Here is a 72,089-nt window from a genome sequence, read left to right on the forward strand (position 1 = left end):
GCAAAATGGCTTACTGGCTCCATTCGATGTCGGAGGAAGATTAGTAGAGGGCTGATGACAATGCTCGAGCTTGGGGAGAATGGGTTCTAAATGTAAATGAGCTATGTGCGTAAATTAACTTTGACTTAGAAAACTCTTCTTTTTTCTTAATCTCTTTTTCGACTACTCTCTCTTCTAGGTTTAGCTTCTTCGTCCTTCTACCTCTTCAACTGCCTAACCTATTAATGCTCATGTTATTTCTTCTTTTCCTCTTTGGTTGGCAACCATTAATGTCCTCTCTTTTTCTTTCAAGAAGTCTTTTCATTCTTTATTTTCCCCTAAAGTTGTTGTGCTTTCTACCACTGTTCCAACTCAGAATCCTACTTTTACTCAGTAGTCTGAGTTTTTTGACAGTGAAGAATTTAATGACGAGAAAGGTTTTGAGAAAGAGTAGACAGAGAAGAATGCCTTCATCAAAGAAGGCAATGGTAAGGAGAGACCTCCCCAAAACCATATGAGCTAGCGAGGTTCTTGTTTATACCCTCTGCTCTTTATAAATGATCTCTAATGATGTGATGAATAACTTAAAGGATAGGGCTAATCTTGAGAACTACCTTAACATGTATTTTGCTCATCACATCCATCACTAAAAGTAAATTTTTTATTTTCAGAGAATGGGTATAGTATTTTTATGCCAAGTAACTCAAATCTAGTTATTGATAAACTAGAGCCTCATCGGTTCTAGCTGTATTAGAACTCCATAATAGCCAGTCTAAAGCTTCTTTTGCATTTTCTTTTTGTTGAAATCTTTTTGTTTATAATTTAATACTAACCCAGCTCACCCCTAATTCATTTTGGTACATAGTAGCATTTATAATTTTTTGTCAACACTTAGGTATTTATCCTTCCCTCCCTCTATTCAAGGAATTCTTTTCTATTAAAAAACACCCCAGTGAGAAAAGTTGGTTCAACATAATAGCTCGTCCAAATAAAAAGCTATTCATAAATAGCCTAACTAAATAAAAAACTAAAAGCCACATTTCTTCTGTATTCAAAAAGAGAAGAAAAATAAGGATGATGAGTTTGAGATATAGGAGATTTTAAATGAGCTTAGGAATTTTGAAAACGTGCCCTTTGCTCTCTCTGTATCTGACCTCATAAATCGAGATAAAATAATAGACTACACCTGAAGAGGGAAGTTGGTCATCAATGCCTATGAACTTACCTCACCCAAGGTGGTAAACAAGTTTAAATATTGGGGTAGGTGTAAGGTAACCTTGTAGAGTCTTTAACTTATTTGATTTTTTTTTAATCTTAACTTATTTTTATAGAGATGTCTTCCTAGCCATCCTAGGACTTTAACTTCTCCCTCTACTCCCATAAGCTAAGGCTTAAGAAATGTCAAAATAAGAAGATTCAGCTCGGTGCCCCCTCTTAATAAGGGAGTAACCAATAAATCCCACATAGGCTAAGTAGTTGAGCTCTTCAGCCTAACCTTCTGTCACCTCTAAGGGCAAAACTAAGACAATGACACATAAAGAGCTCTTCTCAGCAACCATTTCTCTAGAAAAAAAGCTAAAGACCAAGGCCATTTCCTTTTCTTTAAAGAATCTCGAGTCTTAGGTTTTAAGATGCAACTCAGAGAATATCTATACCAGCCTAAAATACAATCTCAGAGAGAATCTACTGGAAAGTACTGATGTAGCCAAAAGGTTCTGTAAGGTCATTATCCTTCCAAGTAGCACGTATCACTTTAGCTGGGCTATTCTATTATTGTTAGCTTTATTATCTTTTTCTAAGTTTGAGCTCTACCTTTGCAATCTATTAGAAGCATCCACTTCAACCCTTTATCCATATCAGCCAAGCCTTAGACCATGCTTATATGGTAATGGCTCACATGCTCAAGGTCTAGAAGGACCTAACTACCTAGGGTGAAAAACACCAAAAGAATGCTGAGTCTTTAGTCAATCTATGGTTTAGCCTCAACATCTCTAACAAAAAAGAGACCTAGCAGAATAAAAAAATGGATAAGCTGACGATTAAGCTAGAGAACATGTAAATAAAAAAGGCTTCAATAAAATCAATAAAAAATTAGACAGAGTTGAAGCTTAGGTTGAAATTGCTAAAATGAGGTTTCAACTAGAGGCTGAAGTGAAAGAGAATAAAAAAATCAAGCAAATGGCCAAGAAATCCTATAAGGATGAGGTTGTTCGAGAGTTCAAAGCCATTAAAGAATTCACTTAACTTTAGGTGGAGTTCTCAAAGAATAAAGTCATTGGTGATTTCGAGCTCATGAAAGACGAGGTGCTGTTCAAGTATGCTGACTTTAACCTTGACCTCTCAGACATCAACTTGAACAATATTAGGTCAAGGTCTCCTCTGTACCATTCTAAGGGAGAAAAAAAAGATGAGGATACCGAGCTCAAGGCTACCCTAGCACCTGAGGTTGAGGAAAAACCTTCTACTACAGCTGCTACTAACTAAAAAGATGCCTATAGGTTTTTTTTTTTAAGTATAAAGTCAGGTTTTTGTAAAGGCCTCGACTAAATTAGATCACTTACCAAAACTTCTATCAATAATTTTTTAAACTAATTGATAGTGATGACCTTGATATTACAATGAAAATTAACATTTTTGTTCAAGTTCTAGTTCGATTTTCTTAGTTTATTTTTTTCTTTTACCTTTTTAATGCTTAAGTAAAAGATTAATAAATTTAAGTTAAAATAATAATTCACCAAATAGTCACATGGTTTAAGTTTGATTAACTTAGCTCGAATGATTCAAAATAATTTAATGAACCAATGATCAAAGTCTCAACTCAATTTGAGTGAGCTTAAAATTCAACCAAATGTTTAAGAATATTTTAAATTAACTTAAGAATCTATTTTGATATAAGTCTCAGGTCAAACTTTGTTAGGTTGGTCAAAGCTTAAGCTTAAGACTTAGAATAAATGTAATCATATTTGACTTTAAGTCTCAAGTCAGACTTAGTTGAGGTTATGCTAGGCTGAATAGAACCCAAATTTAAGACATAATAAACATGATTATTGTAACTTTATTTAATGATTTTTGGTATAAGTGCACTCTCCATCATATATGAACTATTGGTTGTAAACTTTCAAATTATCCGCATTCTATATCCTTGAGATGAGATTATCATTCATGTCTTATAACTTGTAGGTTGTATCATGGATAAGCTCTTTAACCATATAAGGTCCTTTCTAGATTATGGCTAATTTGCCACCTCAACTGTTGACACCTAAGGCTTCAATCTTGCTAAGTACCATGTCATCTTTCTTAATATTTTTATGTTGAACTTTCTTATTAAAATAGTTGGAAACCCTTTATTGATAATCTATTATTTGGGTTAGAGCCACATATCTTTACTCTTTAGCCAAATCTAGATTGACTTTAAGGGCTTTTTTATTTCCCTCTTCGAACTGAGTTTGACACTCAAAATTAAGAGGTCGATCTTAACTGGTACCATAGCTTTTGGTTTAATTGCTAAGTGAAAAAAAGTCTTTCTTGTAGGGACCTTTATGGTTATCTTCAAGGCTCTTAGTACTCCAGAGAACTTGTTGACCTACTTGCCCTTGGCCTTATCTAATCTTTTCTTTAAGGCCTCAAATATTATTTTGTTGGTTATCTCAACTGGGCCATTAGATTAAGGGTGGGCAATCGACCTGAATCTTAGATCAATATAAAGGTTAGAACATAACTTTTTGAACCTCAAACTTTCAAACTGTTTGCCATTGTCCATTATTATGGATCGAGGTAAGCCAAATCAGTAAACTATATTCTTACATACAAAATTCTCAACTTAAGCTTTCGTTGTAGTAGTTAGGGCCTCGACTTCAAGCCATTTTGTGAAGTAGTCCATTGCTACTAAAACAAATCTCCTCTGTCTTGTGGTCGAGTTAGTAATCTAAGGATGTTCATTCCCCATTGCACAAAAAGCCAAAGGCTAATAATATGAATGAGTTCGGTTGATGAAAGATGTTGTACATAGGCAAATCTTTAGTATTTGTCACATCTCTTCACTAAGTTAGTTTGTATCTTTCCTGATAGTGGGCCAATAGTAGCTTTGCCTAAGTTTCTTGTAGGTAAGCGATCGAGGTCCAAGGTGATTTCCACATATCCCTTCATGAATTTCCCTAAGGACATAATTTGCTTTTTGGTCATCTATGCACCTCATGTAGGGTAAGCTAAAAGATCTTTTATGTAGCTTCCCATTGACTATGACGTACCAATGAGCTTTTTTTATCAAGGCTTTAGCTCCGACCTTATCTTTAGGCAGTTCTTTCGTGGTCAGGTATACCTTGATCAGGGTTATCCATGTTTTTTTTTTTCGATTTGTCTGACTAATTTCTCTTCAATACTCTTTTATGATAATTCTTCCATTAAGACTTAGCTCGAATTTTTTGTTATCATCTCTGAAGCTAACTTGGACAAAAAGTTTGCTAGCGTGGTTTTTAACCTTGGTATTTTTCTCACCTCAATTTTGTGAAATATGGTGATATAGGCCAATGCTTTATTAAAGTATTTTTAGATTCTTTCTTCTCTAGCTCTGAACTCACCATTTATCTAGCCGATCACTAGTTAAGAATTACTGTATACAACTATATGCTTTACATTTAGCTCAGCTACTAATCTTAGGTTGACTATTAATGCCTCATACTTAGCCTCATTGTTAGATGCTTTGAATTTAAATTTGAAGGCATATTGATATCGTAAGTCTTTCGAGCTAATTAGAATGAGATTGACCCCACTATTATGGTTGATAATAGATCCATCAACAAAAAACTTCCACATCTTCTCTTCTTTAGCTTCTTTGTTCTTTTCAATTCGCTCATCAATCTGGGTTAACGTGCATTCTACAATGAAGTCTACTAGGACTTGAGATTTTAGGGTTGACTAAATTTTAACGTCTATTTGATTAATCTACTTGATAGTTCTGGTTTCTACAAGACCTACCTGAGCGGTGTATCAATACATGAATTGTATGAGATTAAAAGTATGATATGAGTTTTTTGGCCAACGTGACCATTGCGTAAGCCACTTTTCTATCTTGGTGTAGTTTATTTTTGATCCTGTCAATCCCTTACTTAAGAATTCAAATAGTGGTGTAATAGTAGTATCATGGCCGCTATTTAGTAGAATCGACACCCTCTATCACCGTTATTCAATTGATATTGGGTGTGAAAAAATTCATGTCTCTAGTTGTTCATTGGGGCTGCCAAAAAAGGCCATAATGGCTAATTGTAGCAATAGCGAGACGCAATCGGTGCTATTTTCAATTTTTTTTTAGAATTTAATTTAAGAAGATTTTTTTTCATCATAAAGCATTAAAATTTCAATAAAGGTTAACAAAGTAAAACCCCAAACATGGAAAAGAAATCCTAAATTTAAAATGACTCAGTAAAAAAACCAACCTCAATCAAAGATTAAGAAAAAATTATTGAAATCAAGTAATAATGAAAAACTTAAAATTACCTTTTTTTTCCTTGTTTAAGTTTCTCCAAATTTGTGCAATATAGGACTTATAAAAACTTAGAGCTTAGAGAGATTTTACCTCAAACTTTAAAATTTCAAAAATCCATCCATGAGCACTCTATGGTCATTAGTTTAGGATTGTGCATGTTAGATTGGAGAAAAAAATTAGATGAGTCACGGCATTGATTAGGTGGAAAGTTGGATGAAGGTGAAAGCTTGGAGGCTAGTTAGCTGCCATGGCTAGTGGATGGTTTCTAAGAACTATAAGAAGCAAGGGTTAAAAGAAAAACAAAAGAAGTTTTAGTCGAAAGATTTGGAGAATGTAGGGGAATTTTGCACTTTTAATTGCAAGAAATATTTAAGTGTAGTGGCGAGTTTGGTAGGCATTAAGTTTGGTTAATGCTTGAGCAATAAAAAATTAAACTTTTTTTAAATTTAGGGGTAAAATTTTGGGGGAGAAATAATTGGTTAAAATTGAAAAGTTTTGGGAATTAATTTTGACTTAGATTGAGAAATTTGAGATCAAAAAGTTTAATGTAAACTTGAAAGGTATATTATACTATAATTTAGATGAAAAAAAATTAAATGATTAACATATTGATTTAGATTTAGATTTTATTAATGATTTTATTGTTTTGATATTGATAAGTTGTTAATTTTTTAAATATGAATATTTTACTATAATATTAAAAAATTGTAAATATTATTATATATATAATAATATCAGGTGTCATTAATTACTGTAAAAATCATAAAAAAATATATTTTTATGATTATGATTATAATTACAATGTTTTATAATAAGTTGTGAAAATTTAAAAAAAAAAATTCACAATTGTGATGATCACAATGACCGCGATGATATCCATTATATCCACAACAGTGATAAACGCAATACAACTTAAAACATGTTTATGATTGTAATTTAAATCCCTGACCTTGCTCACAAAATATTCTTACCTTTACCTTCCTTTTTCTTCCTAAATCAAAACCAAACTAAAAGCTTGGTTGGTGGTGGCCAAAGACAAGTACAATGTCTCATTAAACCTTAGCTTGGAAAGGATAGGTGGAAAGGAGAGAAACTCTTTAAGCTTATTAAATGCTTTCTGACACTAAGGGTCCATCTGAAGTCAAAAATTTTCATGAAGATTTTGAAAAATGGCAAGTATCGCTATGTCGACGTAGACATGAACCTACTCAGAGTGGCTATTCTTTTGATTAACCTTTACACCTTCTTCATTGAGGTCAGTACTTTCATGTCTAAGATGGCTTAAACCTTCTCTGTATTTACCTTTATCTCTTTTTTAGTGATCATGTAGCTAAAAAATTTGTTCGATGTGACTTTAAAGGTGCAATTGCTTGGATTAAGCCTCATATTGTATTTTTTCAAGGTATTAAAGGTTTCTTTTAGGTCTTTTAGGTGCTCAATTGGACTCTTACTTTTCACATTATGTCATTCACATATACTTCCATGTTCCAACAGTTTTGATTTTTAAAAACCTTGTTGACTAACCTCTGGTAGGTTGCTTTTGTGTTTTTCGACCCAAATGGCATGACTTTGTAGCAATTGAAGCCTTCTCAATAATAAAGGCCATTTTTTATTCATTTTCTTTTAACATTTTAATCTGATTATTGCTATATATTCTCAAGGTAATGAAGGATTTTCTTGTCTCAATTTTTTCCTTATTGAATATTACCTTTCTCTATTGCTTCCTTCTCTTCTTTAATTTTTTCGGTCTCAGTCGAACTGTCAACCTATTTCTCAGTCATTTTTTTCATCGTTGTAACATAACAGTGTTATGTTATAGATTGGTCTCCCTTTACCTCTTTAGCTTTCTAGGGCGTTGGGCAGCTAAACTGCCATGTCCTTATTTTCTGAAGGCCAAAAAAGCTACTATTTCTTCATAACTCTTTTTTCTTTCTACTTCCTATCGACTAGGGTTAACTAGATCGAGTACTTTTAAGGCTTGGGATAGGGTTATGGTGTGCAACATTTATTTTAAGGCTTGTATCTATTTGTCTAAGTTTTGAAATTGTTCCATGGTTGGATCGATCTATTATAGAGTAGGTTGGTCAGTAAGCTAGCTATTATGTGTCTCTATTGTAACCAAAGCGATTGTCTCTCTTTCCTTGTTGGCTTTCTTCTTGAAAAGCATGGTTTACAGATCAGCTTGAAAGTTCGATAGCCCCTACTTGGTGCGCCAAATATCGATGTTGAACTCCAAATTAAGGGCAGACTTGGGATCATAAGGAAAGAAAAAGAATAATAAGAAGCAAAGGCATGAGGTATTCTCTATGTCATAAACCTAGACATGAGCCATGAATCCCATATTAGTTGTGTACTAAAATTGGTTATGGGATATAACGTCATGGGATATAAGGGTTCACACCACCTTTCCTTGTGAGGTGCCCTTTTTATGACAAAATCATGATACTAAAAGGAGTTGAAGCAGACAATACCTCATAAGGGTGTGAACTAAAACAGTCAGGCTGATCTAGCACGTTGGATGAGTCAATGCTAGGGTTCTGGAGCTGTACAAGACTGGAGGTTAAGTCTCAACCTATGATAAATGGTATCAGAGCTAACTCTAAGGGTACTAACGATGTGCCACCGATAATGGTAGGCCTTTGTTAAAAAGAGGGAGGATGTCACAATCCTAGAAAGAAGCCATGAATCCCACATTGGTTGTGTACTAGAGTCTGTCATAGGATATAAAGGTTCCCACCACCTTCTCCTTATGAGGCACCTTTTATAGAACAAAATCGTAAAGTCAATAGAGGCCAAAGATAATACCTCATAAAGGTGTGAACCGTGATAGTTAAACTGATTTAAGATATCGGATGAGTCCATATCCAAGTCTAGGTCTTAGAGCCGTACAAGCTTGGAGATTGAGTCTTAACCCGTGACACTTGTACTTGCATTCTGATGCGCACGTCAAAGATCAATCTGAAAGAAGTCAGAAGGAAAAAAATAGAAACTTGAGAATAATAATGGAATGAAATGATAATAACTAAATGTCCATATTTATAAGTAAGAAGCGAGGGACATTTAGGGGATAAAAGTGACATGGCCAAGCTAACGTTGCCCTGAACATGTTAAATCAGTCTGACATGTCAAATCAATCCAAATATCTAAAATATCCCTTATATCTGTTAACATTCTTTAATAAAAAAAATATGTCAAAAAATAGCTAACATAGTGGCCATTATAAACTAATTTGGCAAATAATTTAAGTCATGATCTAGAGTACGTTCTGATCAGCGCCAGAGAGCATTCAACGAGATGTAATTAATTGATAATATGAGTTTATTGTTTCCCAAAAGAAATAAAACCAATATTTTGAATTTTATGTGTTATACACGATGTAGAGAGATCAACTTCATTATAAATGCATAACTGTTTTTTAACATCATAAAAATTTCAGTCATTAATATATGCTGAAATGCATAGTATTCTTGATAGATATCTAATTAACTTTAAAAATATTTTTATATGTTCATGATTAGTACAAAAATATTGTTAAACCTAATAGCTGGTTTGGTTTGTCAAATATTATTTATAAAAGGGTGTAAAAATTACAAGTTTCAAATTAAGCAATTATTTATAAAATGCTTTAACTTTTGATCTTTTCCATTCACTATAAGGGTTTTGGTTTTTAGTGGTGTTTTTTTTACTGTTTAGCGGCGTTTATTAATGCCACTATAAGGTTGCAACGTTTGTGAAAAAATGCCATGTAGAGTGCCGCCTATACACGTGTCACAATAATAGTGGCATTTTCAAAAAAATACCTCAATATAAGTTGCGTTTATATCTGAAACACCACCATTTTAGCGGCGTTTTATATCTTTGAGACACTACTACTTTAAAGGTGTTTGAATCTAAAAGTGGCTCAATATTAGTGACGTTTGTCTCTTTTATTCGCCGCTATTTCAGTAACATTTTTATGAGAAACATGTTGTTGCATTGACAATGTTTGTAACAGAAAATGTTGTTACTTTAAAGGCATTTGAATCTGAAAATGCCTCAATATTTATGGCATTTATATCTTTTAGGAGTCGCTAATTCAGTGGCGTTGTTATGACAAAAACTCTATTACTTTATGGCATTCTTATAAAAAATGCCACATAACGAGCGGCATTTGCTATAAATAGCGTTGCTACTTATAGTGACATTTTATGCTACAAATGCCACTAAATTATTCATTTAAGGCATTACCCAACGCAAATGCCACCATTATGTAAAAATGTATTTTTTTAAAATTTCTTATAATAAATTTTATTTTCAGTAAAGAGCTTAAATTCATAAATTAAAATAATATTAACTTCATTCATGTTTAAATATCCATCTAATTAATATAAAGTTTAATAATTAGTATAATAACATTCAAATATTGTAAATACATTAACCAAATAAAAAATTAAAATATATGAAATGGATGACTACATACATTTTGTTGGCTGCCAATTGATGAAGAAAATTTTCCACTTTAGTTATTAGCGTGCTCAACAGCCTACTGAATAATACCATACAATTTTTAACACTTCATTGTATGCTTATTTTTTATTTAAAAATTTTAATATTTACTAAATATAATACTTGAGTTGATGGAGCACTAAGATCATTTCCTAGAAATTGTTGTTGCACAAAATTCATAAGATGATCAAATCGATCATGCAACTACTGAAATTTTGCACGTTTTAGCTCCATTCTAGCACGTTCTTCTTCAATTTTGGCATGCTCCTATTCTCTTTTTGCTTCCATTTGCTGAAAACGTTGTTGCATAGTTTGCAACTCCCCTATCAATATTGAAATGTCTCGTGAAGATTGACTTGTTGAGAGTGTAAATTACAGAGAGTTATGTCCATAGTAGGTAGATGGTGTTGGACCCAATCCAAGGCCTCGGACCCATCCATGTCTTTCTTTTTTAGCAACTTCTATGAATATCCGATTTTCCATTTCTTGCATGTTGAGAGAACCATCAGATGCTACGTCAATCTCAGCAGCCATTTTCTTTTTTGCTTTCTTCTATGAATTTGTCATATACAACTATCAAGTTTAATGATTAATTGATTATATGTTAAAAAGAGTTAATATTTACTTTATGTTAAACTAGATGATATAAATTACCATAATTTCTTGTATTTCGATATTCATGTAAGATCCATCTTTTTTTATGTGTGTTACGCGAAAAAGTTCCACAAATCCAATTGTATTGCCCATCTTATTCTCCTATACAAAAACATATGTTATTTGATAGGATACATATCAACCGTAGCTTATTTATGCATATTAATCATGTCAATCAAGTATTAAAATTTTGAATAACTTTAATCTCCTTTATTTATATTTTTGGCCTTGTAACAACACAATAGTCTTAAATATATGCAAAGAATAAAAGCATTTTGGGCTTTCACACATATCAATCATGGAAACCAAATTCAATTATTTTCTCTTGGTTTAATATGAAAGATTGAAGCCATTCAATATGTTGAAAGGCATCTAAAATTTATTTGTATATTTGCCTTTTATATGCAAAAATATTCCCAAACAAACATAGCTGACAACTTTTTCTCCCATATCAACCATAGAAACCAAGTTCAATCAATCGGACAAGCTTAATATCAAGTATTGAAGCTATCAAAAGTGTTAAAATACAACAATAACAATAACTAGATAATAAAGGCGTAAATATATGTAAACAGTAACTTTTCATACATATCATCTGTGTAACTAAGTTTAAAACTTTCGATAAGTTTAATATCATTTATTGAAACAATCAAATCTGTTAAAATAGAATAATAAATGTTAATTTTCATATTTACCTTTTAACGGCAGAAAAAGTTCATTCATTGGAATAAGTTAATTATCATAAACTTACGATTTCTTTTTACTTTCTTGCAAAACTTTTTGATCCACTTGTGTGGCTATATTTCTGTTGTTTTCTGCTATCAATCCCAATCTATTCTCTTTCCTATCATAAAAAATAATTGCGTATATGATAGAAATACAAATATTACCGACTGAAACCATCAAACACTTTCATCATTTAATTTATTATACAAAGTTATAAACCAGTACCTCTCTTTTTCTTGAGAACCAAAATCTAACCAGTTGTTCATATTGCCACCTAATCACATTATGGGATAGATTTTGCATTATCGCCTCTACAGTAGTATTTCGATCGAAATACTTATTCTTCAAACTATGCTTATAATCTTTCCATTTTTTTTGAATGACTTAAGCATAAATAAAGTTGGTATTTCAAGTACAAATCTTGACTGTAATAATACAATAAGAAAAGTTTGAATAAGTAAACAAAATGTAAAATAAAAATTTTGAATATATCTAACTAATTATACTAATACCTCAATAAAGTTTAACGTATCGACTTTAACTTTTTTTGGAATATTATGCCATGTTTCATAAGGAATAGGCAATTTCATTTCATTATAGGCTAGCATGCCTAGAAATCCAGCCAATAGTTGAGCCTCTTCACCAATTGGTTGCCTATCAGAGTTTGTGGATACTATAATACGCTCATTAGGAGGTAGTGCAAACAATTCCTTCAAAGTTGTCTAACCTCTGGTCCTCCATTGACCATTGTTATCAACTGTAATAAATATAAAATATATTTGTAAAATCATAATACTTTTATCATTATAATCAAATTCTAAAATTGGAGTATATCATACCTGCATTAAAATTTAAAGCATAATTAATTGATGGGTTACTATCTAAACCTGGACCTCCCATATTGTCAGATCCAATATCAGTTGAAGGGTTAGAAGTGACGAAGTTAAATCCGATAGTACATTCATTTGCCTCCAAAAGATTCAGTCCATAGCCAATATCTACAGGTACTCAAACGGTTCTGAACTAATATCTCTGGTATGTTTTCCTTTCAACCTACTTTTAGCTTACCTACATCATAAAAGTGAATATAGAAAAAATGTTAGTTCAAAAGATATGTAAAGACATTTTCAATTTAAGAAATCAAAACCTACGATATATAAAGAACATATCGATTTAATTAAATCAAAATATAATGTATGATTTAGAAGACAATAATTATACAATAGCGAATGTGACATTGTTTACATACTATTATTTACTACATTATGTCTTAAACACTCGAATTATAAATTATAGGTGCACGGAATCATGGTTTGTAAATGTTTTCAGTAACATCTTCACGGATCCACTGAGCATAGGTACTGGAGATATTCTCATCCAAGTTTTGTTTAGCAAAATGATAACATTAAGTTCTATGTTAAACATCATCTTTGGTATCTAACCCCATATCAAATAAGTCTCTAGATGTGTTTTGAAGAACAACAAACCAACCCAATTCTTTCGGATCTTCAGACTAAAATACTTGTTTGACTTGAGATGAAAATACATAAGGTTCATAGATGAGTTGTTGTCCAGTGTGAATTAATTGAGAAAAATTCACAAGTGTAAATCTGTACTGATCTTTCTTAAGAGCTCTCACACTATTCACATCTACCCAATCACACCGAAATAAGATAACTTTTCACTTGCCATAATAATCCAACTCAATGATGTCATTAATCATGCCATAATAGTCAACATTTTCCTCTATAGGGTTTATGTCCCTAGCACTAGCGTAGCTAGTAGTTGATGAAGTCACAATAACTCCTAAATTTTGTGTACTTTTAAATCTTTCACGAGATTTTATATGAAATCTAAATCCATTGATGATGAAACCTTTGTATCGTTTCACAATCCGGTTCGGATCGACACTTCACCTCTTCACTAACAAGCCTTCCACTCCAAACCTATAAAAGTGGAATAAATATATATGTTATTAATGTTATTTTTACCGTAAGCATTCTATGTAGATAAAAAATAATGAGAAGTATGGCATTACTTACAATTGCTCCTAACCATTCATGAAATTTTTCAACAAAACTTATCAACCTCTCGAGGGTTTGATCATCGATAATGTGCAAGATCTCTCAAATTATTTCTATACTCACTATAAAGCATCATGATAAAGTATTAACACTAAAAAAAAACACAGTAAATTATGCCTAATGTAATGAATAATTTTCTTGCTAAACAACTTACGCGAAACAACTCAATTGAGTCATGATGAAAAAGAACATATCGATGTACTTATGCCCAAGATTTATCATCTAACTCCACCAATTCAGCTTTGCCTGTGGGTTGTTCAAAACTTTGAAAAAGCTAATTGTAGTTTGAGTTTGTATGCTGTATACCAACATTTCTCGAAGGTCTATTAAATCTCATTTCAACATCTTCTAAATAACGAGAACAAAATGTCATACACTCTTCTACTAAATATCTTTCAGCAATAGAACCTTTCAAATAGCGTTTGTTATGACAATAAGACTTTAACCTCCCTAAAAACCTATAGCATAAAACATTAGTCATATGTTATTTTAAGTAGATTGGCTTGATAATCAATAAAAACATAATCAATCTATTAACAAATAATACCTTTCAATAGGATACATCCATTGATAATAAACTGGCCCACCGACCTTTACTTCATATAGAAGGTGGATAACCAAATGCATCATAATGTGAAGAAGTTTGAAGGGAAGATCTTCTCTGAATGGTATAAAGTAATCGCGGCTTGATCTTGAATTTTGTCAAGCTCTTCCACATTCATACATTTTTGATATAGAGATTTAAATATGTTACTCAATTCAATTACCACAAAAGTCACTTGCTTTGACATTGATGAGTGTAAAGCAATTGGAAGTAAGCCTTACTTCAAAATGCGATAATCATGTTACTTCGATGAAGAAAGTTTTTGATCCTTCATATTCACACATCTTGATATATTTGATGCATAGCCATCCAAAACTTTGACATTTTTCAAAACCTTACAAAACACATCTTTTTTGGCATTAGAAATCCCAAAACAAGCAGCAGGCAATCGATATTTGCCATTAGAAAGCAACATCGGATGAAGGTCTGGGCGAATCCCTATATCGACTAGGTCAAGCTGACTTTTTAAGTCATCCTTGGATCTTCTATTCATATTGAGAATTGTCCCAATAAAATTTTCATAAACATTCTTCTCTATGTGCATCAAATCAAGGTTATGGCATAATAAATTATATTTCCAATAAGGTAACTCAAAAAATATACTTATTTTTTTTCACAACTCATTCTCATTGGCATCATTTACTTCATTATCTTTTTCATCACTTTGAACATCAAGATCACCAACTTTTGTATGACTATCACCAACTTGCGTAATACGAGGCCAAACACCTTTAAAGATATCCCTCACTCTTTCCTTTGATGAAGTTAGTTTTTCATATGTGAAATCGATATCTTTTAACTTTGACGAGATATTAGACCCACTAATGGGTAAAAGCGATCTCCTCAACTCTTCAGTTCTATCAAAGAGATGTTTTTAGAATCTAAATCAATGATTATCATCTAACCATCGATGATGTCCCATATAACAAAACTTCCTATCATTACGTAACCATATCGAACATGTCTGTGCAGCACAATATGGAAAAGCATAACGACTTTTTGTACTCCAACTAGATAAATTCGCATAAGCAAAAAAATCATTGATAGTTCATAATAAAACAACACGCATATTGAAGTTCTCTGCTTTTGATCCATCATAGGTCTCAACTTCTTCCCATAATTATTTTAACTTTTTAATAAGAGGTTGTAAGCAGATGTCTATCATTACCCGAACCTTTTACCCTAAGAATTATCATAGACAATATAAATGATTGTTGCTTCATAGTAATCCATGGTGGCAAATTGTAAGGAATTAATACAACTGGCCAAGTACTATAAAAAGTACTCATCATTTGGAACGGATTGAATCCATCAAATGCCAGTCCAAGTATAACATTTCAAGTATCAAATGCAAAGTCTAAAAACCTAGAATGAAATGACTTCCATGCCAAAGAATCTGTAGGATGCCTCAATGATCCATCATTCATTCGTTTCTTATGATGCCACCTCAATGAATCTACAGTTTTGGAAGACATGTAAAGTTGTTGAAGTCTTGATATTAATGGAAAATAGCGTAAAACCTTAACAGGCTTCTTTTTGACGTATACCTCATCACCATCATCATTCAACCTTTCATCGAGATTTTTGTCGACCCAACAAGAAATACCACACAAATGACAAGATTTTTTATTTTTTCTATCCCCTCAATCCAACATGCAATCATTGGAACAACTATGAATTTTCTTATATTCGAGACCTAAATCTTTGATCATATTTTTTTATTCCTTACAAGATTCAAGGATTTTTGTAAAAGAAAACATTTCTTTCATAAACTGTAATAATAAAGTCAGAGAGTTTTTCGTTCATCCACATAAGCATTTCAAGTGAAAAAGACGAACACAGAAAGATAACCTTGAATGCTTCGATCCCTCAAAAAGTTGTTCATTCATCTCCTCAAGCAACCTATAAAACTTTGATGCTTCTCTTCTAGGTTGTTGGCCACGTACACCTATCCCAAGTTCACCAAATTCATGAATTTTAACATTATACTGATTAAATCTTTCATTTTAGAGAGAAATATTATGAAAATTTTGGTTATAAATGTTAAAAGCATCTTGTAACATGCCTTCAATGTCATCTGCTATAAAGGGATCATATTGGTGATAGGGAGCTTTTGATGTTGAAGAAACTATAGTAGAAGACCTTGACATTATAGATTCTCCATGAAAATACCAATTAACATATCCCGATAGAAATCCAATATAAATTAAATGCTTACAAATAACTTTACGCATTTGCCACTCGCTATTAGCATATTTCACACATGGGCATGATATCATGTTATCTTCACTTGTATTCTCAAATGCAAAATTAAAAAATTTTTTCACTTCATCTCTATGCTTTTAACTTAATCTTGACTTTTGCATCCAACTCTTATCCATTTATTAGTTGCTACATTATTAGACCAAATGTATATAAAAAATTAATATGAAAATGAACATGTACAATTGCATAGTTTACTATGTTTTAAATAAAAGATAATAACAAGACTAGCACTTACAGAAAATGAGAACTCTTTGTTGTGAAGTAATTTATCAGCTACCAGATATTATGATTGTTAAAACTCTGTTGCTAATGTAGATAGTACTAAAAAATATTTATACTTGGGGTTGACATAAGGTGAAATAAGGTGGGTTTTGTAGAAATTTTTTTTCACCAAAAAGAAAATCGTGAATTGCAAAAGTTGAAGGAATAGTCAAATGAAGTAAAAGCTAAAATCAATAAGTTATGAATAGTCAAAATAGGGTTCTAAAAAATAATGCTCGAATACTAAAAGTGAAAGGAAAGGGAAAGTAAATTGTACTTGGTTTGGAAAGAGAAATAGTATAATAATGAAGATGAAGCTTGAAGTTGGTGATTGGATGCACTAAGTTTGGGAAGATTTTTATTAGACAGGATTATGGAAGGTGTTTACTAACAAAAAATACCAACAATAATTCTCTCATAAATATTTTTTGAATATATTATAGGCGCCTTGAACATATCGCCACATAAATTCTAACACTTTTATTAAAGGCGTATATCCAAGAAAGACACCTTTAATAATTTCTATCATAGTTTGTAGTTAATTACTAAAGGTAGTTGTAGAAAACAACGCCTTCAATAATTTTTCTCAAAAAAATTTTTCGGATTACTAAAGGCGTCTTTTATTATGACATGCCTTCAATATACCACGATGGTAATGGAAGGCATTTATTAGAAAAGGTGCCTTCAATATACCTTTAAACTTAGAAATCCATTATTAAAGGTGTTTGTTAATAACATATGCCTTCAAAATTTCTCACTTAAAATTTTAGAAATTATTAAAGGCGTATTCTACTGTAAGATGCCTTATATATACCACCACACAAATTGTAACACTGTTATTGAAGGCGTATATTTAAGATAGATGACTTTAATAATTTCTATCATAGTTTGTATATAATTACTAAAGGCGGTTTAAAAAAAAATGCCTTTAATAATTTTTCTAAAAAAATTTTCTCGGATTATTAAAAGTGTCTTTTATTATAAAACACCTTCAATATACCATAATGGTAATGGAAGGCTTTTATTAGAAAATGCACCTTCAATATACATTTAAACTTAGTAATCCATTACTAAAGGCATTTGTTAATAACAGACGCCTTCAAAAATTTTCCACTAAATATTTTGAAAATTATTAAAGGCATCTTCTACTGTAAAATACCTTCTATATACCATCACACAAATTGTAACATTGTTATTGAAGGCGTATATTTAAGATAGACGCCTTTAACAATTCCTATCATAGTTTGTATATAATTACTGAAGGTGGTTGCAGATAACAATGCCTTCAATAATTTCTTAAAAAAAATTTCCCTGATTATTAAAGGTGTCTTTAATTATGAAACACCTTCAATAATTTGTTATAAACTTTGAAAATCCATAATTATTGAAGGCAAGTTTTTAGGGAAAATGCCTTTTATAATTTTTTAGAATTAGAAAAGGTATTTTTTTATAAAATATGTTTTTAATAAGTTGGTTGGACAATTTTAAAGGCTTATAATTAAAGACGTCTTTTTTGTAAAAAAATGCATTCAATAATCTCTAATAAAATTTTCCCACTTAAAATTTTAGGAATTATTAAAGGCGTCTTCTACTGGTAAATGCCTTATATATACCGCCACACAAATTCTAACGCTATTATTGAAGGCGTATATCCAAGAAAGATGCCTTTAATAATTCCTATCATAGTTTGTAGATAATTACTGAAGGCGATAGCAGAAAACAATGCCTTCAATAATTTCCTTCAAAAACTTTTTTTGGATTATTAAAGGCATCTTTTATTATGACACGCCTTCAATTACCATGATGGCAATGGAAAACATTTATTAGAAAAGGTGCCTTCAATATACCTTTAAACTTAGTAATCCATTACTGAAGGCGTTTGTTAATAATAAAAGCCTTCAAAATTTTCTCACCTAATATTTTAGGAATTATTAAAGGTGTCTTCTACTGTAAAATACCTTCTATATACCGCCACACAAATTCTAACACTGTTATTAAAGGCGTATATCCAAGAAAGACGCCTTTAATAATTTCTATCATAGTTTATAGATAATTACTAAAGGCAATTACAGAAAACAACACATTCAATAATTTCTCTCAAAAAATTTTCTCAAATTGTTAAAGGCATCTTTTATTATAAACCACCTTCAATAATTTGTTATAAACTTTGAAAATCCATAATTGAAGGTAGTTTTTTACTGAAAATACCTTTTTATAATTTTTAAGAATTAGAAAAGGCTTTTTTTTTTTTTTTATAAGAAATGCCTTTAATAAGTTGGTTGAGCAATTTTAAAGGCTTATAATTAAAGGCATCGTTTTTGTAAAAAATACCTTCAATAATCTCCAATAAAATTTTCAAGTGATTTTTGAAGGCGTTGTTCCATGGAAATGCTTTTAATAATTAATTTTATATTCATTTTCCTGCCTTGAACATAGGAATTTGCAAAGCGCTGGTAGATAGAATGATTAAAAGCTACGTTATTCAACCAAACAAACCAAACCCTTAAATACATTTCTAGCAGACCATTGCTTTCTTTCTCCCATTCCTCGCCATCGACCTTCAACAAATCACCGCTGCGAAGGTCTATTTTAATCAGTAAGTTTTTTTTTTAGTTTACTGTATTATTTACTCCTTCAATAGAGAATTTTTGTTTTTTCAGTTCCTTAATATTGACATATACATTTATATATTTTCATTAACATCACCGTCAGCATAGTCATCCAAGATTTTATTCATATTGCAAGTATGTTGTTTTTATGTAGTACGCATTAAATATTATGGTTTGCTAAACCTTGTTGACTGATATTGTATTGCTGAATGGTATTGTATGATACTGGGGGTCTGAATAACATTTTATGCTGAATGGTTTACTGAACCTTGTTGTTTGATATTGTTTTGCTGAATAGGTTTGAATGGGAGCCTAATGGTGTTTCTGAGTGGTTTGTTGAAGGGTGTGTATGAGCACATTTTTGAATGGTGTGCTAAATGTCATTTTCTGTACATAGTATGGTATTGGTTGTATTAAATTAAGTACAATGATCAATTTAGAGGGTCATATTATGTAATTTGTATAATTATGATCAATATTGTAGATAATATGGACTCAGAACAACATCATTCTCCTTCTAATGAACATGCAGAAGAAAGAAGTGTAGGTCAAAAAAGAAAGAGAAGGGGCCCAAATAAATAAATCAAAGTGACTGACACAAAAATTTATGTTGACTTCAATCAAAGTGGGCAGTTTGTGTCGAAAGAAGCTGTCAATATGGCTATTCATATTGGAGCCATCATCCGTCGAAGGATTTCAATTACGTACATCGATTGGCAACGAGTTCTTGATGATCTAAAAGATGAGATATGGTAGTCCATTGTGGTATGTTTATTCAACTATTTCATAAAATTTGTTATATGATCATTTAATTGAAATTCAATGTGTTGATACTATTTGTGTTAACTTATCTAGGAACGGTTCGACATCCTAATTGAGTGTAAAAAGATTGTGTGGTAATTTACTGAAAAAACTTTTAGAGACTTTAAAACAGATTGACAACCCAATATATTTTACCGCTAGCTGGTGAAGGTGATGTTTTGGTTGTTCCATTTGTGACATATGCAAATGTCATAAGTGTTGACGATTGGACAAATTTTGTGCAACATCCACTTTCAGAAGATTTCTTGGTGCACAAACCCATTACCAAATTAGTCTCAGTTTATAAGTCTTTATGCAATATAGCCTTTGATTTTTAGATATAATTAACGTAATTTCTTGATTTTGTAGAAAATCAAATAACAACATCAAAACATTTGGGCCAAACAGTAATATCATCATCGGACAACAAAAAAAGGATATGCAACTGTGAAGTATGAGCTTGTATGTATTCGCACACTTATTTTATACTTATTAATGAATATTTATGAACATTCATTTCATATATTCTGATTCTTTTATTATGGTAATTTAATAGGAATCGGTAAGCTCAAACACAAAAGTTTCTAGATGGGATGTCTGGAAACAAGGACATCTACGGAAAGATGGATCCTTCACAAATGAAGCAACTGAGGAAATAGCAAAAAAGATTGTATGTATAACTACTTTTTTGATATAATGTATGATTGACATTGTGGCTGTATGTATGGGTGTATACTAGCTTGTGTAGATTTGTTCTAATAGCCCAACTTATTATTGTCTTTCAGGATGATTATGTTGTCAAAGTAAAATCTGGTGAACTGGCAACCCAGTATGGTGAAGATCTTTTGTCTTTAGCAGTAGGCACTAAAGAAAGGCTTGGTCGGGTTTGTGGGGTTAGAAAATTTTTCTTGACTAGAGAAGGCAAAAAAATCTGAAACCGACGGGTTTCGATCTGACCTAACCTTTTAGGGTCAATTTTTTTTTTAAATCGGGTATCGGGTCAGGTCAGGTCGGGGTCAGGTTTTAGGCAAACTTGACCCCACCCGACCCGATATATATATAAATAATTTTTTTAATTATTTATTTAATTTTATAATTATTTTTATATATTTAATTTTATATTTATATTAAAAATAATATTTTATTATTTCGAGTCAGGTCGGGTTCGGGTATAAAAAATAATAAAAATTTATTGAGTCGGGTCGGGTTCGAATTTTGTATGTTTAAAGTCAGGTTGGGTTCGGGGCGAGCAAAAACCCGTTTTGACCCGACCCGTTGCCATCCCTAGTCTTGCCATCAACGTATTTTTGTAAAAAACCAAAAATCGCACGAATGAGAAATACATAATATGAAGCAATAATTAAGCAACAATAGCAACAAATTAATGACCAGGAGCAACGCCTCAATGACCAACAACAAAGACTCACTACTTTGGAGTCCATGTTGGTAGCAATGCAGTAGGTTATGCCAGTACCCCAGCCTTATAGCATCGTCCCCATACGAAAAGCTTCCGTTGCAAGTAAAGAAGCCATCCCATCATCCGTTACTACCCAAGAAGTATGATATTGTTTATAATTTGAATATTAATTTATTTATTATATTGATTGATTTGGTTTTAATACTTATATTTTATTGAAGGGTGTTCAGACTCAAAGTTTGACCCTTCTCAAGCCTCCATGGATAAGTTAACAAAATATTCGCTAGAGAATTGTACCGGCAGAAACTTTATATCCATTGATAAACTTATTTGATAAACAATCATTTTCTTTCATTGATGTGGATAAGGTGAAAGAATTTTATGAAATGGATGAAATATCACCTGTTGAAATCGTTACTTATATAAGGTTAGCTTATAAATACAAATATGCACAGTAAATATATAGTAAGTTAGTATTAGGGTGTAATACTAACCAGCAATGTTGATTGTTATCGTGTAGCTTCTGTATAGAGAGTTGAAGAGGAGACAATTGATGAACAGATTTAGATTCATTGACCCCAACTTCATTAGTGAGCAGAGTGGCACAGTCGTGTATCATGCTAATCATGTGATCCTATGCATGAAAAGATTGGTTGATTATTATATGCTCCCGTATAATGCGTAGTAAGCTATATTCCAACTTTAATTACTTTAACTTGTTCCATTCTATGATCTAATGCATATTCTGAGTATATCATTGTTATTATTTTGTAATCATTATTGGGTGCTTATTGTGATTGCACCAAATCCTTAACGTCATACTTTCTTAATTCAGTTAATCCAACGACGATGCCTAACCCCGATATTCAAAATTTTATAAAGAGATATTACACTACTTTATTATATTATATATGTTCTGTTTCTTCATAAGAAATTTTATTTATGTTCTCACTATTTTTTTTTTTTTTTAATTTAGGGTAATATCTACATTCAATAAGAAGATAAAGAAACCAAAATCAGTGTCATTACCGATAAATGTCAGATTTATTCTTTTAATGTTAAGTTTATGTAGATAAATATTTTTTAAATTGACTCAATTTAATTTTTAGGTACCTCATCAACTCGGTAATACTGAATGTAGATATTATGTCCTTCATTTTATGCAGGAGATAGTGTTACATGATTTTATGACCACACCATTTAAGGTTAGTATAAATTTCATAAACTCGTTATATATTCAAAAAAATAAAATGATACTTTATGTTATCATTTCTTAACATTTACTTATGATATTTTTTTTTTTAGTGGGAGGGTAAAGAAAGCCTCACGGAAGAGGAGCTGGATAAAGTCCGTAAAGAATTGTGTGATTATGTATTGTCATTTATCAATGTTGATAAACCTTCAGGTTAGACATTGTTGGTTGAATGTAAGTATATATGGAACAAATTGTTGTAATGTTTTTAACATGCCATGTTGAATGGAAACTTTAAGTTTGTACATTGGGGGTATTGGTTTAATATTATTATTATACTTAATATGAATAGATTACATGTACTTATTAATTAGTGAGTACGATTATTTTAGAAAAATATATTAATATGACAATGTTATCAGTTTTAATTTCGGATGTGTGGTCAATTTTTTAAAATACAACAATGTTCACTATGCAAATTCCAAAATGTAATTCATTGTATCAGATATATAAACCAAATATTTTCTAGGCATAAATATAAAACTGATAGCAAACGTTTTTTTGGGCATAAACCTACAACTGACTTTACATATAAAGTATCAATTATGTTTTTTTATGCGATTAATGAAGGCGTTTTTAGCAAGAAAACGCCTTTAATCACTCCTAACAGAAAACATTGAAGGTGTTTTTTACCAAAATCATCTTCAATAATCCCCTCAGGAAATTATTGTCTGGAATATTAAAGGCATTTTAGGCAACAAAACACCTTCAATAATATCAACTAAAAATTAATCGAATGGATTATGAAGGGCGTTTTTTTATGGGTAACGCCTTCAATAATCCCAACAAAATGTAATGAATGCGTTTTTGGATATAGCCACCTTTAATAATTTGACCATTAAAATTTATCGTTGGGAATATTAAAAGCGTTTCAAGCCAAAAACGCCTTCAACCATCCCATCCAAGTTTTGTCTATGAAATATTGAATGCGTTTCTTACAAAACCGCCTTTAAAAAAAAATTTACTGATTGGATTATAGAAGGCGAGTTCGACCAAAAATACCTTTAAGAATCGACTCCATATTTTTCCTATCGATTATTAAAGGCGTCTCTCCGAGAAAAACGCCATCAATATTCTATGAAATTTTTTTTAAAACAATTGGTGAAGGCGTTTTTGCCAAGAAAATGCCTAGAATAATTAATAATAAATAATCTGTGTATAAACCCAAAAAAAGGTTAAAGGATAGATCAAACCAACAACCTTATGGTAAACATACATATGATCCAAACAATTTGATAAGCTTAATATTGAAATAATTTTTTGCAAAAAATAAATTTAATAAGCCTAGAGAAATTGTTAGTCTAAATATTAAATGCGTTTCTTGTAGACAACGCATTCATTAATCCCATACAATTTTTTATGACGTAATTAGTGAAGGTGTTGTCTGTGAAAAAACGTCTTAAATATTCATCGAAACTTTTAATAAAAAATATTTAAGGCGTTTTAGTCAAAAAAACGTCTTTAATATCAAGTCTTGGGTGGTATTTATAAGTAACAACTCTGCTATTTGAATATTTAGTGACGTTTGGATAATAAACATCTGAAGTTTTATAAAAACACAAAAACTAACGGCGTTTGTAAGTGAAAGACCGTTACAAAACTGCTACTAATACGTCATTTGCTACTAATACGTCATTTTACTGTAGTGATTGGTATAAAAAACTATTACATTTTACATTACAAATTATTGTTTTATCAATAAAATTTTTAAATTCTACAAATGGTATTAGATATAATTACGATATGTCCTTTGATTTATCATATTACTTTATTAATTTTTTTATAATATATTTTAATGGGTAAAACAACTTTTGTAACTCCATTTTTTAAAGCAACCACTCCGCTGGACGTATATAGGGTAACAATCTTCTACGTAATTTCGGATAGATAAAAGGGTTTGGAGAGAAGAAGAAGAAAAGCCAGCTAAGAAAGGCAAAGACCCAAATCGTTCGATTACGCTCGAGGCTACGCGGTTGGAAGTTATCTACCTTAAGTTCTCGCACTACACCTTGAGTTCTCGCAATACATTTAACTTACAGATATATAGTTATCTACCCGTGTGATTTTACTATTGGGCTTTGACTAATTAAAAAATACGGTTGACTTACTGAAAGATTCCAAAAGGAAGCCATGACCGGAAAAAAGCAAGTTGAACGGAAGGTTACCGGAAAGAAACAGCATAGGCTGAGTCCGAGGAAGCTTGATCTAGTACTCAAACTTTCTTCGCAAATCCTCAGATTTAATATTTTGTTACTTGTTTTTTTCTTGACAAATCTGACAAATCTTTGCTTTCAACTTTGTTTCTACGATTAAAGAAGAAGGAAAAGGAACAAGTAAAATTGTTGGGAGGATTGGTAGCTGAGATGACGGCAGTGCAAGCGGAGCTGACAAAGCGAATGGATGACAGTCTGCTGAAACTTGAAGGTAACACAAATCCAAATCCTGAAGGCCTCCAAATTGAAGCTTACCAACTCAAACAAGTCAATATTTTGGGGGCACTGTTGAATGCTAAGGTCCAAAATTACCTTGAGGGTTTGCTTGATGTTTTCGATCGACCAGGCTAGTGAAGACAAAGGCCTTTGATCTGGTGCGTTCCCTCAATAATCATTCTCTCTTTCTCTTGCTCTTAATGAAGACGAAACTAATCTGTAACCCCCAAGCAACTCCCCTCAACCACCAACAAACACAGGTACCTCTTAGGTTCAGCCAAAAGTAGAGGGACTCGATTGAGATGAAATTTTTATGGCTTGGTGCTAAGTCTGGAGCTTGATTCTATCGACTGGTACAATCGGAGTTTTCGTGACTGTTTTCATATATGTTAACTATGACTGATTTGTGAGTCTTTGGAGACTGCTTTTGGGGATCAATTTTGTCGTAACAGGAGATGGGGTTTATATCCTGTTGTAATATTCTTAAATTGGGATTTTCTTGAACTTGGGGCATAGTCTAGTTGGTTCTTGTGCTAGATGTTTTTTATGCTGTTTCTGGTTTGACTTGTAACTATGTTTCTTGTTGAGATTCTTCTATCTCATTGATGATGGTCTTAGCAAAAAAAAAAAAAAAAAAAGTCTAGTTAGTTCATGCAATTTTTCTTAAAAATGACAGTGCAGTTGCTAACGTACGTGCTTGTGTCAGGATTTCTTTCCTTGAATGAGTTCCCTCCTCTCGCGGAGAAATTCCTTCTTTCTTTTTATGTTTTTTATCGGTGTCTTTGCATAGGCCTACCTTCTTATTGTTAGTGTGTTAGGGCAATTTCCCTCATTCCAATCTCAACTGTAGACCTGCTAGTCCATTCCTTAAGAATTGGCTAAGTAAAGCCATCCAGACGTTGTTTCGGTAGGCCTTCTTCTAAGTCCTATAATATAGGGCGATGGACTTCTTGGAAATGTTGTAAGCTTTCTCGACTTCGAAGTCTTTCTCACATTCTTGCAAGTAAGATAGAGCAAAGGATTCATCCCCTGTCTAGCAGTCCAATCTCTGTGCTGGAAGTGGTCTAGTCTGTAAATCACTTTTCATTTGACTAGTGATTTCGTCTGATATCTGATCTGTCTATGAATTGGGCTGGTAAGAGAATTGTTATCTTTTCCCTTCATTCAAAAAAATTCCTTGGTAGATCAGAAAAAGATTCATGCTGACTATATACCGCGAATCGAACCAAAGAGGTGTGTTTGTTTCGTCCCAAATCAAACCCTATTCTTCCATCAGACTAAATCTTAATTTACATTTTTTGTCTAATTTAATGTATGGTACTTTATAGATGATATCAATTAATTTATTATTCCTCTTTTATTGGAATGTAGGGATCTAAGGACGAATTGAAACATTTCATCTGGTTGTTCAAGTAATGGAGATTCCTACATTCATATTTATTATTGTTTTCTTAGCCAATATGTTGTTGTGGTTTTTGACAGTGTGTAATATAAAGAAAAACTTGTAATGTTCTTGTTTACTTAAATTCAACCTTCCTTTTATTTTCAAACTGTAACTTCTTTCTGTAAAAAAACAATAAATAAATAAATGTAAAATATGATTGTGTTTTGAACTTTTGATAGCCAATGTTTGAATTATGACGTGGGTCAGATCCAGTGTAGATGTACTACAGTTTAGGCTCACTATCAACTATAAGGAGGGCTCATCCTAGCCAACAGCATGAGTGCATCATGACAACATCATGGATAGGCTGTCCACAGGCCTGAATGATCTGGGGTCGATGGGCGTGGCTTCACTCTAATGGACTTAAACAGTTAAACATGATTTTCGGAGGCTGGTTTGGTTCTGAAAATATTATTTATAAATTTTAGTTTTAATTTTAAAGTATTAATATAATACAACAATTAAAAAATATAAAATAAATGCTTGAGTACGGGTCATGTCTTATTGGTCCAGACCGGTTAAGGTAAGTTTTTCATTCAAATTGCGTTTGACTTGATCGTGGACATTCCTAATCAAAGGTGTTATATAATGTCATATATTGGAGCAGAAAGCAAGTTGAAACTTTGGATGGAATCTGACTTCGCTTGCATGGAAAGGACCAAGGTAGGTGTAACATATTCTTATACCTTATCCTAAGGGTTTTCGAATGGCGCTAGGATTGAATTTGAAGACAAGAACTCGAGAGGCAAAGAGCCATGAGTGGCTAATTGAACTCAAATCTGATAATACACAACGAAAATATTGAGTAAGTACGGATTTGATATACAAATGTTTGACCTAAACATCATTGCCTATATATGTAAGCAGCTTCTTGTGGATCTGTAACTATTTTGTCCGTTGATAGTAAACTATGAGTACCCAATTTTTCACACCTTGTTAAAATTTTCAACTACATAAAGAAATTTCATCACAAGAAGAAAAGGCGAAAGCAAACATATTTGACTTAAGTTTCTTTTTTTATAGTAAAATTTTCTAGTAAAAAAAGTGGAGGAAGAAGAAGAAGATAGTAAAAATTGAGTTAGAAGTGGAGTATGAGGGGAAGAAAAGTAAGGAGAAGGAGATGAAAATAGTAAACCGACCGACCATGAAGATTGTAATGTCCATATTCGATCTAATCCGATTAAATTATGTGCTTGCTTTTTTTTTTTTTTTTAATGTTTTACAAGCATTAAAACAATAAATCTTTGAAATTTGGAAAATAAAAGAAAGAAAGAAATATCAAAATTTGACATTGAGAGTACAAAAAGTTAAAACTCACATGCAATTAATGAAATGGCATAGTTAACTAACTAGTTGTAGGTGTTTAGCTTTAAGGTTTTGCTTTCTCTCTCGAGTCTCTCTCGACAACATGGTCATTCTTGTTGTTAGAAAAATAAGATCCAATCTCACGTAATTGGTTTTAGATCAATCAAAAGCCATGAGTTTTGATTTTTTTTTTTTTTTTTACATAGAGCCCTAGCTACTTAATAAAAAGAGGTGGGACTATTTTAAGGTAGTGTCGCAAATCAAGAAAAGAAAGAAGAAAAGCTAGAAAAATGGAGAGAAAATAGAGAAAGGAGAGTTAGTTGAACGAAAGTCGATTCGTGGTCCGATTAAGCTAAAATTTTATCAGTAGGTTTATGATTCAGAGTTTCACATTTTGAACGGTAAAGATCAGGTTTGAAGCTCTCTAAGAACAAATTTAGTGTGTATTTGTTAAGTCACCTATTTAGTGAGATTTTTTCAATTGTCTCTCTCTAGTTATTGATTAGCTCTAGTTTTAGCTAAAAAAGAACTTTGTATATTCATTATTTGATAGTGGAGATTTTTTTGGTAGTACATTATTTTTTCCTCTACACTGGAGGATTTTTCATGTAAATCTTCGTGTGCTTTATTTTTCCTACTTTGTTGATCATTGATTGTTGTCTATTACTATGAGTTTATTATGATATATTGCTTATGTGTTATTGTATTTATTGCTTCAAGCCCAACAAGTAGTATCAGAGCAAGGGTTATTTTAAGATATCGATACAAAAGCAACCCAAGATAAAAGTAAATTCTGTTTGAGATCATGAAGGGTGATACAAGTTTAATGATAAAATTGATAACATCAAATTATTCAATTTGGAAGCCCATGATGGAAGATCATTTATACTGTAAAGATTTTGTATGAGTCAGTATTAGGTAATTCAACTAAACCAACTAATATGAAAGATGAAAATTGGAAGAAGTTAGGCAAAAAGACGCTGACTATAATTAAAAAATGAGTTGATATCAGTGTGCTCCATCATGTAGCACATGAGGTAAATGTCTACACTGTTTGAAAAAAATTGGTAGCATTGTATTAGAGAAAAAAATATATGAATAAAGTTATACTTGTTAAAAAACTTGTAGCTTTATAGTATAGAGATAGACGATTAATTACAGAGCACTTGAGTGATTTTTAAGATATATTTAATCAGATGATTACTATGGAGCTTAAAATGGATGATGAAATAAATGCATTATTTCTTTTGAGTTTATTACCAAACAGCTGGAATACTGTAATTGTGACTATTTTTAATTCAGCTCCTAATTATAATGTGACATTAAAGATGGTAAAAGATAGTATACTTAATGAAGAAGCAAGGCGAAAAGATGTAGACCCTGAGAATCAAGCTCTGGTCATAGAGAACAGGGGTAGAAACATTGATAGAGGTCAAAACTAAAAAAGTCGTAGTTAGTCTAAACATAGATTCAAGTCTAGCGATAAGGTAAAGTATTTTCATTGTAATAAAGCAGGTCATATAAAATGACACTGTAAAATCTTGAAGCAAGAGCAAAAAGATAAGAAAGGTAAAAGTTCAGATGATGGTAATATTGCAACAGTGAATTCATTTAGTTACTTTAATTTGTACATATGGTGATTGTAATCATGTTGGTGATCTCGGCATTGAATGGTCAGTTGACACAGGAGTAGCATATCTTATGTTCTTAAGAGAAAGTTGTTTATAACTTATAAAGCTAGAGACTTTGGTTGCACCAAGATGAAAAATAAAAGTGTATCACAAATTTTTGGGATTGGTGATATTATTGTACAAACTAGTACAGGCTACATGTTGACTTTGAAGGATATTAGACATATTTTATATATGAGAATGAACTTACTTGCTATTCATGTTTTTGATAAAGAAGGATATGAGAGCCGATAAAAAAATGGATAGTGGAAACTTCTCAAATGATCTATTATTGTTACAAGGGAAAAACTATGTTGTACAATGTATAAGATATCGATGCAATTGAATGGCAACCAGATAAATACCATTGAGGATGATGCTTTAGCAAACTTATGGCACAAGAGGCTAGCACACGTGAGTGCGAAGAGATTACAGGTTTTGGCAAGACAGTCTTTCATTCCCTTGACCAAAGGTATATCTTTCGATTTATGTGATCATTGTTTGTTTGGTAAGCATCGTAAAATTTTTTTCGTAAGAGTTTTAAAAAAAAAAGATTGGAATTGATTTATTCTGACGTATGTGGTTTCATTAAGGTTGAGTCATTAGATGGTAGTAGGTATTTTGTTACTTTTATTGATGATGCTTCACATAAGACTTGAATGTATATGTTGAAATACAAAAGTCAAGTATTGTAGTACTTTTAAAAATTTTATGCCATAGTGAAAAGGATGATAAGATTACCCTTGAAGTGTATTCAAACTAATAATGGTAGGGAATACACATCCAAAGACTTTGAAGAGTATTGTTCAAAGTATGGGATCAGGCATGAGATGACAAAACCTAAAACTCCACAGCATAAATATGTAGCTGAAAGGATGAACCGCATCATTGTGAAAAAGTCAGATGCATGTTGAGGATGATAAAATTACCAAAGTCATTCTAGGATGAAGCAGTCAACACAACTTGTCATTTGCTTAACAGATCACTATCAGTTTATTTAGGCTTTGACATTATAGAAAGAGTGTAGAGAGGGAAAGATGCTTCATACTCATACTTGAAAATTTTTTGATGTAAAGCATTCATGCATGTACCAAAAGAGCAGAAGTCAAAGTTTGACAGTAAAGCCACACAATGTGTATTTATAGGATATGGTGATAAAAAATTTAGCAGCAGGGTATGGGATCTAGTGAAAAAAAAAGACAATCATAAACAGAGATGAAGTCTGCCATAAAAAAATCATAGTAGATCTTGATAAAAATAAGAAGACTACAAAGGTTACTATTGACTGTGATGTTTCAACACTGATAGGGCTTTCATAGGAAAGATTCACAGATAGTGAAAATAAGCAAGAAATAAAACTTGAGGATATGAATGAGCTACCCATAGTTAGTGATGAGCTAGATGCAATTAGTTTTGAGTAGGGAGAGCAATTCTTTTCACCAAAAAGTGTTAAACAGGGGGAGCTACCTTCAGCATTAAGTGGTATAGAGTTTTAGCATAGAAGATCTACTAAAAAGAATAAGCCATCTACCAAGTATCTAAGTTTAAATTTTATTTTAGTTACTAGTAAAAGGAAGCCAAAGAGCTTCCAAGTTATGTAGGCTACTCTGGATAGATAGCACTGATTTAAAGCAATAAAAGAATAAATGGAGTCATTGCAAAAAAATGGTACATATGATCTTATTAAACTTCTAAAAGAAATGAGGCCATTAAAAAATAAATGGGTGTTCAAGTTAAAAGGATGACGACAAGCTAGTAAGGTACAATAATTGATTGATGGTAAAAAGTTTTTGTTAGAAATCAGGCATCAATTTTGATAAAATCTTCACTTCAGTTGTAAAGATGAGTTTTATTCGAGTGGTGCTAGGATTAGCAGCTAGTTTGAATCTTGAGTTTTAGCAACTTGATGTTAAAACTATATTCTTATATGGTGACATGTAAGAGGACATTTATATGAATAAGCCTAAAGGTTTTAAAGTGAAAGAGAAAGAGCACTTAGTTTATAAACTGAAAAAAAGCTTGTATGGCTTAAAACAAGTTTTGTGACAGTGATATAAAAAATTTGATTCTTTTATGATGAACCATAGCTATAAAAAAACGGCAGCGGATCCTTGTATGTATGTTATAAAATTTTTTGATGGTAACTTTATTATTCTCTTTATTATATGTTGAAGATATATTAATTGTGGGACAAGATGTTGGTATAGTTCACAGGTTAAAAGAACAATTGTCTAAGTCTTTTGAAATGAAGGACTTAGGTCTAGCAAAGCAGATTCTCAATATGAACATTATCCAGGATATGAGAGCTGAAAAGCTATGATTGTCATAGGAAAAATATGTTAAACAGGTGCTTAGTAAATTCAATATACAACATATTAAATCAATTAACAGTCTACTTGCCAACCATTTTTATTTGAGTAAGAAATCTTGTCTGGTGACTAAGAAAGAGCAACTAACTATGTCTGGTATTTTTTATTTTTCTGTAATCGGTTCTTTAATGTATCTTATGATTTGTACACAGCCTAACATTGCTTATGCAATTGGTATAGTGAGCAAATTTTTTTCTAATCCAAGAAAGGTTCACTGAGAAATAGTAAAATGAATTTTCAAATATTTGAGGGGCACATAAAAAATGTGCTTGAGTTATGAAGTTTCACAACTAGTTTTAGAAAGGTTTACTGATGCTCACATGACAGGTGATCTTGATGGTAGGACATCTACTTCAAGATATTTGTTCACTTTTACAAGATGATCTATGTCTTGGCAGTTTGAGTTGTAAAAGTATGTTGCTTTATCAACTACAGAGGTTAAGTATATTATAGCAACCAAAACATATAAAAAAATGCTTTGGATGAAACGTTTTCTTTTTTAATTGAGGTTAAATTAGAAAGAGTATGTGGTATTTTGTAATAGTCAGAGTGTTTTAGATTTAAGTAAGAATGCCATACACCATGCTAAAACAAAGTACATTAATGTTAGATATCACTAGTTACATTCAATGATTAATGAATAGCAGATACTATTAAAGAAAGTCTATACTAATGAGAATGTAACAAATATGTTAACTAAAATACTTTTCAGAGAGAAGTATAAGCTTTGCAGTAACTAGGTCGGAATGAGTTTCTTAGCCAAGGTAAGTTCTAAATGAAACTACTATGGTAATGAATCTCCTCTTAAAGGGGTTGGAGAAGGAGATTGTTAGAAAAATAGGGTCCAGCCCCATGTAATTGGTTTTGGACCAATCCAAAGCCATGGGCCTTGGTTTATCTTTTAACACAGAGCCATAACTACTTAATAAAAAAAAGTGGGGCTATTTTAAGATAGTGTCACAAACCAAGAAAAAAAAGAAGAAAAGCTAGAAAAATAGAAAAAGAAATGAGAAATGAGAGTTGGTTAAATAGAAGCCGATCTATAATCCGATTGAACTGAAATTTTATCAACAAGTTTATAATTCAGAGTTTCACATTCTGAACGATGAAGATCAGGTTTAAAGCTCTCTAAGAACAAATCCAGTATGTATTTATTAAGTCATCTATTTGATGAGATTTCTCCAATTATCGCTCTTTAATTATTGATTGGCTCTAGTTTTAGCTAAAGAAGAACTTTGTATATCTATTATTTGATAGTAGAGATTTTTCTAGTAGTCAATAGTTTTTTCCTCTACACTGGAAGGTTTTTCCATGTAGATCTTAGTGTATTTTATTTTTTCTACGTTGTTGATCATTGATTGTTGTCTGTTACAATATGTTTATTGCAATATATTACTTTTCCATTATTGTGTTTATTGCTTCAGGTCCAACACTTGTTACCAGACTCATTACTAGGAAACAAGACAACCCACTTCACTCTTCTGTAACTCCATTTTTGTTTTTTGATTCTTTTGACATTTCTCTATGATCTCGCTATCTTTTGCATTCCTTATACTTGTTAATTTTTATGTTGTAACAAGATGTCTCTATTTTTTATTTTAAGTTTGCATTCATATTTAATACATTCATAGATTGATTTATTTTTATATTTCATTTATGTTTTCTTGAGATTTGATTATTGATCATTTTATTTTTTGTGGTTTTTTGAATCTTTAAATTGAAGATTCTCTATATTTGATATAAGTTTGTTTTTAAATAAGAATATTACTATATTTTAATAAAATATTATATTAAATTATTTTTCAATTTGTCATGGATTTCAAGGACGGCAAGGGCATCCACTAAGTTTAGGCCAAGTATGACAAGATTTAAATCCAACCTACGAAGAAGTCTAATTTCATAAATCACATTCATATTTGTTGTGGCAAGAGATACATAATCATATGAAATTCCTAAATCATATCTTTGATATCTTAAATTTCACGTTTCAATAAGATCAAAACTAAATCAAGGATTTATTAATTTCTCAAGAGTAGATGAGTTGGATTGACTCTATTTTAAAAATAATAAATAAATAAATTTGAATAAATGTAAATGGCAAAATAACAATATAAAAAATATATATGAAATTTAAGTACAATTGAACTTGAGATTAGATTAAAGATAAGGGAGAGAATTTGAAAACATTTATTTATAAAGACTTGGTTCTTTTACAAAAACCCTACATTCTCTCTCTTAATTTCTCTTGACAAAAAACCTAAACTATTATTTCTTTTATCTTGTAATTTACCTTCCAAGACGAAGATAACATTTACGATCCCAACCATTTTAGGCTAAGGTATAAATCTAACTTCTTAACTTTCAAACCTAAGATAAAAATCTCTAAAACCTCTGAGTTTCTATCAAAACTCTCAAGAAAAAAAAAAAAAAAAAAAAAAAACTCAAAAATACCTCATCCCTATATCTCAAATAAATTTTAAGTTTTACAAATAATTTAACAAATTAAAAATATTTATCAAAAGTTCAGTGTATGCCAAATAAGTACAATGAAAAACAATACAATAAGTTTAGACGTTTGAATATTACGATTTACACTACGATTAGGCTTTCAGCCCGCAGCCAGTGGGACTGCTGGTCCACCAATTGAACCTTTTACCCCACTAAATTTTTTTATCTCTATTTTATCCTCGCCCTGAAATTGTAATTTTAAGATTAAAACATCTTTTGCAGATTTAAAAATCTCTTTTTCTCAATTATATCCTTAAATATACTTTTATTTTCTAAAATACCCCTAACTTTAATATTCGTTTATTTAAAATAATAAATAAATTTATATAATTACATAATAAACAAATAAATAAGTACATAACCAAATTTAAATAATTACATAATAAATAAATATATTTATACATATAATTAATTATATAAAATAACTTTATTCATAATTAATTATAATATACAATAAATACTTACAACGTTGTAATACATAAATACAAACATAAAAATGAAATGTATATTATAAATCTAAGTAATTTTTAATTATTTATTAATTTCTCAAATATCATATATATATATATATATTATAAATTTCATTTTATATACATTTTAATTTCACGTGCTTAATCATCATTTTCTTTTATCACTACACTTCATCTAATTATTATCACTACATTTATATTTAAACAAATTAAATCATTAATTTTAATCTTACTACTACATAAATTAATCTCATCACTATCATTATTTTTAATCTCACTGTAATCAATTTCACCTCTCATCTATATAGCCCCTAATAAATAGATGCATAATAAAATTATGTCTGCATATCACTTGTAAAAAATATCATGGCAAAAGAGGACAAAAAAAAGCCAGGGCCTTGTTTGATTCAAGAAAAGAATATGAAAGAAGAGTGAATTTGAATAATAAAATTAAAGAAAAAAATTGAAAGAAGAGAAAAGAAAAGAAATTTCTTTATCTTTTTGGATAGATCAAGGAAAATAAGAAGAAAAATATTCAATTTTAATTATTTATTACCCAATAACAAAGCAAAAGAAAAAAAAAACCTTAAAATCATTTATTAGATGTAAATTGTTAGTTTTTATCTTTAATTTTTGAGCATTCTATCATTTTATAATTGCTAATAGGAAAATTATCACATCCATTGTTAATGAAGATTTTAGATTTTACCAGTCATTGAGAGTAATAGAATGACTTAAAATATATTAAAAAATAATGAGATATTTGATGATATTTTAACATAATTTGTAAAATGTAATATCTAGAAAACAAACTCTACCTTAGAATGAAGACTAATAAACACCCTTCCAAGTTTATGTTAAGTCAATGTTAAAGCGAAATGCAAAGTAGTTTTCAATTAATCTATACCAACCTTAATTGCTAAGTTATCTACACATTTCTTCCAAACGCAAGCAAACATTGATAGGTCTCTCCTGACAAAGTCTTTGAAAATTTTGCAGACTTTAATATTAATTCTTTGTCTATCCATCATCCGATTGATCGACGTCGTAATGAATTGTTAATGAAGATTATTGGCAGGTGCGATTGCGCGAGAGTCGGACGATTTTTGTCCCATTTCCGAGGGACCACCAAGAAAATCGCACATTCACGCATGACAATCAAAAGAAGCAATTGATTTTAGCTGGGGTCAGATGGAATATTGCCAAACTAAATATTATCTTCAAATCACAAGGGAATACGCAAAGTTTACGTCTAGTGGATCCCATTTGAAAACCATAACAGAAAATGGATTTCATAATGGAAGGTGATGCGGACATTCTTATGGTCTGATATGTATGATTTGTACAGTTACTAGAATGTTAGATTTTTATTTTGAGTAATTAAGATTTAAATTTTGATAATTTTAATTTTAAATAATAATGATGATGATGATAATGATCAAAATTAAAATATCATATATAGTGTACTTGAAAAAAAAAAGTCCAAAGTAGGGTTTGGTACGGAGTCATATATGACAGAATCCAAGGTGATTTGTCATTAGTGATTCAATATTAATCATATTTTTTAGAAAATTAATGCTGTTAAGTGATAGTGATATAGATTTTGGCTAGCTAGAATGAGTAAAAGATTGTTTTATGTTGATTTATAAAGCTTTCTAGTAAGTTTTTACCATTTCCACGAAAATTTGCTTCTCAAATTTTGTTTTATAAAGCAACTGCTTCATGATTCCATTGATTCTCTATCGAGATGGTAACATTTTGTGACCTGGTGATCAGTTCAATAGTTCATTTATACTTTATATGTAAATAAACTTTGGCTTAAATAAAAAAAAATCATAAATTATAATTAAAAAATTATTCATGCCTCTATCTTTTTACTATAATCAATTGATTTCTGAAGTATCCATTTTGAATAAAAATTGTCCCATAAACAATACTGGTTAATTTTTTTTATAAAAAATTATCATGTAATCTGACATGCGAAAAAATATTTTGCTATGTGGTATTTTCAAAAAAAAAGAAAAAGCACGTCAAATAAAATATTTTTTTATTTTTTCTCTCAGCTTTCTATTCCAATGTGGTATTTTTAGAAGTCTCTTTTTTCACAAAAGCCACATGGCATGCCAATTAGCAATTTTTATGAGAAGACCAATGGTGTTACCTATGTGGCAATTTCAATCCAAATAAAAAGAATTGATTGTAAGTAAATATTTGAGTATTCAATTGATTATAATAGAAAAATAAGTACTTGTATGATTTTTTAATTATAATTTAGTGTTTATATATTTAAGAGGAAATTTTATATGCCACCACTTTTTCCTCTTTAAAAAAAAAAAATTCAATTCTATCAAATTTTAAACACATTCTAAAAAATTTTCTCAAGACGATCAATTGAATTATATTAGCATTTACATTTCTGCTCTCATAGCTAAAATCACAATCTCTCTCTCGATTCACATGATAGATAAGAGTTTTCAAATATGAAATTAATAAAAACCGGATGTTAATTTCTAAAAATAAAATTTTTTAATATGCATTTTTGTATTTCAAATAAACATATAATATGCAATTACCTACGAATTTGCATTTTCAAAAATTATCTATATATATACATAATTTCATTTTCATAAGTTACCTATCTAGAAATACATATTTAGAATAAGCAAGTTTTTCTGAAATTTCACCTAAAATCTCAAATTGGAACGCTTACTTGATTGTTTTCCCCACAACCTTCATCATGACAGGTTTTGTTTCTGCATTCCACCTTCATTTTTGGCGTCCTCTAACTTAAGATAGTGTTAGATATGAGAGGATCACTCAAAAAATTATGATTATTAAATTATTATATTTGGTATACATTCGATAATTTTATGTGACAGTGATTTTGGATCAACTAGACTGATCAAATCACTATTGTAAAGGGTGATCTAATTCTCATCTAAAAGGGTAAAAAACCTTTTAGCATCAAGGTAAAATAATATGTAAAATTAATAATAGTGGATGTTACTCATTTAATATGTAAATTAAAAACTTACTTCTTTTTAAAGTTGTAATTATTTTATATTATAAATTTTTATATTTTGCAAACTAATATTCATTGTAACAAGTTCAAAAATAATTTATATATTTTTTATTTTTTAATATTTTATATATAATACAATCTTTTGTTTTCTTTTATTATAAATTTAATAAGTTAGTTTTATTTTCTAATTCAAATTTTTACATAATTTAAATTATAAAAAATTACTTTACATATTAATAAATATATTTATTAATTTAATAATATAATAATATTTTATTATAAAATAAATAAATTATTATAATATTTTACAAATTATTATCTTTAAACAACAATAACTTGTTTAAATTATATTTTACAAGTGATGTCAAAATTTCATGAAAATTCCTCGAAAAGGGATCATAACTCATTGAAAGGAGCATTAAATAAAACAACAGAATTTGAACACTTTTTTTTTTAAATAAAGGTTTTCAAAGATTTGAAAGTTTCAATGTTTCATCAAGTTAGGTTTTGTTTATTTACTTAGTGATACACGTTTTTATAACAGTTAAAAGAGTTTTAATTTGTGTTACTTGCTTCAATACTTTTAAATATGAAATGTTTGACAAAAAAAAAAAGGAAAAAGGTTTTGGATTTTAGACTCCTATAAAAAGGGTCTCAAGAAATCTCTCAAATCTCAAAGGGCGAGGCGGTGTTTCTGTGTATCTGTTTCATGGCTGCAAGAAAGGAATTTGCACCGAAAGTTTCTCACCAGTGTTGAGGGGGTTTTATATCCTGGGCTGCCTTCATTTTCTTGCTTTGGTTTGTTTCTTTTCGTTTATGATGAATCTCACTTTGCTTAATTTGCTCTCAACTCTGTTTGCTATACCAATACTATTGAAAGATAAGGAAAAAGGATTAGGGAAGAATTACAACGATAGGGATGGCGCAGTGCATACAGAGAGCTGACAGCAAAATCAACCGCGGCGAGCTTGAAGCAAAATCCTGCCGACCTTAAACTGTAAATATGACTTACCAGAAAGATTAACAAACAATGGCGATTTGCAGTGATCTGGGTCATATTCAGTTCAAGGTCTCCGAGTTTTGCATTTGAGTTTGTTGTGGTTCATTTCTGCGATCAGCTCTGTTTGCACTGCTCTTTGATCATTTCATTTCCTTATCCTTTTTCTTCTTAATTATCATTAAATGGCAAACAGAAAGGAAGATTCATCGGAAACGAATTAAGAATTGAAAGCAACAAAATCTTGTTCTAAGGATTTGCCGGAAACTCAATTTTAATTTTCAATGAATGTTTCTGTGTTGGAACTTTCGGTTCACTTTCCTTTCATGCAAACATGAAAGAATCTTTATCTTGTGTCCTGAAAGAATCTTTATCTTGTGTCCTGCAAATTTAGTCAGCAAATTCCAAAGAGAAGAACACATGAAGAAGTTCCAATCATCGAAATTTTAGTAAGTGTAAGGAACTAAGAATCAATGGTTCTTTTTCTCTTTCTCTGTTATCCCTCATTGTTATTACTATTAGTGTTGGACATCGGCTGAGCCGGATGTATTAAATTAATTTTTAGTATTTTATTTCATTAATATTTGATCAAATTAAAATTTAAAATAATTTAATATAAAATTAATATTGTTAAATATAGAAAGGTTTGTGAAAATAATTGACAACAAAAAGTTAATATAAAACTAAATAGAAAATGTTAGATCTGCATTTTAAAGTTATAAAGTTCCAAAAAAATGTGTTATTCTTTTTTTTTAAATAATTTGTTATTGGATATTTTATATAAATTTATAATTTATTGAAAAAAATTTATAAAAAAAGTTGTTATAATAATTTGAAGATTATTTTTAAGCTTTTATGTTATTTTGTATAGTAATAAAATATTTTATTATGTAAATTATTAAAACTTAATTTGAAAAAAAAAATTTATTCATTTATTATAGAGTGAATATATTTTTGGTAAAAAAAGTTTCAATAATAATATCAGTAGCTGCTAATGAAACAAATAACAAAAAAGAATCTCATAACCAAATCTCAGCTTGAATAAATAATAGAAGAAGAAAAAGAGGAAGAGGTGGTAAGAAATTTGAAGAAAGAGATGTTTGTATGAGACTTGTTTCTAAGCAAGACTCGATTCATCTTAAAATCATAAATACATGGGTTCCATACCATATCACTATTTGTAGGTACACTTTCCACAATTATCTTGCCACCAAAAAAACCATGAGAGGTGCCATAGAACTATCCCAATCCCAAGTTTCCTACATTATTAGAATGCATTTAATTAAGCATTTTTCATGTCTTGGTCTTAAGAAGTAAAAAGTGCAATTGTTGAAACAACAGGTAAGAGGTAACATAGGATACCTTACCTTTATTATAATGCGAAATAAAAATATGCTAACAAAAACAAAGTTCAAAATTCCAGGTAATCTTTACTTTTAATGATTTAATATACTATTTTTCACCAAGATCATTGTGAGGTTTTAAGGAAACCTGTAAAGGGGGATTATTTCCTCCTCAATATCGTGAAACCATAACAACCACTCTATTTGTGCAGCAGTGATGAGATGAACAGCATGTGCCCTTCTTATAGTTTCAGGGTTAGTTTCAAATAAACCAATGTATTTTATTTTTCCCTCTTCCACAAATTTCTTGAGTTCTACCGTCTACGATAGAAAGAATAAACACAAATTGCTTAGTTCTAAGTTCAAGCAGCTAAATATCATAGTACCATAACGAGAATTTAAACCAAGGAAAATATAGGATGCTTTTTACTATAGCACTTAGAGTATTTTCTATTGATATTGTGGTGTTGACTTTATGTTGATAGTAAATATAAAAGAATTTGACATCAAGGCGCTTCAGGCTAGCCTCCAAAAAGGCATGAACATATTCAGGTGAACCATCTATTACTAAACCAATAAAATCCATTTTTGTAATACCAAAATTTATGGCTAACTATATTTTCTCTCATGCTAACTGCTTCAATGCTTGACAATATTGGTTTTCTAAATCATGAATTACTTTAATAAAAAGCCATTTGCTTAAACTCATTTAAAAGCAAAATCAAGAAACTATTGGGACTTGGAATTCATCCTGAAAGTTTACAACAGAACTTTATGTGCAAGCATGTTACCTTTCCAACCAATATTTCATTAGTTTTGGTTTCATAGATGTCTGATGTATCAAAGAAAGTGATTCTTTTGTCGAATACATGTTTGATGATTGATAAGCCAACATCTTCAAAGACAAGATCATTGTACATTCTTGTAAGTCCTATATAGCCAAACCCTAACTTGAAAACCTACAGAATGATAGACTTTACAACAAAAATGGGTCTATAGATTCTGATGTATAAAAAAAAGTGATTCCTTTATCGAATGCATGCTTGATGATTGATAAGCCAACATCTTCAAAGACAGGATCATTGTACATTCGTGTAAGTCCCATATAGCTAAACCCTAACTTGGAAACCTATAGAATGATAAAGTTTGCAATAGAAATGAGATAGGAAGATGCTGTTTTTGGTATAAAAATAATGTAAATTTGATTGAAAGTCAAATTCTAATTGAGTTAAAAATGTTTGTAAGAAAAATATAACAAAAAAAAAAGATTAGGAACAACTACAAAAGTTATCAAAATTGAAAGCCTATTAGCTCATAAACATTGCCATACAACCTCTTCTTGAGTACTCTCAGAAGAATAAATCTTACCTCAAATTCTTGAGTTCCTAGTTTCACTTTAGGAATTTTAACTCTCTACTGCATTTTTAGCCATGTTTTCTTTTTTGTTATTTAATCAATACTTCACTCAGTGCATAGTAACTAAAAGCTGTAGGAGATAGATGAGTGTAATTGATTTTTATGATGTATATATACTTACTGAAACAAAAAAAAAAACAAAAAACCAATAAAAAATAAAATGAAAAATTCATTCCACTTGTTAAGCATCTAATTTAAAACCAATTGGCTATATTAAGCATCTAACTTAAAACCAACTGGCCGTAAGTGAAAGGACCTAATTTGAATATAAGACTACAAAATATTAGATATTTATTAGATGTGAGATAACACCACTGTAATAGGCCCCTATTACGTGTAGGCGGAGATGGAAGAAGCCTACCACATGATAGATTTGGAAACGGTAATGGAAAGAAATTCTGGCTTTGATACCATATTAAGCATCCAACTTAAAACCAATTGACAGTAAATGAAGGGGTGCAATTTGAATATAAGACTACAAAAAATTATATATTCATTAGATGTAGGATAACACTATATTAACAGGCCTCCATTATGTGTAGGCGAAGATAAAATGTCTACTACGTAATAGATTTAGAAAGGGCAACAGAAAGAACTTCTAACTCTAATACCATGTTAAGCAATACAAGATATTAGATATTTATTAGATGTAGATAACACCACTGTAACAGGCCCTTATCACGTATAAACGAAGTTAGAAGAAGCCTACCATATGATAGATTTGAAAAGGGTAATGAAAAAAAATTCTAGCTCTGATACCATATTAAGTATCCAACTTAAAACTAATTAGCAGTAAGTGAAGGGACACAATTTGAATATAAGACTATAAAAAATTACATATTCATTAGATGTGGGATAGCATCACATTAACAGGCCCTATCACGTGTAAGCGGAGATGGAACGCCAACTACATAATCGGTTTGAAAAGGGCAACAGAAAAAACTTTTAACTTTGATATCATATTAAGTATCCATCTTAAAATCAATTGGCAATAAATGGATAGGCTTAACTTGAATATAAGACTATAAGAAATTAGATATTTATTAAATGTGGGATAACACCATACTAACAAAAAACAACATGTAAAACAAAATACTCTTAAAAAAGATATAAATTATGCATTGCAAAATTATGTTTTTATAAACAATCCAATTTTCATCCAACATTAAAACATGTAAAGAAAAACTATTCCAAAAAAAAAAAAAATACATTCACAACAACATGCGAACCTGAAAATTACAAAACCCAAACCCCAATAACAAAATCATCCTAAAGAAACCTAAAAAAGAAAAATAAAACTCACATTCAATTAAATAATGAAAAATAACCATAGATTTTATCCAAAAATAGCTGAAAAAAATAAAGGAAAAAACCTAAGAAGCCTTTCTTCATACCAAAAGCTCCACTCTTTGAAATGTAATAAAAACCTAAAAAAGAACCTTTGAAATTGTAGTTAAAACACAGGTGTTAATGATAAAACAATAATAGAAAACATAAATTATGTACTACAAAACTTTGTTCCTATAAACAACAATCTTATCGTCATCCAACATCACAACATGCAAAGAGAAATTCTTAAAAAAATGAAAAATGCATTCACAACAACATGCAAACCTCAGAACCACAAAACCCAAACCCTATTTAACAATCCAACTCCATTAAACAAAATCAAAATGTGTAATAGCAAAATCATCCCAAGGAAACCCCAAAAAAACAAAATCCACATTCAATTAAACAATGAAAAATAGCCACAGATTTGACCAAAACATAACTTACAAAAAGGAAAAAACCTGAAACACTTCTCTTTTACATCAAAAGCTCAATTATCTAAAGTAACAATAAAAATCCAAAAAATACCCTTTAAAATTACAGTTAAAATATAGGTGTCAAAAACAAAACAATAGAAGAAGGCACATGTATCCTCTTAAAGGATTTTCTAGTAAAAACCCAACTTGGTTTTAGTGAAATAACAAAAAATTGTAAAAGAATCCAAAAAAAGAGTACATGTGTCATTCCCAAATCCCTTAGGGGATACTTTTTATGCAAGGGTGTATTGATATTATTATTATTATTATTATTATTATTATTAAATATATAAAAAAGCTCTAATCATCAAAATTTTAGTACTACTAAGTGTAAGAAACTAAAAATCAATGGTTCTTTTTCTCTTTCAATGTTCTCATTATTATTATTATTATTATTATTATTATTATTATTATTATTATTATAAGAAGTTCGTAATAGGTAAATGTCTCCTAAATTCAACCAAAATAACTGTTAAGGGTATTTTTTGTCTAAAGGGTAAAATAGTCTTTTCTTTCATTAGAAATTGTTAGTAGACAGTCAAAGATATTTTTTATTTTTAAGCTGACCTGATATTATAGTACCACATCAGCTCAACCACATCATCAATTTATCTAGTAAACCCTTCACTTTTCATCTATAAATAAGGTCATCTCGATACTATCTAATCATCTCGCTTTCTTTTTCTTTCCCTCTATTTTACTCTTCTCCTAACCTCTTATAATCGACCACTAACTTAAACGTTGAAGTACAAGTGCAGGGAACACTCTCTACTTTTACCTTTAGTTGTTTTTTTCTCTCTCTCTTATGATTTCAGGGTTTTACCTCTTAAGTCAAAGCTTAGCACAAACATTTGACATGCCAATTAAGGCTATATACATTATTTAACCGAGCTAAACAATATGTCACTAAAAAAGAGAGTTCCTAAGGAAGAAGAATCAACTATTCCTATTAGTATTGAGACCTATGCCAACCAATCTATAGACCGACCTACGCATGTGCAAGCTGGACCAATCATGAAATAATTCCAAGCCTTAAATAATGAAATCCAGTTCCTTCAACAATTGTTTTGAAATATAACCCCACCACAAACCTCTAACGTACCCGACATAGTCACCCTTAATAGATAACCAATAGAGAGACAGCCAAGCTATAAGAATGTTGAAGCCTCTTTAGCCTAAAAAAGAGAAGAACATACCACTTCAGCAACCTATCACCATTACCTCATCCATAACTCCATTCATGCCACTACCTAAAAATCTAAATAAAGACCTATAAGCCATGATGCAAGCTATAGAAAAAAATTGAAAGAAAAGGCCATTGCATTTACAAACGAGCTAAGGTTCCTGTAGACCTTACTCTTCACTGAAGAAATGATTGAATCATCCCTCTCAAGGGGTTTAAGATGTCAATCTTGAAAACTTATGATAGTACAACTGACTCTTTTGATCATTTGAAACTTTATAGAGGTAACATGATGATACAATAAGCAAATAAGGCTATCATGTGTAAAGTTTTACCAATGACACTAAAAAAGGTAGCTTAGTCTTGATATTATCTTCTAAAATTGATGTTCATTACCACATTTAACAAGCTCAGTCATACTTTTTTGTCTAATTTTGTTAGCAGCAGGAGAATAAAAAAATAACACCCAATCTAATGTCCATCTACCAGGGTAGAAACGAGTCTCTAAAAGACTATATAACATGTTTTAACACATAAATCCTCCAAGTAAAAGAATTAGAATAGACCATTGTAGTTGCCACTATCAAATATTAAAAAAATCATCAAAAAAATATAATAATAATTTTATAATTTTTAAAAGTATTTATTAAATAATTTTATAAAAAAGTAAAGGAAACAAAGTAAAACCCAATAAATAACGTGTGATAATAAAAGAGGACGAGACTGTAAACAACACATCATTCAAATGTGTTTTAAAAGAATAAAAAAAATCTTAATTTTTTTTTAAAAAGGTAAAAAGGAAATGCAAAAATAATAATAATAATAAAAGAATTTGGTATAAGTGAATCTCACGATGATAAAAATATAATTTTTGCAAACATAATTTTTATAATTTTAAAGTTTTTTATTAAAAATAAAAAACAAACTCAAAATAATCATAATAAAAGACAACCAAGACTTGACATGTGACAAAATTAGGAACTCCGTACATTAATAAAATTAATCTTATAGATATGACATGAAACTAACGAATTTTATTAATTTTTGGATCAAAGAAAATGAATGAACAAACTACCGCAAGGTCACTCACGACACCCTCTTTTTGATCGCACGCTTTGAGGCTTCATCACTCGTTAGACTCAATATTTATTCCGGAAATAATGACAACATTTTAGCTACAAGAAATTTGAAACAAAAAATAAAAAAAGGCATCCAATAAAGATGAATTGCGTAGGTTAACAAAAAAATGCAACTAAATGGATTTAACTAACCCAATGTCTAGCCTAGGAGCCCTTGGCTTAATCCCAAGGAGGAAATCCTAAAATCTTAAAATTCTTAAAATTAAGTTTTATTGTGTGTGAATTTAGTTGTTTAGTTAAGTTATAATTTATTAATTGATTACCTAGTGATGTAATAATTTATTATATGAATGTAATACTTGATTATGAGTTTGATTATGAGTGTAACTTAAAAAAAAAAAAAAACCCTATGTTTAAGTCTCATTGTTTATGTGATTTGATAATATCTTGATGAGTTCATCATGCGGATAAGATGTCTCATTGTTTCCAATAGGAGCACTGTGTATATAAATAGCCCTTCATAGGAATTCTCTAATTGTTATCCCAAATCATAACAAGTTCTGCTTCCGCACGTTGTAAATTTAAGGTATTCTCCCTTTTAATGCAAGTAAAATATGGATATCTTCTCTTTGTTTTTATGTAATTTCTGGGTTTTGGCAGTGAGAGAGTTTTGTGCTTGGTATGGAGGGATGATAAAATCTGCTTGGGTTTCTCTATTTTCCCAACCAAGAAAAAACATGCATGCCATGCACTTGATTAAATTTAAACATGCTTGGAATCTGATCCATATGGTTTTTTTATTTCATTTTGGAGTCTTTTAAATAAAAATACGTTTACTTTCTGACAGAATCGAGATTCGAGAGAGAAAAACTGCATCTAATAATGGCCAGAAGAAGGAAAATTGAACCTAAAGTTACTAAAAAGGACCATGGGATGAAGAAAAGGAAGCTTGGTTTGGTAACCAAATTGCTTTCTAAAACCCTCAAGGCATTAATTATTTTCTATGCTTTTCCTTGATTTTGTATACCGGAAAATCTAACTTTGCAGTGTTAATATGTCGTCCATGTCTATGTCCATGATTAAAGAAGAAGGAGAAGGAGAAAGTAAAATACTGGTCAGGGGTGATAGCAGAGGTGGAGGCTGTGCAAATAGAGCGGATAGAGGACATGGGCGGCAATTCAAACCGAGAAGACCTGCTTCTGAAATGCCACCAACTCAGGGGCGTCAACATTCAGTGGGCACAGCTAAATGCTATGATCCAAAACTACATTGACGGGATGCTTGGATTTTTGGTGGCTGATGAAGACAAAGGCAGTTGATATAATAGTTGCTTGATTGCTTTGTTTAGTATTAATTCGCTGTACTAATACTGCATATTAAAGTGTCAGCATATGGAATTGAAAGACTTATAATATTATTGTATTAATTATTGAAAGAGTTGATGTATCAATTAATGTTGTTCTAGTTCAGTTCATTAACTGTTACTTCATCTTCTATTTTCCTGCTTTACTAAGCACCAGATCGTAGTAATTTCTATTCCATATTTTAACGTGAATTCCCTTTTCAGCTGACCTTATTATATTTAATTTGTTTTTTTCTTTTTTTGTTTTGTCACTGTTTTAGGCATGACTGAATTAGAATAGAAATTATCTCAAATAAATTATTTAGAAATCTTAATTTAATTTATAAAAATATGAGAAATTTGCTCACAAAATGTTAATAATAATTAAGTGATTTATTAAAATGATATTATGAAAATTCAATAAAAGTAGTACTTATAACATTTGTGATAGAGCTAGATGATGCATATATATATATATATATATATATAACTTATTATTCAATTATCAATTGGGCTATATATGCAAAAATTGTTTGAGAATATAGTTGAAATTTTGATTATTCACAAAAGTTGTTTTATTATTAATAAAACTTAGACAAGGATGCTAAGGAGCACTTATGGAATTGACTTAATGATATCTCCCAAGCTGAAGTATCACGTAGCCAAGGAAAACTATATTGGTTCAAGCTGAATACGCTTGAGAAAAGACCAAGGCAATCAAGGAAATTTAAGCTTGAGAACTTTAAGCTTTAAGCATTTCAGCAATGGTTGAATGTCAGGCATAGTAATAGCATTTTTGTTTCACTAGAGTTTCTTTCTTGTGGACTAGTGTTTAACTTGAGAGATACACGTGGCAAGATTTGAGAACAGACTTCAGCCTAGTATAAATAAAAGAAGAAGCAAGGGTTCCAGAAACCAAAAACTACCAAGCCTTTTTACGTTTCGCTTGTTCTTAGTTTTCTTAGTTTCCTTCTTAGTTTTTAACTTGTTTAGTGTATAAGATGATGAATACTATAAAAATTATTATATTATAAATAGAATTAGATTAAATAAATACAAATCTCTTAATTTGTATTTCATTATTTCTATTGTAGTTACCAACAAAGGTGATCCTTAAATTGTTTGATCAGGATCAGATTGCAAAGTTTGTAATCAAAATTTGTCTGAACAGTTTAAAAAAGGTAAAATATACAAATAACTATAAGAATAGCGTCACAATAAGTTTGCAAATTTTTTTTTTTTTGTGTTTCTTGTTCACTTTGTATTCCCTTGCATGAAAATCAGGAAGTTAGATGCATAATAATACCTGGTCTGTTGGAGCTGTTAGAAATAGTAGCTTTAAGATTAGCTGACTTTTTTTGTGTGTTTGTGTTTGTGCGTGGCATGCCTTGTACACAACATGTAGTGCGTGGGTCTGGCACATGCATCCTTGTGAGGTGCACACGTACCCCTTGAGGTGCACGGGCTAAGTGTGTGCACCCCTTGGACTAAGGTTGACTCATGATTTTGGTTTTGTTTCAATCATAGTTGACTCATACATGGTTTACTATCTATTTATGAAATAAGCAAAAGAGAGCCCACATTGTGGGTTGCCATGGTTTTTGATATTTTGGATTAAACGTCTTGTGTACATACCATTTAGTTCCCACTAAAAGATAAGCTACAGTACTTTAGCACAAAATTTAGTTACAGCTTGAGTGAGAGGTTGGTCACCAAAGAGTATGGAATGGAAGGGTTTTCTTCCCAATTTATTTTGTAAACCTGATGTTTTTTGATATCAATGAAGTTTCTTCATTTGAAACAAAAAAAAAAAAAAAAAGCCTTTTTTTATTGCACAATCGAAGTTTAGTTAAAAATCGTTTTTTCTTCTAGAGAAACTAACTTTTACTCACAATTTACCCAATCATTCCACCGTCCTACTTGCTTACTCTTTCTTTTCTGTTTTTTTTTTTTCTTAAATCTTTATTTAGATTATGTTCAATTTTTAGAACATTTGTTACTTCTTTTTCCTTTTTAAAAGTTGGAAAATAATAAGAATAAGTTGAGAAAAGAAAGTTCACCTTTGATTAAGTCCAAAAATCATTTAAAAACTAATACTATAAAGTTGAACATAATTAGACTATGCAATAATAAAATCTTATTCATTATTTACTCACAAATGTTAAAATTTCAAATTTCAATTATCCTTACATATTATAGTTAATGACTTTAATTTTGTTATCAAATAATATTGTTTTCCAAATGAAAAATAAATGTTACTAAAAAATAATCAAAAGAAATCTCGATTATTTCTTGTTTATTAAATTAATCTACCTCTAAGCAATTAAAAAAAAAAAACAAATTATGATCCCATCTTTTAAAATTAATCATCAAATTAAAACCCTTGTTATTATAGTTAAGAAGCATAAAAGAGCATAAAACCTTTTATACGTAATAACATAAGGGTGTACGTAAGCACTCACGTCAAGTTCAATGATCCAATAAAGACACTACACATAAGCTACACAAACAACGTCAGAGGGACAGTAAATTACACAATACCCACCGATACTGACAGCAGTGAATCGTCGAATACGCTCGACTCCGTCTACTTTTTTTACCTAGATCGAACGCTTACCGCGCGACTCTACCCGCAGTGAAATTGATTATTTTCTATAAAAGGGAACCCCCTACTTTTACTTTCCCGTCAACTCTTCCATTCTATTTTGGTAGTTTCGTGGAAAGATCCTCTTTGCTAGGATCCAATAGCTGCTTGTTCTTATAAGGAGTACGGTTTCTACTATCGCTAGGAAGATATTGAATAATAATTGAGTCCCTCGCCGACGGAAGATTGATTGCTAGACTTCTTCGACTGTGAAAAGAAACAAACGAATGGCGAAAACCCAGTCTACCCCGACACCGACGCTACGAAAGAAACTGGTATAGATTAAGAAATTTCATTTGTCTTTTGGAATACCAGTAGTTCTTTGTCCTTTTTATTTTTTGTTTTTTTCTTTTCATGGATTTTCATCAGGAAAGCACATGATTACTGTGTGGTTAAAAGGTTTTCTAAGGCTTTGAGCATCATCCTTCATTTTGATAACCCTTTGATCTTGTTTGATTCAAGGAAATTTTGAAGGAAGAGAAAACGAAGGAATATAAAATAAATTTGCTTATTTTGTTTGGATTTATAATTTCTCTATAATAATTAATTAATAATAACAACTCAAGCCATCTACAAATATGAAATAACAATGAAGATGAGACAATTTTCAAGAAAAATAAAATGCTCATGGCCTCCCACAATCCAACCAAGTTATAAAGGAACAAGTTTGCGGTTTGAAAGCAGAAACAGAGCACGACGAGCCGGTTAAGTGAAGCCAAGGCTCAAAAAATTTTCCCTTTGCCGTCTTTTACTCAATATTTTTATAGGACAATAAGATAAAAAAAATTATTGTAAGTTTTCCTTAATCTTTTCGTTATTAAAATTTTCCACATAATTTTTCATAACATGACAAAAAAAAAATTTACCGTAATATATGTTAAATATTACGTCAATTTGGTATCCCTTTGAGTGTTACAGTACAGATGTCCAGGGTTGGCCCACCATCCCATAAAAGTGATTAAAAAAATTTATATGAAATTCTATACGTGGTGTTTATGAAATTTTAAAAAAATAATTTAGTAAAATTTTTAAAAATTTTAAATTGATAAATTGATATAATTTAATATAAAATTTAATAATATATAAAAATATTATTTATAATTTAAATTTAATCTATATTTATTTTAAAATAAAAATTTTATTAATATTTTTATTAAAAATATCTATATAAAAATATATATCAAAATTTATTAAATTTTCTTTAAAATTAACACATTTAATTTATGTAACAAAAATTTTTAATTTATTGATTTTAATTTTTATTTAATTATTCTTAATTAAAAATTTCATAAATTTCACTTAAAAAATTTTATCATCTTTTCTAAAATAAACTTAAGCTAGGCTTAATTCAATTATTTTATTTTTTTCATTATCAATAAATAATATATTAAGATGATTTTTTTCTTTTATTAATAATAAAATAATATATAAATGGATGGATCTAAATAAGTTCGGCCTTGACTTTAGAAACGGTCAGTCCGGTTGGCTGGTCCAAGCCCAACCCAAAAGCTAAAAATGAAAAGGTTATTCTTTTCTATCTTTTACATGAAAAAATTATCGATTTTTATATAATTTTAGGATTTTGACATTGTTGTCGCAAATAAAGATGTTCGATGGTTAGGCCACCCACCTAGTCTCATACACGTGACCCAAGTTAGGGCTGTGACTTGAGCATAACTTCTGGATCCTAGGCATAACTCGACGCAAATGTATGAGTTTATTAATAAATAACATATTGATATAGATTTCTTTAATATTTTAAGAATAAAATAATGTAACTAGACAAATCTACAAACTCGGACTTGACTTTAGAAATGGTTAGTCCAATATGTAGGCCCGGTTTAACTCGTTTCGTGAACACCCATCATCTGTAGTGCAAGCTTAAGAATGAAGTCAATGAGGATTTTTATTTTATTATTTACATTCTTTATTTATCATTGATCTCTTTTTGGGCTTTAGAGGAGAAATTAAAGATGAGCAGTAGTTAGTGACATAATAGTAATATAGGTTTTTTTTTTTTTCGCAGAAATCAAAAGATCCCAAAAAGAAACATCGTTGGTGTTGGAAAAGGAAGGTTCTGGTAATATATAGTTGCATTATTTGATTTGCTAACTTTCTTTGCTTTCTATCAATAATCAATCTTGCCTTGATCTAATTCCAGTTGCGTTTACTGCGCTAATTATACCATTTAACAATGAAAAGGAAAAGGAAGTGAAGTGCTTAGAAGCAGTGGTAGCCAAGATGAGAGCAGAACTGAACCACATGGAAAGGGCTGAACGGAAAGCCAAGGCAAGGCTGGGAAAGCTTCAGCGGAGAAACTCAAAAACCAGAGAAGCGAACCGTCAAGCAGCAATGAACGATGCTCGGATCCAACTTTTCATTGATGCTATCCTTCATCATTTGGATGGTAATAGAATTGTTTCTATTAATTATTGAATTTATATTTAATATACTATATTATATGCGTTTTAATAGGCCTAGATGTTGTTTTACTAAGAAGAAAATTTTTGTGTATGTTTTTTAAGAATTTATAAAAATTTATATTTATTCATTAATAAAATATCATTAGCAATTTATACATAAATAATTTATCAAATATAAACTTTTAATTTAATTTATGCATTGAAAAAACATTTATTTTATAGACTTGATTTCTTGTTATTTATTATTACAATTTTAACTCATTGTAAGTAAAAAAAAATTATTTTAAATATTCAAAAATGGATAAATCTGGTTTTTATTAATAAATTTGATATTGATTAAAATTTTAAAACTATAATTAAATCACATCAAAATTTTGTAGAAGTTTTCATGAACTAATTAATTGATTAGAACTGTTCAAAAATGTTTCAACTATATGATTTTACTTTTCATTTTATAATTTGCAGATTAAATATTCTTGATGAACATTGCTTGGTTATAAACGATTGCCGTCCATTGACGCCGCCCACAGCGATATCTGATTGATTTTTATTTACTCTTTTTTTGAACACTAATTCTTTTTGTATTTATTTTTATGTTATTACGTGAGGTGTAGTATTACTTTGTTCTTTTCAGATTTCTACCGGGGCCGACTTAACACTAATTATAGTTAATTTTGTTAAACATTATGTTAATCTTTTATTTTTATCAAATTTTATATCATTGTTGTTTAATTAATATACCTTATAAAACTTAACAACATTAATCAAATAAATAAAATAATTATTATTGACTTAATGATAAACTTATTTACCATTTTAATCATTCTAATTTATGCTTAATGAAATTTATGAGTTTTATTGTTTAAATTAAAGAATAAAACAATTTTTTAAATATAAAAATAATACAATAAAATGTATTTATAATTTTCCTTTTAAAATTAAAAATTCAATCTATAATATATAAAAATATGTATGTCTGCATACAAATAAATGATTAAAATCTAAATTACATCTATATGAGCATGAGAAAATTCAAGTCTAAAATAATTATAAAATAAAAGGATTGAACTCAAATTCACGAAATTACGAAAACATAAAATCAATTTTAACGATGAAAAGAAACTTGACCGGACTGCTCCATTATTTGCACCTCTAATTGAAAGTCGTATATAATAACAGCATTTTTGCGTTTATAAATTCGCATCACAATCGCTTCATTAATAAAGAATTTCTCAAAAAATAAAGAATGATGTGACATGACTTTTAAATCCGCACTCAGCTTAGTCGACCGACCCATGCCACTTTCCAACGTAAACGCACGATCGTCGCGAGTCGCAATTGTCGGTTGTGCGACAAACTTTTTGAAAAAGACAAATAGAAAAATCTTATCGCTCTCCTACCACGAAACAAAGTCCTCTTCGAAACAGTACTGTTTTTAAACTTGTATAATTTCTTTGAGCATGAAGAATCCCTCGTGCAGAGCTGGTAATAGAAATGAATATCAAGGAACAGTCGAAAATTTGCCCAAACAGGGGAGTGAGTGGTCTAGCGGTAGAGTACTATGAGTGCTCGAAAGGGAAGTTTTCATGGAAGCCAATGTTGAAAAAGAAAACTCGATATCTTCTCACTCTGCTCCCAGACTACTCACTTCTCTGATTTGGGCGATTTTATTTCCGTCCATCACAGGCTGTTTCATGTGGTTCATAATTTCTGATGCCAGCTATGCTTGAAACTCCTTCCCCTTCTACTTTTTAATCAGAGTTGAAAGCAGTCAAGGCAGTGCAGAGAGATGTATAAATCAAAACCCAGAAAAATACCATCAACTGAATGCCAAGGATTTGCCAGGACAATTGAAGCACCTCCTCAAACCTAGGCTGTTTCTTCAACTTTCTCGAGCTCCAAACAGGTAAGAGAAAAAATTCGCTCTAGTCTCATATTTCTCTGTTCTCAGGATCCTCTTGGTGTTCATGGAAAGTTTGAGGAAAAGAAAAATGTGGAGGAAGATTGACAGGAAAAGAAAATGAAAGAAGACAAGAAAAATATAATAAATATGTTTAAAAAACAAAAAAAAAAAACAAGAAAATTCAAAGGGTGAGACTACAGGTGTAATCTAACCAAATCAGTGGATCTATTGCTGAGCTCAAACTCAGTTTGATTTGGGAAATACAGTTTTATTTTTTATATTTGATACTGTTCATAATTTATTTAAGCAGCTCGAACTTGATAAGCATAATTGGTAAAATTGTAAATGCATATTTCAAAGATAAAGATTTAATCTTGAGACACGAAACTTGATTTTTACTTGATTGGATTGCATTTTTTATATTTGAGTTATGCTCGTAATTTACTTAAGCAGCTGCAGCTCGACAAGCACAATTGGTAAAATAGTAAATATTTACGTTACACGTTATATTTTTCACTTATACATACATATTTTAAAAATAAAGATTCAATTAAACTTCCGAATCTTTTAAGTTTGGTATAAAATTAAAGTTGTTAATATCGGATAATATTTTATATTTTTTAAAAAATATGATATATTCATATATCAATTGTATTGATATATTATTTTAAAATTTTGAATTTAGTATAAATATATTTATAAAATATATATAAATTTATACATTATAATATTATTAATAATTTATAAAATAAATATATAATATATTCAAAAATACTATAAAAATAATATTATAAATTTTTTATGATATTTTTAAATATTTGATTTAATCATAATATTTAAATAAATATTTTTATATAAATATTAATATAAAATAAAAAATAAAAAATTAATTAAGGTTTTATGATTTATAAACTTTATAAAATGAATATACTTGTTTTCTTAAAAAAGTTTAAAATTTTTATAAATTTTGGTTTTAAAAAATAAAGTAAAAAAATAAAAAAATAAAAAAAAATTTTAATTGTTAAGTGGTATTTTATTAATTAATTTTATTTTTATTAAGTTAAAAATAATTAAATAATAAATTATAAATTATAAATTATAAATTATATTTCATATTTATAAATTGATCAAACCATCTTATTTTATCAAAATTTATTTAAATAAGTTGAAATTAATAAAAAATATATTATTCAATATTAAATTGGATATAAAAAATTATTTTTAGATAAATTATATTTTAATATAATTGAAATATATCAATCGTACCAAATTCTTTTCGATTTAAAACTTGATTGATTTAAACTTGAGTTCCAATTCAATAAAGAATGACTCAAACTCACGTATTTATTGGAACGAACTCAATATTTCATAAATAACTTAACTTGGATACACACATAAAGGCAATATCTAAAAAATTTTTAAGTCACATAAATATATATATTAGGTTTAACAAAATCTTAGCTCAATGATTAATTTTCAAAACTTTTATTCATAAAAATAAAATTAAATACCATCTTCAATAATTAAACTTCATAAATTGAAATTAAGTTAATTTATCCCTTAAACGAAATTGAGATCAATGTGACTAATAATTATAACTTGGAACTAGAATTATACCTGCGTCCATAAGCCAAAGTCATTGTGAACAGCACCAAATGCCATATGAATGTTTTTGCTTTTGTTTTTTTCAAAAATTTAAATTCAAAATAATCAAAACCTAAATGAATAAAACTAGAGCTTAGTTTGGATGTCATGTCGAGGAGGTGATAAAATATGATTAAACCAAAAAAGATGTCTAGATCACAGCTTAAATTCAATTCAATTAAGATTGATCTACAAAATTGAAAGATCCAAATAAAATATTAAATTTAAAACAATTTGAGTCATAGATATACAAACTCAAAATAGTATGAACTTAAAGTGATTTGGGTTTAGATGTAATCCAAATCCCTAAATTTGAGATCAACTAAATTTGAAAACCGAAAAAACTCAAATTTTAATTTAAAAAGACTCAAACTCTATTTAACCAAAAATTTATCAAATTCGAAATTAATAGAATTTAAAATTAATTGTACTTGAAATGATGTATTTAAAATAATTGAACCTAAAAGAATAAAACTAGAGCCCAGTTTGGATGTCATATCAGGTTCCTAGGGATGGGTTAGCTTTTCTCACCTATACATGTTGGTGTCACATTTTTTTTCTTTTTGTTTTATAAATGTACCACTTAATTGAAGACATAAAAATGTTATTTTTTGCAATGATTTAGGTTGCCTACAATTTAAACAAAATTTATAATATAAATGCAATGCTAGATATCATCATCTATATTTCATTATTTTAATAAATTATCTATGCAATTCTATATAAAACGTATTTTGAATGAGATGAGAGTTTAACAGGTGTATTGATATTCATTTTATATTCGTGGGCTTTTTTCGTTGTGGGATTGTTTTAGGTTAAAGCCTTGATTATGGGTAAAATTGAATAGAATATTTGATGAATTGTCAGTGAACGTATTTGATTTTTATTTGTTTATATTCGTTCATTAAATTAAATAAATAATCTTGAATTATATTTTAAAATTTATTCATTTATTATTTGATAAAAATAATAATAATAATAATAATAATAATAATAATAATAATAATATTACATATTAATCCTATACTCTAATATTTTTATTATCTTAACTCTTTCTCACTTTCAACTTTTATTTCTCGACCGGACACATCTCCTAGACCTTTCAAACTTCAATTCTATATCTAGATTGGTAATTGTTTATTATCACTAGATGTCTAACGGCTGTTGAAATATATTAAGATCAAAGATTTGCGTTGTGAAGATCGAAGATTTGTGCTTAGCTCTCTATTTCCTTGCGGAATAGATCCTAAGTGTCGTTATTATTTGGAAGTGTCCCTTGAAAAGCTTGAGATTTCATCAATTTTCAATCCTGTTTTAGGTAGTGTATGCCGATTCCATCAGATCTATGATTTTTGATTTTTTAAAAAACTTTTAGGGTTTTTTTTACGCTTTTATACTATTTTTAAAGCCATTGGGTTGGAATTAAAGAAATCGGTGTTAGCGACGTTGGTTAATATTAGGTAAGATTTTGACATATTCGTTTAGGGATTTCTTAACCTTTGTGTAATTGGATCTGTTTCTTTGGAAAGTTAGGGTTTATTTTACGTTTTTCAACAATAATGGAATGGTAGCAAGTATGGTGAAGGCAGGGGGGATAGAAGCGAAAATTTTATAGTTTGATGGTAATTTTGGAAGACATCTATGTTAAAGTTTGTAAATTTTCCTGTAATTTCAAATTGGATTTTTCTAATATGTGTTTGCTAAGAGATGTTAGAGCTGTTAGTTCTGTGTATAGGCGAGAAAACACGCATCATAGTGTACTTTATCCATCAAGTGCAGTAATATCAAGGGTTACAATGAGCACTCCAGTAGAAATGGTTTCTCATTGCATTTCTAGAACCAGCATTGCAGAAGCTAAACTGTTGCATCTTCTTATTGAGATGAGTCCCCTGCGTCTATCAATCTTTGGGCAATTATTTTAAAGTATCTTAAACAGAAAGTTTCTTGGTTCTTTGATTGATCTTTGTAGTGTGAAAGTTGCTGGATGTTTCGTATGATTTCAAATTTTTGTAAAATTTCTTAAATTTATTTTTGTATAGGATTTCATAATTTATAATTAATTGTTTATTTGTTTAGTTTATTTATTGTTTATGAATATAATTTATAATATATTTATGAATATATTTGTGTGTGGATATATATATGTGTGAATATATTTATTTGACGTTCATAAATAAATTTATTTAATTTAAACGAATAGAATACAAATGAATACGAATATTTTATTATTTAAATGAATTAAATTTAAATATAATTAATAATTTTTTTACAAAACATGAACCAAATTCAAATAATTTTAAAAATAAATAAATAAATTACAAATATATATTTATTCATTTATATTCAATTTATTTATAATTAACCTTAACAGGTGTTGAACTTTTTAGATCGTGTTTTTACATGCCAGAGTATATGTAAATCCCAAAGTCATTTGATTTGAGATGAAACGAATACTATTAAAGAACGCATTTGAAATCTTTGTAGGTTACATCTCAAATCAAATCAACTCGTTTTTTGCACTCGCTTATTGAAATTTGGTAACAAAATTTGTGTGGCACGGAAAAAAATGATAGTGTTGTCAAGTCTATGCGCGTGGCATGGAAAAAATGATAGCGTTGTCAAGCCTGTGCGCATCTCCATGGTCTTGTACATTATGATTGATTTGTCTTTGTTTTTGTGAGTTTAGCTTATGTTTCATTCAAAATTTTCTCTTTGGTATTCTATTTCTTTTTCTCTTTGCGAATTTTTTCTTGGTTCAAGATTTTTTGGGTTTGACATTTGTTTACTTTCTTTTTATGTTTTTTTTTATTATTATTTTTGTTTTTGTAGGTTTTAAGGTTCGATTACAATTACAGTTGTTTGGTTTTTGAAAAAAGATTTAGATATCTGTTAGGTGTTTGTATATGTGTATGTTTTTTTTTCTTATTTGTTCTGCTCAAAATTTTGGTCTCCCTTAATGATTGAATGGTGTTTTCTTTAGGTTTCTACAATGTTTTAACTTTGCATATTGCTTGATTTTTTTTTTTGCTCAACTAAAAAACGAATTTTATTAGAACAATGTAAAATCCATGAGCAATGCCAATTACAATGGCACAAGCCTTTCTGACATTCTACCTATGAAATTGTTGTTAGGAAATACTAACTAAACCCTGCGACTCAACCATATTTTTAACAACAAAGTAACTACAACCAGGCATAAAAAAACTTAGTAATGTTAACCTTATTTCTGCTAACGCATCTGCAAAGGAATTCGCTTCCCTGTGAGTACGAAATCTACCATTCCAATATTCTCCTTTAAGATATCAATTTCATCCAAGATGGTTCGCAATCATCATAGTCTGTTTCCATTGTTGCTAATGCAAGAAATCACCATCATGGAGTCTGATTCAATGATTAAAGGTTTTTTTATTTATACCTAGAGATTTAAATTACGGTAACGGTCGCGTTTTCGGTCGCATCGCGTTTGTCACGGTTGCGGATATAACGAAGACCTTTGCGGTCATTGCGACTATTGCGGTCGTAAATTTTTTTAAATTTTGCTCAACTTGCTATAAAATATAATATTTTAATTATTAATCATAAAACCTCTTATTTTATGATTTTTAAAGTAATTTATATCATATCATGTGTTTTATTTATTTAATAAAAAATATTTATAGTAAAATATTCATATTTAAAAAATTATTTATATGATAATTAAAAAATAAAAAGAGATAAATAAATATGTGAAAAATAAATAATCATAACGAATAATATATTTAATTATTTAATTACCGTACTCATCAAATTATTACTGAACTATATTATGCATAAATCAAATAATAAGTGATTAGGTATTCATAAATTAAGTAAGAGCATTATTATTTATGAGTCAAAAGAATTGTTTTTTATGAACTTACAGTAAATTAAACTTGACAGCCTCCATGTTATGGTCGATTTTCAACAATAATAACCTCAAGTCTACTTCTCTTGTCTCTTGACTAAATTGCACAGATCCATACAACTTCTTATCCTTTCACCTTGCATTCAATAATTTTTTTTCTCCAAAACTTCATCCTCATCCTCATCCCCATCTCTCAGTTCTCTTTTTATTTGGTGTGTGCTATCTGCTTGCTTCTGTAAACCTCAAGTTTCACTCTCATCTCTTATCTCTTATTTTAAGTCCCAGCAACTCTTGCCTCTTTCTATCAATGTAACATAGCCCAATCTAATCCTAAACACACAAAATCATGGTAAATTTGGAAATTAAAAAAAAAATTTTGAGTGTTGAATTAATTGTTTATTTTAAATTGCATATACTTGATTTTAATTGAAGTTGAACTTGAGAGAATTGATTTTTTTGAAAGTTTAAGTTTTGTGAGTTTTTTTTTTTTTTGAATTTGTAAATTATTGTTTATTTTCTTTCTTGTTGTTTTTATTTTAAGTTTTTAAACAAAATCAAATGAATTTTTTTTTTTAGTTTTTGAATGAAAATAGGAATAGCGGCAATAGCGGTAATAGCGGGCAATAACGGACTGCTATTGCCACTATTCACCGTTATACCTCAAATAACGATCCCGATTCATCCGCTATAGACGAGATTTAAATTCTTCCCTATTTTTTTTCCAATAACGGTGGCGGATAGTGGCGCGACCGCGAAATAGCGGCTGCGACACTGCTATCCGACCGCTATTTGAATCCTTGTTTATACCACTGTAAGTTCTTAAACATCTCCATTGCTTTCTTTACAGTTAGTAGCTCTGCCATGTTGGATTGTTGAATACCAAGAGGGCCATAAAAAATTCCTCTGGTGTCACTCTTGTAGTCCTTTAAGACACCTCCACAACCAGCAGGCCCAGGCTTACCTCTGGCAGACCTATCGACATTGAAGTTCAGAACATTCGATGCTAGACATAGCCATTGGATTCCTTTCCTACGGTCTTGTACTTCCTCCCTTCCTAATGCCCATGGATATAGCCATCATTCAGATTCATTTATCAAACACTTTTCTGCAGCCGCTTTTACCCAAAACAAGGATTTGAACTTGATTAAGAAAATTACCTTGTCTCCATCCTTTTTTTTGTTGTTAAAAACTATTCGTTTCTCGCTAGCCAGATGGCCCAAATTGTAGCAGAACACATTACAACCAGCCACTTTTGTTTATTCTCTCCCTTCAAGACCACGCCCTCACACAACCTCAGTAGTCCCTCAACAGTTTGATGCAACTCATTTGAGACCCCATTAATTAAAATCCTTGCGCCATACCATGCAAAGTAACAGGATATCAATACATGTACACAGTCCTCTTCCCAAGATTGACACCATAAACATAGTCTTTGGCAAACTTCTAGATTCACACTTTTGTTATTCAAAATGCATTTTGTGGGTATGCGATCTTGGATTGCCAGCCAAATTTAATTATGTATTTTATGTGGGATTTTAAATTTCCAAAATGAAGTGAAATGTACCTGCTGCTCTTCTTTAGAGTTTTGTGGATTTCGTAGATTTGCAAATTGATTAACTGAAAACTCACCTTTTTTGTCAGATTCCCATGCTAGGCAGTCCTTTCTTCTTTCTCTTGGTGCTATTGATCCCACCATTTGTAGCATATTTTATCCACAGTTGGCTTTCCCAATAAAAGGGATTTCTTTCCGAAACAAATTACTTCATGAAAAATTTTCATATAAATCCTTAAATTTTGAGATATTTTTGAGGTTTTGAGTAGATTAAGGTTTAAGACTTCATTTCAGAGTTCTAAGGTTTCACTTAGGATTAGGGATTTAAATAACGGTCGCGGTCACGTTTTCGGTCGCGTAGCATTTGTTGTGTTTTTGAATATAATGGAGATAATTACGGTCACTACGGTTATCACGGTCGTGAATTTTTTTTTGCACAATTTATTATAAAATGTAATAATTATAATTATAATTATAAAACTCTTATTCAATGATTTTAAAAATAGTTTATGACACTATATTTTTTATTTTCTAAAAAGATTATTTACAATTTTATTTAGATTATAAAAAGCATTCATATTTGGTTTATCCATAAAATTTTTCTTGGCCAAGTTCATATTCAATATTAATTCTAGACAAATCAAATACTAACAAAACATATTATGTTAAATACCAAGCATTTAATTTAATAAAATTATAAACTTAAAAATATAATAATTTCAAATTCCATCAACTACAATTATTGATATATATTTCAAAATTTACCACATGGTAGAATGGCGAGGAGGATCAGATTCTCTATCTTCACTTTGAGAGCCAAGTTGACTCCATCTCCATCCTTGAGGTCTTTGTTCTTGATACATTTGAGGTGGAGGATATATTTGAGGATGATACATTTGTGGTGGAGGGTACATTTGTGGTAACTGATACATTTGAGGTGGAGGATATATTTGAGGAGGTGAAGGATACATTTAAGGTGGATAATAACCATACGGAGGTGCATAACCATGAGGAGGTCGAAAATTAAGTTGTTCTGGTGGATAGTAATGTCTTTGAGTACTAGCATATGATTCACTATACTCAAAGTTACTAGAATTTGGTCTCTCACCTGAAGATGAAGAACCTCTAGAAATATCATAGTGGTGCTTCTTCGCTTTTCCTTTTGATCGAGCTGTACGTGCACTTTGACCTTCACTAGATTCAGCAAATGGATTTCCTCCGTATTCTGTCATATTAATGAAAAGTCCACCAGTAGCAGCAAGCCCAAATTCTCCTCCAAGTGGGTTGCAAGATCGATTTGCATCCATATTATCACCAAAATTCGCCCTATCACCATCACCATCTCCATCACCATCATCATTTGGACTTAAACCACCACCATCATCACTCTGGCTTGGTGTTGGACTTGAACTTGAATGAGACACATTCTTTTCTTGAGATTGACGTGATCGTTCAACATTCATTTCATTATCAGAATTATCTGCAGGCAACCAATCAGAGTTTTGACCATCTAATAGAGGATTTTCTTTCTCTTGTAGCCATTCTGTTAGTAGATCATCATCTTCAAAAATATGGTCAAGGCTAATAGGATTAAAACTATTATTTATTTCATCAATGCTCATTCTTTTCTAATGTCTCATCCTCAACCTCATGTTATAATAGGTATATACAAGTTTTTGGAGTCTTTCAAACTTCGATCTGTTTCTTGCTTTGGTGTGAATATAGCTAAATGTGCTCCAATTACGTTCACAATTTGATGCAAATGTTGTTTGACTAAGCACTTTGATTGCTAGTTTTTGTAATTCAAGAACACAAGTGCCATATATCATCCACCACTCAGCAGTATAAAATTATTTAAATTAAATTTTAATAGGCTATACAATTAAATAATATAAATAAACTATAATTATTTAACTTACTATTTACCTGGATTCATTTGCTTCCAAGCTCTTTGTGCTTGTGGATTACTAAATGTTTCATGCTTGTCTCGAAATAATAACAACTACATCGATTAAAAATACAATAATAAATGAATAAATAAAAAATAATTTAATTTTTAATACATAAATATAAATGTTAAAATTATAAAATAGTATTAAATACTAACCTGATTAATTATTCTGATTTGAGTATCTATCGAAGGTTCTAATCTTTCAATAATTACTTTTATACCTTCTAATATTTCTTTAAATACATTTACAAAATGTTCCACTCCAAATTGAAATTGTGGATTAGATAGTAACCTCCTAAACATAATTTATAATAATATTATATTAAAGTAATAAAAATAAATATATAAGCAATTTAAGTATAAAAAATAAACATATTTTTTAAATACCATCTATATTCTTGGTTTACTTACCAGCTGAATGCAAGTCAGAGTGCATGAAACTCCATCTATTGTCAATAATCTTTTCATATTCAGCAGAATAATGACAAGTTTGCTTAATTGCTTGTTTAGCTCTATCCACAGCCTCGTAAATAAAGCCCATTGTTGGTTTTTCATCACCATCCACAAGGCGCAATACTTTTACCAAAGGCTCATAAACTTTTATTATATCGCCTACTTTTTTCCAAAAATCTTTTCCCAAAATGATTTTTTTGGCTTCATAAACAGGTCCTGATTTTTGTTGTCCTCATTTTGAATCTTTAAATTCCTATATATTCATCAATAAATTTTTAGAGTAATATATTTTAAATTAATATTTTAAAACAATGATATCATAAAAAGATGCTAGATTTAAATAGTTGTACTAATTACAAGTACTAACCTTTGAATTGAACATCTCTTTCAAACTTTGCTTTTGCCTCATTATTTCTTCTAATTGTATGAAATGAATGGCAAATTGGGTAAAAGCAAGACAAAGTATTTGCTTCCCTTGTGTATATTTCTTCATCAAATTAACAATCCAAATGTGATTGTATATAAAACAAGTCACTTTCTTTGCATCATCCAAAACCTTTGCCACATTTTTTTTCTTCCCAATATCTTCAAGGCACAAGTCCAAACAATGAGCTGATCATGCTGTCTAATACAAATGTTTTCTCTTCTCCATTAGTCTTTTTCCTGTGGCCTTAAGTGCTGCCTTGTTATCAGTGACTATTTGAACAATGTATTTTTCTCCAATTTCTTCCACAACCTCATCTAATAATTTATAGTAAAAGTTTGTATCTCTACTACGAACACTTGAGACATCTATAGATTTCCAAAAAATGGTCCCTTTACTACAGTAAATAAGGAAATTAATGATATGCATTTGATTCAAACTATTGGTCTAACCATCACACATTAAAGTGACACCCAATTCATTCTATTAAGCTTTTAATCCATTAACCCATTCATGAACTTGTTGATACTCAGACTCTAAATACACATTTGAGACCTCATAAGGTGTTGGAAGTCTTACATATTGGCCAACTTCTGTTGCCATAGAAATCAAATTATGCAACCATGGAGAATTTGCTAATTGAAAAGGAAATCGATCATATATAAAAAATTTAGATATTGATTCACCCATTTTTCTTCTTAATGTCTTTAGAAATGAATCACTTACTTTTGGTTGTCTTGAACTTTTACTTCTAACCAATTCAGGAATATCTCCCCTTAATGAAAATTCAGACTCATTTGGAGTTGATTTCCTTGTTCTTTCTTCAAAATATTTAGCAACTGAACCATGAAAGCTTCGTCCTTCTTCATATATGTTACTCCAACCACTAGTTCTTTGTCTGAATTCTTGTCTTCTGTGCCACTCATATTGTAATTGGATACTATCTCGCACTGCTTGTCTAGTAGTGATGTTTTCATCAATAAATCCTTCATAATCATCTTCCCCTCTTAACTGTGATAAAAATTCATTTTTTCTCCTTTTGTTATTAGTTTTTTTTTTTTATTTGCTTTCTTGAAGGAGTTTCATCATACTTTCTCTTACTATACCTATTAATAATATAGTTAAAAAAAAAGAGAAAATTAGTTGCACATGCTTATGTAATTTTATAATTTTTATTAAGAAATTAACAATAATATTTTCAAAGGAATTAAAAAAACATAACATATTAGTAACGTTGGGGCATGGTGCAATATTGCCAGTTTTATGAGTAATGTTTTCTTTGAAACGTGTTATTCATCCTTTTACAACTTTACCACAAAGTTTACATGAAACATTTCCTCTTGTATTTGGCACAGGTGTTTCAAAATGCTAACCTATATCATTACTTAGCATGCCCTCTACTCCTTTACTCGAGAACTCTTCACGTGGTGGCATACTTACTATTTTGTATAAAAACAAAATAAACTTATTTTAGAAATATTAATATTACTTATTACATCATTAAAAATTGATTTTACGCTAAATTTTTTAATTTTTAGTTTTTAATCTTAAGAATATTATTAAATAACTTAATCTTTTTTATACACTAATTGATATTAATTTTTTTAGCACAAATAACTTCAAATAATTATATAATAAATATAATCTTCAATAATTACACAAAAATAATAAGAATTAATCTAATATCAAAAGAATTGACAACAATATAAATATCAAAACAACAAAAAAAATTATTAAATTTCATATACAAAATTATAAATTAATATCTAACACAATCAAAATATAATATTTAATTTTAATTAATTTTCTTCTAACTTATATAAAAACTTTATCAATAATTTTCATCTACAATCTCTATGTATATCATATTAAATTATTAATCTCTTAATTTTTTTTAATTATAAATATTCAATCCCTCTAATTAGATTTTATCTAAAAAAATTTCAAAAATTAAAAGTTTCCAAACTTATATTTTAATAAAATTTTCAAACCTATATTTTTATCTTTTAGTTTTTAATCTTAATAAGGGTAATAGATCATAAAATGCTAAATTTATTAAGTAACTTAATTTTTTTGATACACTAATTGATAAAATTTTTTTATCATAAACAACTTTTAATAATTATATAATAAACACAATCTTCAATAATTACACAAAAATAACAAGAATTAATCTAATATCAAAAGAATAGACAATAATATAAATATCAAAACAACAAAAAATATTAAAATTCAAATACAAAATTATAAATTAATATATAACACAATCAAAATATAATATTTAATTTTAATTATTTTTCATCTAACTTATACAAAAAAATTTATAAAAAATTTTCATTTAAAATCTCTATATATTATATTAAATTATTAATCTCTTTTTTTTTTAATTATAAATTTTCAAAACCACTAATTAAATTTTATCTAAAAAATTTTCAAAAATTAATTACAAAATTAAATAAAAAAATTCAATCCCACCCTCCAAACACCCCACCATATCCAATCCCTCCCCACCCCCATCCAATCCCTCTCCACCTTCCCTCCAACATCCCACCATACCCAATCCCTTCCCACCTTCCCCCCAATGCCCCACCACACCCAATCCCTCCCTACCCCATCCAATCTCTCCCCACGTGCCTAATATCCCAAATTTGTTTAATTTTTTCTAGCAAATGACAGATCATTCTAGAAACGCTAATACTCTTTTATGTTCATCTTCTTCTTCGTACTACCTTCCTTGGCTTTCTAGAATTTTTTTCTTATCTTTTTTTTTTTCATCTCTCATTTTCTCTCGCATCTCTTTATCACTATCACTTACTGACTTGCCTAGTATCTACGGATACCTTGTTTGTCTTTCAAACTCTCACAACAGATCATTTTACAAAAATTTTACAAAAAAAAAGTAATTTAACTTTCTTTTCTTACCTTATTTGATTTTGAATGTTGATTGAAAACTTGAGGCTGATTTGAATTTGAATGCCGAAAATACCGATTGAATGGTTGAAACTTGAAATAATTGATCTGTTTTCTAGCTCATTTTTAAATTTATTTTGAAAATAAAGATTTGAGATTGTGAGCTTTATTTTTTGCTTTGACTTTTGCTTTTACTTTTACAAGTTTATTGTTTTATTCTGCAGACTTAAAATTTTATTTTTTTCTTGAACTATTAGATTCGTGAGTAAAAAAAATGAAATAGCAGTAATAACAGTTCGTTATTGCCACTATTGCCCGTTACGCCGTTATTTTACGGTCGTTACTCTCCGTTTTTGCTGTGAATGAATTTCTCAACCGTTTTTTATCTAATAACGGTGGCGGAGGGTGGCGCTACCACAATTTTGTGACCGTTATTCCGCTAATAAACCATTATTTGAATCCCTGCTTAGGATTTAAAGTTTCATTTAGGATTTTATTTTAGGGTTTCATTTAGGGTTTTATTTTAGGGTTTCACATTAAGGTTTCTTTTAGATACTCACTTAGGGTTTTAAGGTTTATCTAAGCTTTCAGGTTTTGTTTAAGGTTTCATTTTAGGATTTCCTTTTAGGGTTTCACTTTAGGGTTTTAAAAATTTATAAGCCTCTCTAAAATTCTCTCATATTTAGGTAAACTTTTAGAGTAAGCTCATTTTTTTATAATTTTTTTATGTTAAATATATTTTTATTAAAGTTTATTATTATTACTTATCTATCTTTTATTATTTTATTTTAATTATTTAATAATTTCCTAACATCCATGCGAAATTATTTTTTTAACATAATTGTTAATTCCTTCCAACATCTGGGTAGGAGTTTTAAAATCTTTAATTTTCTTATAAAATATATATTTATATGTTTTATTATTATTTGATTTTTATTATTCGATTTTATTATTATATTTGTTGAAAAAATCTAAAATGTATGAAAAATAAATTGTATAAAAAGTAAATTAAAGTATGAAAATTGCATAAAGATTAAAATGAGCATAGAAACTCAACCAACATGAAAATTAAAAATGCATAAAATTTAAATTACAATTAAATTTAAACAACATAAGAAAAATATGCTTGGACTTTGAATGATATGAAGCGTACATGAAAATAAACTTTATTGAGATCATACAAATTTTTTGTATATTTTATAACTTTTGCTTTTATGAAAAAAAAAAAAGAAAAATTCTATCTAAAAAAATTTATGACTCCCTACCTTGTAATTTCAAAGTCAATTTCATGTTACCTTGACAAGTTTCTCTCTTTGCTTTAAAGTTCTAAAACATGGGAAACGAGAAGTCTGATAGTCATTAAAAATTCATCCCCTGGCTTTAAAGTCTTGCAATCAACATTAAAGAAAAAGTGAAGCTGTATGCTTGCCCCAAACAGCCTTTATGCGCATTTTTATTGGTTAAAAAAAAATTTCTTCTTTCATTATTAAAAATGGAAACCATAGCCACAATGTGTACAACAAGAGGAAAAGAAACAACAGCATGCAAAAAGGAAAACAAGGAAGTTTCAATGAAAGAAAAACAACAACATCTTTCACTTTCACACCCGGTCTTCTTTTCCTTTTGGTTTTTTTTTTGTTTTTGCTTCCTTTTACAGCACTGCTCTTTCTCTTCTACTATTCGCATTCCCATCTTTTGCTTCACTGCCTAACTTTTGTTTGCTTTATGTTCTCTTGATCTCTTTTCTCTCGTTATCGTTGCCAATAGTTTCATGTTTTAATCCTTGTTTGACACTTTCTTCTTTTGTCTTTTTTTATTGCCTCTTTTTTTTTCCATTCATGTTTTTTTGCTGCCCGTTTGTTTCCTTGCTACTATTTTTTTCCTTTTGCTTGTCTTCTCTTTTTTTTCTGCCATAGTTCTTCTTTTTTTTTTCTTTGTTTTTTTACTTTTACTGTTCTCTATCTTTTTCTATTGTGCTATAACTTTTTTGTGCCTAGCTTTGCTATTTTTTAATCTTTTTTTACTTTTCTATTTTTTTTCTATTTTTATGGTTTTTTTTTTAGGTTTTTTCTCTTTTCTAGTTATTCTTCTTTAGTTTAGTTTATTCGAATGCTTCTTTTCCTTATTGTCTCTCACATTTTCCCATTTTTGCTCATCTTTTTTTTTTTGGTTTTTTTCTTCCTTTTTATTTCATAACCGTGCTTTCTTCTCTTTTTTTTTTTTGTATTTTTTTGGCCAGTTTTTTGTGGGCTTTGCCAGTAACTTCATGTTTTAATCCTCATTAGGCATTTTTTTCTTTTGTGTTTTTTACTGTCTTTCTACTCTTCTTTTTCATTCACATTCTTTTGTTGCCAATTTGTTTTTTTGCTACTGTTTTTTTCTTTTTGCTTATCCTTTCTTTTTTTTCTGCCATAGTTCCTCTTCCTTTCTTCCTTGTTTTTTTGTTTTTACTACTTTTTATTTTTTTTTATTGCTCTACCCTTTTTTATGCCTAGTTTTGCTATTTTTTCTATCTTTTTCTACTTTCCTCTCTTTTTTTTTTATGATTTTTTTAGGTTTCTTTTTTCTTTTTTCTGGTTGTTCTTTTTTGGCTTAATTCATTCGAATGCTTCCTTTCCTTATTGTCTCTTACATTTTCTAGTTTTTGCTCTTTTTTTATTTTTTCTCCTTTTTATTTTGTAACCATGTTTTTTTCTCTTTTTTTTGTTTTTTTTTGGTCAGTTTTCTGTGGGCTTTCTTTATTTTCGCTTCTGTCTTCTCTATTTTATTTCATACCCAATTTTTTGGGTTTTGTTTTCTTCGCATCTATTCCTTTCTTCCAACTATCTCTCTTCTAGTTTCTTCTTTTGTTGTTGCTCTAGGTTCTCTCTTTCTTTCTCTTGCTATTTTTCTTGATTTTCTCCTTCTTGCTCTAAAGCTTTTTTTACTATTGGTGTCTTTATTCCATTTTTTCTACTGCTCGTTTCTCATTTGCTATTGTTTCTTTTTTCTTTATACTCTCTTTTTCGTTTCCCTAAATGCACACTTTTTTTTTAATTTTCTCTTCTACCAGTTTTTCTCTCTTTTTTCCCATGTTTTAAAGTAATTTTTTAATTTTTTTTTTGGTTTTTCCATTCCATGCATGGCTTCTTCATGCATGAGTTTTAGGCTAAATAGGAAGAGGCCCCTCTACATATCGGGTTTTTTAGCCACATAAGCCTCTTTTCATGTAATATTTTTAAAGTTAAATGGCCTTTCAAAGCTTATGGGTTTTTTTTTCTTTATTATTTTTATTTTTATTTAATTTATTTAATTTATTTAATTATTATTTTTTACTTTTTTTTATTTTATTGCTTTTATGATTTTTAAATTTTTTTATTTTATTTTTGTATGTTTTGGGCTTTTTTGGTGAGCTTAGTTTGAGCTTCTTTTATTTGCTTCATTTTTAGTTGTATTTAGACTTTCATAACTTTATTTGGACCAAGCTTTTCTTTATATCTATTTTTATATAATTTTATTTTAATTTATTTTATTTCTTTTTTTTTGATATTATATGGCAAACAACGGGCCATTGATGGGTTTTAATGATAACTCTTTTATCGGGTTTTTTATTTGACCATTTTGAGTATTATTTGGGGCCAATGCAAATGGCCTCATTATAGGGCCCATATTAGCCCTTATCTTTGAGTATAAAAAAATGGATCGTTAATGGACCTAAAAAATTAATGATTAAGGTCTAATTACAAAAATAAATCTAGTTTAAAAAGAAAAATATCTTAGATAAAATCAGGTATCTATAGTAATTTATCAGTTAAAAGGTGAATAGGAGATAAGAGACCCAAAATTTGTTTTATACTAGAAATATATTGCTAGATTGATAAAATAGTTTGATGATATTCTATTTGAACATGTTCCTTGAAAGAAAAATTAGATAGCTTATGCTCTGGCTACATTGTCGGCAATATTTGAGTTAAATGCAAATGTTGAGATTCAACCCATTAGAGTACAGACCTTTGAGTCTTTGACACATTGTGCGAGTGTGAAAAAAAAAGTTGATGGCCAACCATGGTATTATAACTTCATGCAATATATAAAGCATAAAAAATATCTTAAGCATGCATTAGAGAATAGTAAAAGAATTTTGAGGAAGTTGGTAATGGGATTTGTTCTTGATAAGGTAGTTTTATATAAAAAGAGTCGAGACCAAATACTGCTAAGATGTGTGCATACTGTAAAGGTAAGAAAAATACTTAAGGAAGTGCATGAGGCGTATATGGGACACATGCAAATGGCCACATAATGGTCAATCAAGGGATGAAGGTAAGATATTATTGGTTGTCATTAGAGAATGATTGTGTCAACCATGCAAGGAGATGTCATAAATACTAGATTTATGCAAATAAAATCCATACTCCTCATGTACCATTGTATGTTCGAGCACTTTCATAGCCAATTTTTATGAGAGGAATGGATGTGATTGGACTTATTACCCTGAAAGCTTCAAATGGGCATTGATTTATCTTTATAATGATTGATTATTTCACAAAATGGGTGGAAGCGACATGCTTTGCTAGTATGACTTGATCGGTTATATGTATATTCATAAAGAAAAAAATTATCTACTGATATGGGCTACTTAAAAGAATAATCTCTAACAATGCTAACAAATTAAATAATAAGATTATGAAAGAATTGTGCATCCAATTTAAGATAAGCTACCATAATTCAGTACCTTACTGTCTAAAGATGAATGAAGCAGTGGAAGTCATTCATAAAACATTAAAAAATACTAGAGAAAATGACTTGTACTTAGAAAGACTGGTATGAAAAGTTACTTTTTGCTTTGCTCACGTATAAAACATTAATTCATACTTTTATACGGGTTACTCCTTTTTCATTGATATATGGAATGGTGGCTATTTTACCAATTGAAATAGAAATTTCTTCTTTAAGGGTCTTGATAGAAGTGTAACTAGAAAAAGTAGAATGGGTCTATGGTTGCTATCCATAGTTGAATCTTATTGAAGAGAAAAGATTTACAACACTCAGTCATGGCTACATGCATCAGAAGAGAATAATACGAGTACATGATAAAAAGATATAGCCTAGGCATTTTTATGAAGGAGAATTAGTTTTGAAAAGGATATTACCATTGACACAAATTAGGAAGGCTTATATGTAGTAAAGAAAGCATTCACAGGAGGAGCCCTAATTTTAACTAAAATGGACAGAGATAAATTGTCAAACCCTATGAATTTACATACTATCAAAAAGTATTTTGCATAAAAAAAAAGAGGATCCAAGTTGAAAACCCAAAAAAGG

General features: G+C 29.7%; 4 protein-coding genes across 6 annotated transcripts; 3 read left to right on the forward strand and 1 right to left on the reverse strand.

Annotated features, from left to right (window-relative positions):
- The first annotated feature begins 24,505 nt into the window (after positions 1-24,505).
- Positions 24,506-26,669, forward strand: LOC111276640 (uncharacterized). The gene is made up of 3 exons (XM_022862386.2): positions 24,506-24,827; positions 24,935-25,206; positions 26,420-26,669. Exons 1-2 carry the CDS (start codon positions 24,750-24,752, stop codon positions 25,181-25,183), a joined length of 327 nt encoding a protein of 108 aa, XP_022718121.2. The 5' UTR covers positions 24,506-24,749; the 3' UTR covers positions 25,184-25,206; positions 26,420-26,669.
- Positions 26,670-38,509: 11,840 nt separating this feature from the next.
- Positions 38,510-41,266, reverse strand: LOC111276388 (putative aldo-keto reductase 1). Its single transcript, XM_089754342.1, has 5 exons — positions 41,240-41,266; positions 40,968-41,135; positions 40,325-40,497; positions 38,772-38,831; positions 38,510-38,549 (listed from the first exon to the last, which is right to left on the reverse strand). The coding sequence occupies exons 1-5, from the start codon at positions 41,264-41,266 to the stop codon at positions 38,510-38,512; spliced, it is 468 nt and encodes a 155-aa protein (XP_089610468.1).
- Positions 41,267-46,076: 4,810 nt separating this feature from the next.
- On the forward strand, positions 46,077-47,103 carry LOC149511559 (uncharacterized). The gene is made up of 3 exons (XM_089754733.1): positions 46,077-46,245; positions 46,507-46,616; positions 46,745-47,103. Exons 2-3 carry the CDS (start codon positions 46,542-46,544, stop codon positions 46,976-46,978), a joined length of 309 nt encoding a protein of 102 aa, XP_089610859.1. The 5' UTR covers positions 46,077-46,245; positions 46,507-46,541; the 3' UTR covers positions 46,979-47,103.
- A 2,569-nt stretch (positions 47,104-49,672) lies between these two features.
- On the forward strand, positions 49,673-52,786 carry LOC111276639 (uncharacterized). Of its 3 annotated transcripts, none has more exons than XR_016333696.1 (4): positions 49,673-49,920; positions 51,672-51,725; positions 51,807-52,052; positions 52,534-52,786. XR_016333696.1 is itself a non-coding variant. In XM_022862385.2 (4 exons), the coding sequence occupies exons 1-4, from the start codon at positions 49,873-49,875 to the stop codon at positions 52,536-52,538; spliced, it is 312 nt and encodes a 103-aa protein (XP_022718120.2). In that variant the 5' UTR covers positions 49,674-49,872; the 3' UTR covers positions 52,539-52,786. The 3 variants fall into 3 exon arrangements, 2 of the variants coding, with proteins under 2 accessions (XP_089610636.1, XP_022718120.2); XM_022862385.2 differs by having other exon boundaries at positions 49,674-49,920; positions 51,848-52,052; XM_089754510.1 differs by lacking the exon at positions 51,672-51,725 and having other exon boundaries at positions 51,848-52,052.
- Positions 52,787-72,089: the final 19,303 nt, after the last annotated feature.

The sequence above is a fragment of the Durio zibethinus genome, chromosome 25, assembly GCF_047325235.1.
Source record: "Durio zibethinus cultivar Kanyao isolate XHJ-2024 chromosome 25, ASM4732523v1, whole genome shotgun sequence".
Lineage (NCBI taxonomy): Eukaryota > Viridiplantae > Streptophyta > Magnoliopsida > Malvales > Malvaceae > Durio > Durio zibethinus.

Bases quoted from the DNA above. Each gene is read 5' to 3' on its own strand.
- LOC111276640 (XM_022862386.2), top strand. From the start codon at position 24,750: ATGACCGGAAAAAAGCAAGTTGAACGGAAGGTTACCGGAAAGAAACAG. The intron at 24,828-24,934 runs GTACTCAAACTT...CTACGATTAAAG, and splicing joins GTCCGAGGAAGCTTGATCTA to AAGAAGGAAAAGGAACAAGT.
- LOC111276388 (XM_089754342.1), bottom strand. From the start codon at position 41,266: ATGTACAATGATCCTGTCTTTGAAGAT. The intron at 41,136-41,239 runs GTTGGCTTATCA...ATCATTCTGTAG, and splicing joins ATGATCCTGTCTTTGAAGAT to GTTTTCAAGTTAGGGTTTGG. The intron at 38,832-40,324 runs GTTTCCTTAAAA...TCATATTTACAG, and splicing joins GAAATAATCCCCCTTTACAG to TTTAAGGTCGGCAGGATTTT.
- LOC149511559 (XM_089754733.1), top strand. From the start codon at position 46,542: ATGGCCAGAAGAAGGAAAATTGAACCTAAAGTTACTAAAAAGGACCAT. The intron at 46,617-46,744 runs GTAACCAAATTG...CCATGATTAAAG, and splicing joins AGAAAAGGAAGCTTGGTTTG to AAGAAGGAGAAGGAGAAAGT.
- LOC111276639 (XM_022862385.2), top strand. From the start codon at position 49,873: ATGGCGAAAACCCAGTCTACCCCGACACCGACGCTACGAAAGAAACTG. The intron at 49,921-51,671 runs GTATAGATTAAG...TTTTTTTCGCAG, and splicing joins CGACGCTACGAAAGAAACTG to AAATCAAAAGATCCCAAAAA. The intron at 51,726-51,847 runs GTAATATATAGT...AACAATGAAAAG, and splicing joins GTTGGAAAAGGAAGGTTCTG to GAAAAGGAAGTGAAGTGCTT.